Source organism: Lolium perenne, chromosome 1, assembly GCF_019359855.2.
Source record: "Lolium perenne isolate Kyuss_39 chromosome 1, Kyuss_2.0, whole genome shotgun sequence".
NCBI lineage: Eukaryota > Viridiplantae > Streptophyta > Magnoliopsida > Poales > Poaceae > Lolium > Lolium perenne.
Window position 1 is genome coordinate 268,799,674 of NC_067244.2, and position 72,089 is coordinate 268,871,762.

The window sequence follows — 72,089 nt, forward strand, 5'->3', positions numbered from 1 at the left end:
TGTCAATACATTAAACAATAAACATTGAACAATATAAATGGAATTCATAATTCAAACAACTTATGAATTCAAACAACTTTGAATCTCAAAGTGAATCACAAATACAATATTTATTCTAGAATATAAACTTTACATAAAGCAAAAGCTCATAAACAAAAACTTGAGCTTTATTGATACTCAACACAGAATACATTATCTTTACAAAATTATTGATACAAGAATTGATGAATAATAACAGAAATAAAAAAAAAGGAAAATTACAATATTGTCCTAAACTAAAACCTAGACTAAATGCTTGAAGATTATCTTCTGGTCATATTCACCTTCAAAAACCTGCAAAACAAAGCAAAGACACTAGCCAGGGGATTAGAAACTAGCAATGTGCAGTTTGGTCAGTTAACCAAGTGTCATTGACACTTGTGTCTGTCCAAAGGTTTGGACAGTATCAAGATAAGAGCACCAGCAGACCAAACCTGAGCACCTCAGGGGCTCAAGTTTCACCACAGCACCTGTTGGTGCAATGCACCAACAGCACAACACCATAGATGAGTCATTAGATATGCCAGGGTAAGGTGTCCAAGCCAGAGGAGAACCACAGCAGTAATAAATAGGCAGAAACCCTAGAAACCATGCCTTGTCGACCAGAGCAACACACAGCAAGCCATATCCAAGAACAACATCAAGTGTTCTTCACTGTTCTTGCTCAAGAACAGAACAAAAACACAAAACACTCAGCCACCAGAAATCATGGTGACCTAGAAGATCAACCAGGACTGGAGGTGAAGGGCTGTGCACAAACCACAAGACTGCAACAACAAAACATTTCATTCTAGGAGCTGGAACAAGGTATACCTAGTTCCTGGAAGAGATCCAATGGATCTAATCCATCATATGCATAAGCATGGGATGAGCAGATGCTCATATGGGTAGATCATCACTTGGTTTTCACCAAGGATTACTGCCAGTCAAAAGCTACTAAGATAGAAACCATCCAGATACAGATCCTGTGCACAGAAGCTAGAAATCTTGCACAGATGCACACACTAGCAAGATCACATGCACAGATAGCACCAGTAGATAGCATAGATTAGCAGCTAAGACTATACAGAAGATCCTAAGCAAGCAACCATCAGAAACCCTAGATTTCTTCACAGGCAAGCATATTGGCATTCATACTTAATATGATCCCCAAATATGCAAGCAAAGTGAGTAGCCAACAAGATCAAATCAATCATGTGAGCAACCAATCAGTAGCAAGCTACTGAGGTCACATCACACTTAGCACCAATTAAAGAAAGCCAAATAGATCACATCACTATCCAGAAATGGATTCAGATTTTAACTGCTTGTAAAAGAATCATGAACAGCAAACTCATATACAAGCAAGACATTTAAATCATCACTGCATAAGCAGTTCATCATAATTAAGTAATCTAAGCATGAATTTATTACAGATCCATGCTAAACATGACAGCAGCATACTGTTAAGCAAGACAACTTAATTCATAGCCACTAGAGCAACTCTAGATAGCTAGAAAAAAGCAACAGCACAAGTAAGCAACCACACAGTGATGCTTGAGCATCAGCATCACTAAATAATTGATTCATATAGCCACAGAATTAGCCAGTAAGCAATCACTGACAAGCTATTGATCAAATTGATCAATCATAGCAAGCCAAGCTACACAGAGGGATTAGCCAACAAGCAAGAAATGATCCAATGGATCATTGGCTTGCAGAATTAGTACTGAATTATATCACAGGCACCTCTGGCACACACACAAGTGTCACAGATGCATCACAAGTGCACCTAGACAAGCAAGTATGAATAAACCAGTAAGCATAGCAAGCCTATAAGCATGAACAGCAGGGTATATCAAGCCATAAGCAAGCACAGCAAGATTGCGCAGCAGTAGCATGACTCTAGATGATCACAAGATCACCAGAGAGTGACATAGCATGAGGAGGAAGAAGCACAGTAACAAGGGGAGGCGCACAGAGGAGTAGGAGGAGGAACAGAGAACCTTACCCGCGCCTGGAGGCAGAAGCTATGGCATGGCGAGGCAGTGCCCGCGCGGCCATAGCAGCTGCAAAGCCAGGGTAGTCGCCGGCGTTACGCCGACGAACACCACCACAGCAGCACAGCACGGAGACGACGGCACAGGCGCTGCGAGCAGCACCCGCGCCAGGTCGGTCTCGGAGGCGCTCACGTCGATGGCGAGGGCGAGAGCTCGTCGGAGCTTCACAATCGCCCGAGGCGATTCGCCAGGAGATCCAGATCGAGGCGATCCGTCATGAGAAGACGAAGAGGGGAAAACTGCTCGGACAGATCGATAGATCTGCTCGAGGCGGTTCAGAAGAGGTAGATGGCTACGGCGGAGGAGGCCGGTGATGGCCGGAGCAGGGCGGCGGCCATGGCGGCGACGCCATCGCCACGGGATCACCAGAGATTAGGGTTAGACGAGTGAGAAGAGGGCCGAGTGAGAGTGAGTGAGGTGGGCCGCTTCGGCGCCACCGAACCCAAAAGGGGGCCAGCCTATTTGGGCCGTCCCTGGGTTAGTTTAATTGGGCTGGGCCCAATAGGGGTCCAGGGGGTATTTTGGTCATTTTACATTTAATAAAAGACCAAAACTTTACCAAATTTTTATAAATCATAAACAACTCTAAAAATCCAATAAAAATTGGATTTATAAATGAAAAATAAATCTTAACCAGAATAAAATATGAAATGAAATTATGGAACAAATTCAAAATTATGAATTTTTAGAATTTAAATAATAACTTGGAATTTTAAATTATTATTTCCTTGTATTTAAAATTCAAGGAAAAATCTCAAATAAGTTCAAATACTTATTTTCCAACATTTCAAAATGAGATTCTATTATTCCAAGTCATTTCATTTGAACAAGGGAATTTTTCCCAGAAAACTACTATATTTCTTTTTATTCCAAAAACTATAGAGGTAACTCTATAATTTCAAATTATTTTGGAATGACTAAGGTAATTATCAAGTAAAATCATTTTACTTTGAAAATTGTTGTACTTTGTGTGAATTACCATGATTAACACTTTTAAATCAATTGTAAATTACCGTCAAAGACATAAATCTTAAATACAACCCTAACTTGTAATAACTCAATGGGGTAAAGGGATTCAACATAAAATAATACATCCATGATTGCATTATTTGGATTTTTATAACATTGTCCTTACCGGACAATGATGCTTCTTCCAGAACCCGAGGTCCAGGTTCCATCAACTGCATTGAACTGCACTATCTCGCAGTCCACAGGCAAGTTCACCCTTGCTCATGTCAACTTGATTATTTTCTATTACTTTAATGCAAAACTATATACTTATCATTCCTGCATCGCAAATGAAATGTTATTTTCCAACTATGAATATGACTATGTGGCTGGCAATGGAACCATGGTATGTGTTGATATGGTGGAGGTTCCATTGCAATGGGTTATATCACCCTAGGATTAAATTACCAATGCCGTCCAGTAATTCTAGCGCCGTACAAATCGCGTTGACCATGAGATCTATAATGGCTGCAGGGAAGCCGGTCGTATCTTTTCCCTTCTGCACGCCAACGGATTGGTAGAGCCGGCGGGGTGTTGGAGGCACTGCCGTAGGTTGGGATAGCCTTTTAAATCCCCATCCATTAGTGATGATGGCTCTACGATCTATGAAGGATTGTCCAAAGTACACCATGAGTAAAGCCGTATTATCGGGGGAAAGTCTACTGGAGGTGTGCGGGTGGACAAAAGGGTGGGTTTGCAGTCGCGGAGAAGGCGGTGTGGGCTTGGATCTTTATACCTGGCCTCACACCAAAGGAAGTGTGAACGGGGGCAAGTCCCTGCGGATGGCAAAAAGGGTGAGATCTCTTGTGGGAAAAGTAACGCACCTCTGCAGAGTGTATCAAATTGTGGCTGTCACTCCTTGTTCCGGGAAGGGAACTGCGAACGCGGCAGGAAAGGAACTCCACGAAGTTCTAGTCAACCTGTGAAGACTGACGGGCATAGTTTTCATAATAAAAGCAACCTTTTGAAGAAATGTTTTCAAAACATGCATTGACCTGCGATTTCCTGATCAATGGTCGTAGCTAGTGCATCAAACACCTTTTATTCTTTTAGAACTTGCTGAGTACCTCTGTACTCACTTTCTTTCGACACCCTTGCTAGACTGTGATCCTGAAGTGGAGGCTATCAACGATGGAGCACCAGAAGGAAGCTATGAGCTGGTCTACGATGAACCTGATCTTACCGGTGGAGTGGAAGGCGTGGACTATGGGATAGTCTACGGACCAGATGACACGGAGGTGGAGGAGTAGTGACATACCCTAGTACCATAGAGCCGAGCAACGTAGAACTTACCTAAATAAGTTGTTGAGCTCTTTCATCTTTAGTATGAGTTGTAATTGTACTTTAGTAGTATCTTAGGGTGTTCTCATAGGACCTGTGAGAATACCAACTTGTTAAGACAATGTTTGTAATAAAGTATGGAGTGTTATGACCTGCAATATTTCTGTTGTACCACTCTGAGGGATATGGCAATTTGTGAGGAAGCCCCTTCACAAAGATCATATCAACGACTTGTATACTACAACATGCAGTGGTATGTTGGGTCATCGCATGTGCTCTTCAGGCAGATCTTCGTACTTGACTGGTTCGTCCAACATCTCAGCTGCAGATGTTGACGTGGTTGCTGCAGATTGTCCCACCGGGCATGCCAGAATGTGTTGCCTGCCAAAACCCACCGGCGAGCAGCGACGAGCAACACCCGAAGAGCCGGGAGGCTCCCAAGACTGCTGGTGGGCCCTGGTCCCTCGGTCAACGGCCCGCAATGCTCTGGCACACGTTCTGACGGTCGCAAGGGCGTGCCACCTGACCTATACCTGGTCAGGAAGGTGTTTGATCGCTTCGATTAGTTTCCTGCATGGTAGACACGTAAACATTAAATGAGCCTCGATCGGCTCTCAGGTTACCCTGCTCATCGGCTCAAAGAGCCGATTGACCCATGGTTCGTATAGATCTTGCAATAACATGGGTATCCTGCTTCATTAGTATTAAGCTAACTCGATCTACGACAGTTTAGGGTTTTCACCGTATAACTGGAACATCCTACACGTAGTTGAGCCTAGTAGATACGAAAGATGATGGAAAACTAACCCTAAAAGAGGCCTAAAAACCAACACGGAGTCGATTCCCGGAACATCCCTTCTAGGATCGGCAAACCATACCTAACGCACTACCAGATCGTCCATTTGCAAGGCCTAACCATACGGATATTAAACTAATCCTTGAAGAACAAGGAACAACTATAACAGATCAAATCTACTAAATAAAGACGAAGCAAGATGCCACTCTTACACCTAAGATAGGTGTAAGGGTGGCTAGATATCGAGGGGTGGCATAGCTAAGCAAGCATATCAGAAGAACAACGATGCAAGCCCCAAAACATCTACGATAAGCAGTGTTACTCGCCATCAACAAGGCTTCAGTACGAGTAACACCAGATAACGAATAAACCTATACTGCCTAGATTGCAAGATGCAATCTAGGCAGCATGATGCTTACCCGGGAGAAACCCTCGAAACAAGGGGTGGCGATGCGCCTAGATTGTGTTTGTTATGAATGTGATTGTCCTCCTTTCTCAATAACCCTAGATACATATTTATAATCCGTGGACTTTCTAATTCGGGAATAAACCTAACCGTGTACGGGCTAAACTCTATCTCTTGATTCTAATCTACCATAATATACAGATACACGGGCAATCTAGCCCAAACTCTCGTGCAAGGCCGCTTCAAAGACACTCCACGTGTATATCCTCCAAGCCCATCTCAATTACGGCCCATGTCTTGCTCTTGGCTAAAATCTGGTGATAACAGTTTGACAAAGATTTAAACAAGTTTAAAACATGAATAGAAAAGTTAAGCATGGATCCTTCTTAGTCACTCCAAAATGAAGCTCTTAGGAGGTTTTTGAAATTTCCATGTTTGAAACCCAAAACCACTTCTCTTCATGCTTGACTTCATAAGACAAAGTTTAGGGTTATGGGATAGATACATGATTTTCTGGTTTGAATATGTCTAGACCTTGTTTATCAACTTGAATGCTTACTATATGACATACGAAGACTATGTGCTTTGGTTTTTCATTTTTTTTGATTTTTTTTGAGTTTTTATACCCATATGAATCTTGGTCAAATCATACGTTTGACCAAGATTTAAACAAGTTTAAAACATGAGTATGAAAAAGTAAGCCTCTATCCATCTTAGTCACTCCAATATGAAGCTCTTGGGAGGGTTTTTGAAATTTCCATGTTTGAAACCAAAAACCACTTCTCTTCATGCTTGACTTCATAAGACAGAGTTTAGGGTTAGAGGGTAGATACATGATTTTTCTGGTTTGAATATGTCTAGACCTTGTTTATCAACTTGAATGCTTACTATATGACATACGAAGACTATGTGCTTTGGTTTTTCATTTTTTAATTTTTTTAATTTTTATACCAATTTGAATCTTGGTTAAATCATAGGTTTGACCAAGATTTAAACAAGTTTAAAACATGAGTTTGAAAAAGTAAGCCTCTATCCATCTTAGTCACTCCAAAATGAAACTCTTGGGAGGGTTTTTGAAATTTTCATGTTTGAAACCAAAAACCACTTCTCTTCATGCTTGACTTCATAAGACAGAGTTTAGGGTTAGGGTGTAGATACATGATTTTTCTGGTTTGAATATGTCTAGACCTTGTTTATCAACTTGAATCCTGCTTACTATATGACATACGAAGAATATATATGTGCTTTGGTTTTTTGCTTTTTTAGATTTTTTAGATTTTTTGTGCCCATTTGAATCTTGGTCAAATCATAGAGGTTTGAACAATATTTAAACAAGTTTAAAACATGAATATGAAAAAGTAAGCATGTATCCTTCTTATTCACTCCAAAATGAAGCTCTTGAAAGGGTTTTTGAAATTTCCATGTTTGAAAACCACATCTCTTCATGCTTGACTTCATAAGACAGAGTTTAGGGTTATGGGTAGCTAGATACATGATTTTTCTGGTTTGAATATGTCTAGACCTTGTTTATCAACTTAACTGAATGCTTACTACACTACAAGAAAATTTCTGATAGACAACGTCTCAAAATCGTCCGCTAAGGGGTATTTTTCGTCGCCTATGGGCCTAACCCGACGATATGGGTTCTGTTGTGGAAACTGCGTCAGGCAAAGTCCTACGACGATTTTTTCGGTCCGTCGCGCTTGGGCGCCCTTCCGCCACGGAAAATCGGACCGTTGCCCAAGTGTTTCCGGGAGCCCGTTGACTGCTGACGTCATGCAAACTGACACGTGGCAGACGCCGTTAACTGGTAGTTAACGGCGTTAACCGGCTGAAAGCCCATGGTAGATGGTAGGTCCACACGAGGCCTGCCATGTCTTAAGCGGGCCGGCCCATTAAGTTTGCGGGCCGGGCCAGCTGACATAGTTTGACTGGTCAACTATATAGCTGGGCTGGTCCATTAGTTACGTGGGCCGGGCCTAACCTCTAAGGTTGACTGGTCAAAACATTAACGGGCCGGCCCACTAAGCATGTGGGCCGGGCCGAATGCACTCGTTTGACCGGTCAACAGGCAAAAGGGCCGGCCCACAAGACATGTGGGACCCACTTTCCTGTTATCGGGCCGGCCCATTTACCAAGTGGGGTCCACCTTAAAGCAAGTGGGCCGGCCCAAGAAGGTATTGGGCCGGCCCAATTAGCACGTGGGTCCCACTTTCCTGCTATCGGGCCGGCCCATTTAGTACGTGGGGCCCACATTAGATCACATGGGCCGGCCCAACAAGAAAGTGGGCCGGGCCAAAAGCACAGGTGGGTCCCACTTTCCTGTTAAAGGGCCGGCCCATTTAGTATGTGGGGTCCACCATATAGCAAGTGGGCCGGCCCAACAAGATAGTGGGCCGGGCCAAAAACACATGTGGGTCCCACATTCCAGTTAAAGTGCTGGCCCATTTAGTATGTGGGGTCCACCATATAGCAAGTGGGCCGGCCCAACAAGATAGTGGGCCGGGCCAAAAGCACAGGTGGGTCCCACTTTCCTGTTAAAAGGCCGGCCCATTTAGTATGTGGGGTCCACCATATAGCAAGTGGGCCGGCCCAACACGCTAGTGGGCCGGGCCAAAAACACAGGCGGGTCCCACCTTCCTCTTAGCGGGCCGGCCCATTTAGTATGTGGGGTCCATCATATAGCAAGTGGGCCGGCCCAACAAGATAGTGGGCCGGGCCAAAAGCACAGGTGGGTCCCACATTCCTGTTAAAGGGCCGGCCCATTTAGTATGTGGGGTCCACCATATAGCTAGTGGGCCGGCCCAGCAAGATAGTGGGCCGGCCCAGTAGTGGGTGGGGTCCACCTTAAAGCAAGTGGGCCAGCCCAATTAGAGTGTGGGGTCCACCGTAAATCAAGTGGGCTGGCCCAATAAGTAAGTGGGCCAGCGCGTTTAGTTGCTGTTTATATGCCGGCATAATAGGCGCTTTAGCATTTTGCGGGTCAGCACATATGTGATTTCGCTTAATTGGGCCGTTTAAGGGATGGGAATTCGTGATTTAGATACTGAGAATATTTACGCAGCATTGATTTCTATCGGATAGCCTCACTTACCACAAGCACCAAAGAAAAAATGCGCGAAAGAACTATAAAAACTAACTAAATATTACATCAGCTGCAAGGCTTTGAAAAAATATTACAGAACCCAGAGAAATTGAATGGTAATTAAACCTAGCAATACAATGAAGCGATCCGGCAATCTTTTAAGTTGTCCATGCAGCACCTATATCTGAAATAAAGACATTACAAGTTAAGACAGCAACAATGGAAAGCCAAAGACACTACAATATTGTTTGCCAAAGAATTTGGAACTCATCATTTCGTCGTTATAAGAAGATCATTGTAATGCGCACAATAAGCAAACAAAGAGTGCATGCCGCATACCAACAGCCAATATAACAGAGCATGTTAGAATGAAACAACAGACTTACTACTGTCGAGTCCCATGCAAACCAACATGTTCAGGGAGTACAAAATTGGCATGAACAACATAGTAGCAGGCTATAAATTTTGTACAACGACTGAGCAAGATGAAGTTATGATGGCTACATCTACAGAGCAGGGAATGTAAACCAAAAATAGAAGTTACGATGGCAAAAGCTAAAGAGGAGGGAATGTGAACCAACATGTGCCAAGTGCAATTACTTCAAATTGGCCGTGAACTAAATAATACTCCTAAACTTATAGTGAAGGGGATGCAAATCAAGATGTTTCGGGATATAAACTTGTAATGAGCAACACATAGAGGATAGTTAATGCTGGAGCTTAGGATGGACCAGATACAGAATATAGTGGGATCACCTGTGAACTTGTATAAGAGGGAATGCAAACCAATATGTTCAGCTTTCCATCATGCCAAGTCAGAGAAACAAGTCAATAATGCAGCTTTTGAAGAACAAGATGGCACGCAAAATTATTATCTAGTAGTATGACAAGTTTATTTGTACTACAGGCTAGATAGCAGAGTGATAGCATGCCAAACTAAGCCCTTACTTTGTTAGCTTACAATGAACTAGATACAAAACAATGGCATCACCTGTAGTACAGGGAATGCAAGCCAACATGTTCATGGAGTAAAAAATTGGCACAAACAACATAGTAGCAAGCCATAATTTTTGTAACAACGACTGAGCAAGATAAAGTTATGATGGCTAGATCTACAGAGCAGGGAATGTAAACCAAATATAGAAGTTACGATGCCAAAAGCTATAGAGCAGGGAATGCGAACCAACATGTGCAATTACTTAAAATTGGCCATGAACTAAATAATAGCAGGATGTTACTATAATACCTATAATTTTTGTAACAACGACTGAGCAAGATAGAAGTTATAATGGCTACATCTACAGAGCAGGGAATGCAAACCAAAATGTTCAATCGCTTAAAGTTAGCAATGAACTAGAAAATAGCAAGGTGTTACGGTCATAGCTAGGAATGAACTAAAAGAGCTTCAGACAAACAAGCATCTGAACCCAGAACATGGCGCTAAAACAAGGGACTTACATTAGGAGAAGCACTCTGTGGGAGTCACAGCAGATCTTCCTGGGGTTGATAGATCCGGTGATGAAGTACGCTACATGTGCTACTTGGGGTTGGAGAGACGGCCATTACACTTCATGGTTACTCATCTCATCTGCAAAAACGTAGCGGCGCGTCGTTAGCACAAACAGGTTCCCCCAAGATTAAACAAGAACTTGCAGGCAAGCAATAGAAAAGCGACAGTAGAAGAGTTTAGATCATGCATGGCGCCGGTGAAGCAGATCCGGTTCATGCACAGCGATGTCGGTGAGCAAGATCCGATGCGGTGGAAGACGGATCCGGCGAAGCGGCTCCGGTGGGGTGGACGATACCGCAGCTGAAGCGACTGCGGTAGACTGCTGGATGAGCATATGGTTTTCGAGGTTCGGCGGGGATGATCCGGTCCGGTTGATGACGGCGTCGATGAAGCGGCTCCGGCAGGCAGCCGGATGACGAGGATCGCGAGGGCTCGGGTAGGCCAGGGAAGTCCGGCGGTGATGTTCCGGTGCGGTGGTCGTGGAGGTGGGAGAGAGGGACTTGGGAAGTTCCGGTGGGTGGTCTGAGGGAAATGAATTTTTTTTGGGAGGGTTTCCGGGCTAGGGAGGTGGTGATCCAAAAAATGACGGGCATACCCCCCCACCAACCGACTTTGCTGCCATCTCCACAGGGGTAGAATGGGAATTTGTAAGCGTGTGAATTTTTTGTATTTTGTGGGCGGGAAGTTTTGCCGCTATGAGATTTTAATTTGGCTACCGTCCAAGTATAATGATAAAAAATTGTGACACCGTACTAATACCTCTGTTCAAGGCCGAGTGCAAAATCAAATCATCATCACATTAAATACCGGTCACTACCATGATCATGATCTGTCTCTGAAATTAGTGTATCCGCTAGATCTTGAAATTAGCGTATCTCTTCTAGGCCGAATGCAACAGCAAATCATCATCACGTTGAAAATTTGTTACCATGATCATGATCTATCTCTAAAATTGGCGCATCCGCTATATCTTGCAAAGTATAATGATAAAGAATTTGTGAGACGTTACTTCTGTTCAAGCCCGAGTGCAACATCAAATCATCATCACATTGAAAATTTGTTACCATGATCATGATCTATCTCTGAATTTGGCGCATCCGCTAAATCTTGCAAAGTATAATGATATAGAAATTGTAAGACAGTAGTAGTACTTCTGTTCAAGGTCGAGTGCAACATCAAATCATCATCACGTTGAAAATTTGTAACCATGATCCTCTGAAAATGGGCGCATCCGCTAAAACTTGCAAAGTATAATGATACAAAATTGTGAGACCGTACTAGTACTTATGTTCAAGGTCGAGTGCAACATCAAATCATCATTACATTGAATATTGTGTTACCATGATCATGATCTATCTCTGAATTTGGCGCATCCGCTAAATCTCGCAAAGTATAATGATAAAAAAATTGTGAGACTGTACTAGTACTTATGTTCAAGGCTGAGTGCAGGATCAAATCATCATCACGTTGAAATTTGTTACAACGATCATGCCATATCTCTAAAATTGGCGCATCTGCTAAATCTTCCACATGGCGCATCTCGGTGCGGAGCAACAGGTCGGTGATATCAAGGTTGAGGCGTCGGTAGCGTCATCGGGCTCTCTTCTCTTGATAGATCTTCTACATAGCGTGGCGCACCGCCTGCCGAGAAGAAGTCACATGTGAGACCGAGGTGGAGACGTCGCCGGCATCCTCGAGGCGCGGCCGCCCTTCTACGAGCCAGCGTCGACTCAAGGTATGAATCCATGCGTTGTCGCGCCCTTCTGCCGATGAAGTGGGGTGCCTTAGATTTATTGTTCTTCTCTGACAATTATTTCGAGCTGAACATGTGTGCTCTTTCTCTGAATATATTGCTTGAAAAGCTAACCAAGTTACTTAAATTCACTTTGTTCTTAATCTTGCGTGCTAATTTTGTTATTTTTGCTGACGGTGGTGCGCGCAATGAGATTTATTTGTGGGTGTGTTGAGCTATTAGGCCTAAGTCGAAATCCTCAGCTAAACGAGGCCTCAGCTTAACACATAAAAAAGGTGTTCAATCTCGCCCACAATGTCCTCTTCTTTCCTCTTCCTTTATTGGAACTTGTTTTGCAAACTCGCCAGTCTTATACCTTAATAAATGGGCAAACTGAGCACGTTGTAGCTAATCCTTTTATTAATTAAGCAGCTATATTAGTCAATAAGATTGCCTTAGAGCAAGTACAATAAGGTCTAGTCAGCTGGCTGCAAGGATTAAAATAATATATTTGTGTCTAGTTGGAGGAGAGAGAAGAGGAGAGAGAATGTGAGTGGGCTCTTATGCAAGAGCTAGCTCTAGCACGTGCTCCTAGGCAAGGTGTGTGAATGAAAGGTGGGCCATCCATTGAAAAAGTAGTACTGTACATTCTTATAGCCAACTATTGGAGTTGCTCTTATGTTTTTCCTCAGTTTTCCCCAAGCCCTTATTTGTAACCCGCAGAAGGAGCTCAGACGGGAGGTTTCCCGTTTAGTTGACCGTTCGGTGCTGACGTGTGGGGCTGCGTCGTGTGGGGTCGCGTCGCGTGGGGCTAGTAGAAAGGGACTGCGTGGGACAGGACGTGACCGCGTTTGGTTGTACGTGAGCAGGAGCTGGGTTCTGTCTCTCTCGGCGCAAATTGGCATTTTTAAGAGCACCTTTTCCCCTTCTCTCTTTGTCTTTTTTCACCAAATTAGTATCAAATCTAGAGAAGCTTGCATTTCTATCTTTCTTCAATAATTATTTGGGCCTTTTGGCCCTCGTTGTTTGCCCAATATGGCAGCAAATCTAGTACGAGTAGGAGTACTCCCTCTGCTCCATATGTATGTACATCTAGAAGCAAATCTCCAGGGTAATGTACGACAAATTCACGGTCATAGTAAATCGAGAAAACAAAGTAGGGCCAACAAAATATAGTAGAATAGGGATAGATAATAGGGATCCCTCCCTAGATAATAAGCTGCATACACAGCAGCCAACATAGTAACAGGTTCGACGTTCTTCACAACACCATCATACTAACAACATAACAACAAGGGATCCCTAGCTAACAACAAAATAGAAGCTGCTTTGCAGCAGCAGCAGCAGCACATGTACAGGACTCCGCCTACCCCATTTGCCTCTGCCTCCACTTGTTGCTCCCCTTGGGAGCCTTGGGCTTGAGAGGAGGCATGCGCCTGACGGAGATCTCCACCCGCTGGACGCTGCGGAGGTGCATGCCGAGCGCCTTGTGCTTGGCGCGGAAGGAGTAGGGGTTCACCATCATGCCGACCTTGGGGAAGGTGTTGCCGATGTTCTCGGCATGCGTGAGGAGGCAGTCGAAGTCAGTGCCGCCGAGTCTCCTTATGCAGAAGGGGCACCTGTAGACACCCTTGGCGAAGTAGGAGACGTACTGGCCGACCTGCAGCCTCCGCAGCACCTGGCGAGTCTTGACGTGCTGGTCCTCTTCATCACTGCCAACGTCGCTGCCAGACAGCTGATCCATATCAAACGGGAACTATGAGTGAATGAGTTGAAACGATGACTAACGTGCATGATAACAAAGTAAGGAAAAACAGAGCCAGCCTCTGTTAGAGTAGACACTATTATATGTCTACAGGGATGGAGTCAGTGAACCAAAGCTCATGCACAACAGATTTGTACACAGCAATGGTTCACTGAAACCTCCCTATGAAAATTTGTGCCCAACGATTCATCATAGGCAAAGAAACAGATTCCAGATCTGAATTTGAACAGATTCCAGATTATTTGCAAAATTAAACGGTTGATATCTTTTGATTCGTGCATAAAGTAACTGATTGAGATCCCATGATTACTTGCATAAATTAACTGATTGAGATCTTATTATTACTTGCATAAATTAACCGAACGGCCGAACTCCAAATCTTAAGTGAAATCAAGAAGGGATCGAAGCAAAATGGAATAAAATTGGCGCAAATATTAACCCAATACACATCCATCTACAGATCGGCACTAATAGTTACTATGGGAACCAGCAAAAATAGGGTTCAAAGAGGATTGGGGAACAAAAAAGGGAGCAAACCATAGTTACCTCGTTCCATGGGTCGTCCATGCAGGTGTCGTAGGGGTTCGGAGGCGAGATGTACGGCACCTCCTCATAGGGGTCCCATCCCGGCGGGATCCGATCGCCACCGGCGGCGGCGACGGCCGTTGAGGGGACGGCGTCGAAGAGGGAGGCGTCGTGCTTGGAGCCGATGCCGTCATGGACGATGGGATTCGCATTCTCCTTGGCCATCTCACCGGCAGAGAGGGAGAGGGTTTTTTGCTTTGGAGAAGATGATGGGACGTGAGAGGAGGCGCTGCATGAGCTAGTGAGAGTGACAGAGATAGTGCGAGGAGGCGTCTATAAAGGCGAGGGGTGGTTAATGCAACCCGCGTCCTACGCGTCCACCATTGAACGTCTGCATGTCTTGGGCAAGCAATGCGACACGCGTCCACGATTGCACGTCTTCGACTTCTGTACCGCGACCCGCGTCTACGCGTCAACAACTGCACGTCTTCCACTTCTGCACCGCAACACGCGTACTCGAGTCTAACCCTGGAAATTTAGCATTTTGTGTGTGCTCAGTTTTCCCCTTGAGTACTAATACTGGCTAGTGCAATATACTCAGTTTTACCTCAAGTGGATGGTCAACAGAGAGTCAGCAAATGGGATTAACTAGTTAAATGAGTCAACAAATGGGATTATCAGGCTTACTTATTCATTTTCACGTGTTAAACTTGTCTAAATCTTGGTCAAATCTAGGATTTGACCAAGATTCAAATGGGCAGAAAATTCAAAAAAAATAGAAAAAAATGAAAAACCAAAGCACATAGTATTGTTATGTCATATAGTAATCATTACAGTTGATAAACAAGGTCTAGACATATTCAAACCATACAAATCATATATCTACCCTCTAACCCCTAAACTATGTCTTATGAAGTCAAGCATGAAGAGAAGTGGTTTTGGGTTTCAAACATGGAAATTTCAAAAAACCTCCCAAAAACTTCATTTTAGAGTGATTAAGAAGGATACATGCTTCCCTTTTCATTTTCATGTTTTAAACTTCTTTAAATCTTGGTCAATCCTAGGATTTGACCAAGATTCAAATGGGCATCAAAATTTAAAAAAATCAGAAAAATGAAAAACCAAGGCACATAGTTTTCTTATGTCATATAGTAAGCATTCAAGTTGATAAACAAGGTCTATACATAATCAAACCAGACAAATCATGTACGGAGTATCTATACCCCTAACCCCTAAACTCTATCTTATGAAGTCAAGCATGAAGAGAAGTGGTTTTGGGTTTCAAACATGGAAATTCAAAAACCTCCCAAAAGCTTCATTTTAGAGTGACTAAGAAGGATCATGCTTACCTTTGCATTTTCATATTTTAAACTTGTTTAAATCATTGTCAAACCTAGGATTTGTCCCAGATACAAATGGGCACAAATTTAAAAAAATCAGAAAAATGAAAAACAAAAGCACATAGTCTTCTTGTGTCATATCGTAAGCTGTCACATCCCAAAATTTTCTAAATTTTGGAATGTAAAATAAAAATAAAATTTAAGCTTGGTTGCTTGTCTTGATTTAAATTTTACAATGAAATAAAACTTTTGGTGTTACTTAAACTATTTTCCAAAAAGGGAGTTTTCAAAAACATGTATTGCATTCATAAGCATCATGGCATCTTTGCATTCCCTAGGAAATTTGAGAGAAATTCAAATTTATAAAGAAACCTTAAACCGAAGAAATGCGAATAAAGCCATATAGGCATATGTGCCAAATTCGAATTTATCAAAATGTTTTCAAACTAAAAGTGGTTCCAAAATATTCTTGACTGAATAAGGAATCCACTGATATTTTATTTAAATTTTTCTGACTTGTTTTGACTAACTTTTGATCAAATTCGATTTGTCAAATTATTTTCCAAATACTAAAATAGGAAAGAGAAAAGAGTTTTGGTAAATAAAAAAAAAAACAATGTGCGGGCAAGTGGCCAAGCCAAGCTCAAAATGAGCGACCCAGCCATTCCACACACGCGCACTCACGCCGCACGCCCACGCCCAAGTGACCAGGTCCGCGACGCGTTTTCTCTTTCTCTTTTCTTCCTTGCGCACATCTCAGACTTTATTTCGTGATTTTTGGTGCACCACAGCGACGGCGCTGTTATCACCAGAATTTGACCGAGTCAGAGGTGGGCCACGATTGAGATAGACTTGAAGATATACATGGAAGGAAGAACAAGAATTGGCCTTATACACGAAGTTGGGCTGAATTGCCCATGTATCTGTAATTTAGTAGATCGCATCTTAGATTAAAAGTTAGAGTTTTACTCGTGCACGGTTAGGTGCACGTCCGAATTAGAAAGTCCGCTGGACTATAAATATGTATCTAGGGTTTATGGAATAAACAACAACTCACGTTCAACCCAAACAAACCAATCTCGGCGCATCGCCAACTCCTTCGTCTCGATCTTGCGATCTAGGCAGCACAAGCTCCACGTTGTTCATGCGTTGCTCGTACTGAAGCGTCTTTGATGGCGAGCAACGTAGTTATCATAGATGTGTTAGGGTTAGCATAGCTCTTCGTATAACATGCTTACGTAGTGCAACCCTTGCATATCTAGCCGCCCTCACATCTATCTTAGGTGTGGGGGCGGCACCCCGCTTGATCATTATTTAGTAGATCTGATCCGTTACGATTGCTCCTTGTTCTGCAAGGATTAGTTTAATATCTGCAATAGTTAGGCCTTACAAAGGGGGGGAGGATCCAGCGGCACGTAGGGTGGCGTTCGCAAGTCCTAAACAGGATGTTCCGAGGATCAACTTCATGTTGGTTTTTAGGCCTTGTTTAGGGTCGGCTTACGATCACCGTGCGTGGCCGCGAGGCCCAACCTGGAGTAGGATGATCCGATTATGCGGTGAAAACCCTAAATCGTCGTAGATCTCATTAGCTTTATCTTGATCAAGCAGGATCACCATATATTCGTGCACCCCGTACGAATCATGGGTGGATCGGCTCTTTGAGCCGATTCACAGGATAACCTGAGAGCCGATCGAGGCTCGTATTTAATGTTTACGTGTATGCCATGCAGGAAACTAAGCGAGGCATCCCCATCACCTTCCTGACCAGGTATAGGTCAGGTGGCACGCCCTTGCACTTCGCATCGGACGTGTGACCAGAAGAGCATTGCGGGCCGTCGCTCGGAGGGGTCTCAGCCAGCCGCAGCTCTAGGCTCTTCCCGGCTCTACCGTGTTGACAGTCGCTGCCCGCCGGTGGGTTTTGGCAATCAACACATTCTGGCACGCCCGGTGGGACAATCGTCTACATCAACCACATCGCCATCTACATCTGAGATGGCGGATGGCACGCCAGTCACCTACGAGGAGCTGCCTGACGAGCTCAAGAAGAGATATGACGAGATCAAGGTCACCCTCGAAGCCGACCTCTTCGGCTCTTTTCAGAGAACCCGTTCCCATGGCATCAGATGGAAGGGATTCTCACCGCAAGGTGCACTCGATGGGATAGACCTCTCTGCCCCGTCGGAGGAACGCACCAGGGGCCTGCGGCAGGAGATCAACTACTTGGTGGCTCACTCGCTACACCGCCACTCTGAGAACCTGGTCAACGTGTTGGAGCGTGTCGCTCTGCGCGTGATCCAGGAGATCATGAGCCACCAGTACTCGCCGTCAGGACCAGCTCACGGGACGCATCAAGGAGAGTTGCCACTCCAGTCCCGTCCACCGCTGCCATATGCGTTGGCAGCACCGGAGATGCCGGCTACACCGGCATTCGTCGTCTACAAGATCGGTGGTGACCCTAGTGACTACCAGTTCTTGGCTGAGGCACCTAAGGAGATCCCTCAAGGATACGCGTGCACGTATGTGCCAGATTGTGGCAACTGGGCACTCTCAAACCAGGCCACAACATCAGGGACTCCGGCGAAAACAGGAGGAACGTCGGCAACAGAGCTTGAGAAGCAGACGTGGCTAACTAAGTACGCCACCCCGACGAAACTCCAGAGCCCAGCTCCTGCAGTCGGCTCAGAGCTGGAAAAGCAAACATGGCTGGCTAAGTACGCCACCCCGGCGAATCTTCAGAGTGCAACTCCTGCAGCCAGCACAGCGGATCAGATCAGTACCATACTGAGAGACCAGTTCGGCATGGTGCCGAAAAGAAGGGCAATCGGCTATTCCAAGCCGTACCCCGACGAGTACGAGATGATCCCGCTGCCACCTAAATATCGGCTCCCTGACTTCTCCAAATTCAGTGGATCAGATGGCTCCAGCTCCATCGAGCACGTCGGCCGATATTTGGCGCAACTAGGACCGGCTTCAGTGTCGGATCAGCTACGCGTGAGGCTCTTTTCACAGTCCCTCACGGGATCGGCTTTTGGATGGTACACCTCTTTGCCAGCAAACTCCATCCGGTCTTGGAAGCAATTGGAAGAGCAGTTCCATATGCAATACCATTCAGAAGCTTCCGAGTCCAGCATTGCCGATCTAGCACAACTACGTCAGAAGCGCGGAGAAACGGTGACAGAGTACATCCAGCGCTTCAGGAATCTTAGGAACCGATGTTATTCGGTTCGTATAACTGAAAAGGAAACGATCGAGTTGGCGTAGCTGGCCTTGCAACCCAGCTCAAGGACATGGCCTCCCAAGCAGATTATCCTCGCCGGGCGCACATGGTTCAGAAACTATCAGCATATGAACAGCGCCACCCGGACCTGTACCAAGACAAGTTCAAGCGTGCGATAGTCCTGGTCGATGCGAGAGGAAGACGAAGTTCCTGCGGGAGACCAAGAAGTAGCGATGGCTGAGTGGACTCGGGGAGGAACCCCCGTGTCCTGCAAATGGGTAAAGCCACCAGGGCCGCCCAGGGGATTTGATTTTGACGTGACCAAGACTGAACAAATCTTCGACCTCCTGCTCAAGGAGAAACAGTTGACGATTCCTGAAGGTCTCAAGTTCCCCACGGCGCAAGAGCTGAACGGAAAGCCGTACTGCAAATACCACAACTCGCTCTCCCATGCCACCAACGACTGCAGGGTGTGATGTCAGCACATCCAAGCGGCGATAGAGAAGGGGCGTCTAATTTTCAACCAGTACACCATGAAGGTCGACGCCCAACCCTTCCCCGCCGTTAACATGGTGGAAGTCACCTACCCTGAGGGTTGCCAGCCAGGTCCCTCGTTCAGCATCAACATGGTAGGACCTGGGAACCACTCTGGCAAGGATGGAGATGAGGGCAGCTGCTCTCATAGCAAGGACACAGAGGAGGCCGCTCCACGCGATCGGCTCCATCATGATGGCAAGCGCTACGTCACAGAGGGAGAAGTGAAGAACATAAGATATCAACGACCTCTCTCTGATCACCTCCTCAACAAATATGTGAATCAGTATGACCAACACCGACGGTCCAACTATGATGATGAAGGAGATCGTCTGGCTAGAGAAGCCAGAAGGCATCGTCGGCATGATCGCGATGAGGAGGAGCACGAGCGCCGTGCCACGGACAAATCAAGGGGGCAAGATGACAATGCCAGACACTGGGACTGCCCTTTCTTCAGACACTGCTGGGATTCAGGAATGAGCCGATTGCCCACAATCGGAAACTGCCCAGAATGCAACCAGAAGAAGAAGGAGGCAGCCAACGTTTCTGTGTTCAAGCGCTTAGGGCCTCTCCCGCTACAGAGCGAACGTGCTGAGTCCCCTCGGTGGGCAGATCTTGAGGATTCCGAAGACGAGGGACTAGAAGAAGAAGAAGACAGGTACCACCGTCCAAGGTGGTGCCCTGACGGACTCAGCCGTTCACAAAAACGCAGGGTTCAGCGGTTGCACGGCCTGGAGGAAGCCGAAAGGTTATACCTGCATACGCTAAGGAAGGCACGGCCTGATCTGGCTGCAAAGGTTCAGTGGACCCTGGACGAAGAGGGTCGTCCACGGAAAATGGAGTGGCGCCCCAAACAAAGGAGAGCCGATGATGAAACATCGGCTGGCACGAACATGGTGTTCATCCTCCCTTCGGAGTTCAGTGCTCCAGGGTTAGATGAGATATCCGTGGCACAACTTGACTGCGGCCCACGGCCGGTTATCTTTGAGAAGCCACGGGAAAAGAGCTACCGGCATCTGAAGGCCCTGTATTTGCGAGGATATATCGATGGGAGGCCTGTAAATAAGATGCTGGTGGACACCGGAGCGGCAGTTAACATCATGCCGTACTCTATGCTACGTCGGCTGGGACGCTCTAGCTCGGATCTAATCAAGACCAACGTGACATTGAGCGATTTCAACGGCCAAGCGTCTGAGGCACAAGGAGTTCTGAACGTGGATCTGACCGTAGGAAAGAAAACTATCCCTACAACGTTCTTCATCGTCGATAGCACGAGCAGTTATGCTGTGCTGCTGGGAAGAGATTGGATCCACGCCAACTGCTGTATTCCCTCCACGATGCACCAATGCATAATACAGTGGGATGGTGATGAGGTAGAGGTCGTCCAGGCCGATGACTCAGCCGAAGTTTCAACGGCTGGCATGAACGCATGGGAAGCAGCAGGCCAAGAACCCCTCTCGGGCATCAACTTGGACGACTGCGAGCGCATCGATGTGACAAAGGGAAGGGTTAAGCTGGTTTTATCCACCGGCTTGACCATGTAGTTGAAGCAAAGCGATGTGCAACTTGGCGAGGCTGATCCTTGTGATCGGCCCCAAAGGTCTATGAAGGGACATTACAGAACCTTCAGTTAGCGCTCCAATCATTATGGGGGCCGGTCCCAGCAATCGGCCAAAATTATCCTCACCACATGTTCTGCTTGTGCTCGCCCTTGACCCTATCAGGAGCCGACGTGCGAATTACAGAGCCGATATCTGCCATTCTTTGACAGATTCGGCTCGGGGGGCACCTAAACATGGGAACAGATGCAGGGGTACATGTGTGCAATGAAATACTGGGGGCCGATAGGAGAAAGTCGGCCAGTAAAAATTTTTTTACAGCCGATACAAGGGCATCGACTTTAGAATCGAGAAGCAGCCGATGCGTAGCCATCGACTCTAGTGGAATTATGCGATATTTATCGAGTCTCAACCAAATCCAGGCCAGCGGTGGTGCCTTTTGTTGCTTCGAGGGAATAAAACAATGGGAATTTCTTCAGCTGCTTCGAGCCGATCCGGGTTCCTGAACTTTTTTTTTGTCGAGGATTTCCAATATTTGGGGCTAGTTCAGCTGAAACGGAAGATTATCGGCTGTCTGAGGAAGAAAGAGGATCGGCTTTGGCGCATTCTCTCTGACATTCTCGCCTCAAGTAAGGCTCGGGGGGCAGCAGGCTCGAGTAAGGCTCGGGGGGCAGCAGGCCTGGTGGATACTCTGTTTAAAGAGCCGATGGGGATACCATCGGCTGATCCTTCATTGCAACCTTCTTCACAATGATGAGTACCGAAGAGGATTATTGGGTTTGGTTGGAAAAATTCAAAGGTTTTCCTGAAGATCCTGCATTTTCCACCAGATTTAGAAAATCATCAGTTGAAGAAGGGAAGGGTGAATTTCAAAGGACCGATACGGTGCTATCGGCTCATTACGCATTGGCAAAAGGGACGAATCGGCAAGGTCAGTAGAAGAGGAAATCGGCTCAATTGAACTCAGAAGAAATCGGCAAAATCAAATTGGGGAAAAGTTCTTCATTGATAGGCGAGATTTCTTACATAAAGAGCTAATTGTTCTTAAAGGGAAATACTAGGGGATACATTGCCCCATCTACTACTACTGGCCCTATTCTAGAGGTCCTATCTATGGGCCATCACTGCCCTCGTCGTCGCCGCTGTCGGCGCTGCTCCCGGCGGGCTCGTCGTCGCTCGTTGTCTTCATCTTCTTCGTCAGCGTCGTCCTCGTCGCTGTCGAAATCGCTAAGATTGCCCGGCCAAGGGCAGAACCGCTTGGCCGGCGGCTCGTCGGAGGAGCTGTCGTCGTCGTCCTCCTCCTCCTTTGCCTCTTCCTCCACCCCCTCGGAGGAGGTGAAGTCATCCCAGGAGAAGCGATCATCATCGCTCTCCTCCTCCGATTCCCCGTTGGCGAGGAAGCGGAGGTCGCTCTCCCCGTCCGTCGAGGATTGGTCGTCCTCGGACCAGATGGAAAAGTCGTGGTCTGACTCCTCCCCGGCCGCAATGGCGCGGCGGATGTTCGCCGCATGGACTTCTGCCGGGTTGTACTCCGGCGTCGGCTCACGGGATGTGGAGGACTGGCTGGAAGGATCCGATGGAGCAGAGGAGGAAGAAGACATGGTGGCAGGAGGGCTTTTGGAGTGCTAATGCGAAGGAAATGCAGAGGAGAACTGTTCGTAGCGGTTAAATAAAAGGGGATATAGTGGAAATTCAATGCCACAGCAGTTTCCGAGGAAGTGGTGCCTAAAGAAAAAAAAAACTGCTAGGTCACGCGGAGAAGTTGAGAAGGCAGGGCATCATGATGAAGGATACTGCAACGGTTCTGCCACGACATGACCCGACAAAGGAAAATGGAGTGATTTTGGAATTACCAATTCCAAAACCAGGGGGGCATGTGTTATCACCAGAATTTGACCGAGTCAGAGGTGGGCCACGATTGAGATAGACTTGAAGATATACATGGAAGGAAGAACAAGAATTGGCCTTATACACGAAGTTGGGCTGAATTGCCCATGTATCTGTAATTTAGTAGATCGCATCTTAGATTAAAAGTTAGAGTTTTACTCGTGCACGGTTAGGTGCACGTCCGAATTAGAAAGTCCGCTGGACTATAAATATGTATCTAGGGTTTATGGAATAAACAACAACTCACGTTCAACCCAAACAAACCAATCTCGGCGCATCGCCAACTCCTTCGTCTCGAGGGTTTCTATCAGGTAAGCGACATGCTGCCTAGATCGCATCTTGCGATCTAGGCAGCACAAGCTCCACGTTGTTCATGCGTTGCTCGTACTGAAGCGTCTTTGATGGCGAGCAACGTAGTTATCATAGATGTGTTAGGGTTAGCATAGCTCTTCGTATAACATGCTTACGTAGTGCAACCCTTGCATATCTAGCCGCCCTCACATCTATCTTAGGTGTGGGGGCGGCACCCCGCTTGATCATTATTTAGTAGATCTGATCCGTTACGATTGCTCCTTGTTCTGCAAGGATTAGTTTAATATCTGCAATAGTTAGGCCTTACAAAGGGGGGGAGGATCCAGTGGCACGTAGGGTGGCGTTCGCAAGTCCTAAACAGGATGTTCCGAGGATCAACTTCATGTTGGTTTTTAGGCCTTGTTTAGGGTCGGCTTACGATCACCGTGCGTGGCCGCGAGGCCCAACCTGGAGTAGGATGATCCGATTATGCGGTGAAAACCCTAAATCGTCGTAGATCTCATTAGCTTTATCTTGATCAAGCAGGATCACCATATATTCGTGCACCCCGTACGAATCATGGGTGGATCGGCTCTTTGAGCCGATTCACAGGATAACCTGAGAGCCGATCGAGGCTCGTATTTAATGTTTACGTGTATGCCATGCAGGAAACTAAGCGAGGCATCCCCATCACCTTCCTGACCAGGTATAGGTCAGGTGGCACGCCCTTGCACTTCGCATCGGACGTGTGACCAGAAGAGCATTGCGGGCCGTCGCTCGGAGGGGTCTCAGCCAGCCGCAGCTCTAGGCTCTTCCCGGCTCTACCGTGTTGACAGTCACTGCCCGCCGGTGGGTTTTGGCAGTCAACAGGCGCCATCTTCGTTTGTGAGCACGTCCGCAGGACAGTTCTTTTTGCGAGATACCGGCGAGAAACTCCAGCGAACCAGTGCACCGTCGACATCCCCTGAACCGCCGCAGTGAGCCGCCCCTCGTCTGCGCCTCGGCCGAGCCGGGAAGCGCCTGGAACGCCGCCGGCGAGATCGACCAGGCCGCAGCCTCCGTCACCACCATCACGGGCGCCACGTCACCATCGTCTCCTCGTCGCTGGCCACATCACCTGCCTGCATCAGCGCCACGCGTGCACCACGCGTACGCCCAGTCAGCGCCACCTGGGTAATCCCCTTTTTCTCTCTTTCTTCTTTCCAATTCCAGCAAATAAATCTGAGCCGTAGACGTTATGTTGATCATCCAACGGATCAAAGAGCGTGATCCGCGTGAAGAGGTATCAGCCAGTAGAAATGCGCCACGTGTCAGTGACACACCCTAGATTTCGTTTTAACATCAATTCGATAGTCCGCGTTTGTTGACTGCCAAAACCCACCGGCGGGCAGCGACCGTCAACACCGTAGAGCCGGGAAGAGCCTAGAGCTGCGGCTGGCTGAGACCCCTCCGAGCGACGGCCCGCAATGCTCTTCTGGTCACACGTCCGATGCGAAGTGCAAGGGCGTGCCACCTGACCTATACCTGGTCAGGAAGGTGATGGGGATGCCTCGCTTAATTTCCTGCATGGCATACACGTAAACATTAAATACGAGCCTCGATCGGCTCTCAGGTTATCCTGTGAATCGGCTCAAAGAGCCGATCCACCCATGATTCGTACGGGGTGCACGAATATATGGTGGTCCTGCTTGATCAAGATAAAGCTAATGAGATCTAAGACGATTTAGGGTTTTCACCGCATAATCGGATCATCCTACTCCAGGTTGGGCCTCGCGGCCACGCACGGTGATCGTAAGCCGATCCTAAACAAGGCCTAAAAACCAACATGAAGTTGATCCTCGGAACATCCTGTTTAGGACTTGCGAACGACACCCTACGTGCCGCTGGATCCTCCCCCCCTTTGTAAGGCCTAACTATTGCAGATATTAAACTAATCCTTGTAGAACAAGGAGCAATCATAACGGATCAGATCTACTAAACCATGATCAAGCGAGGTGCCGCCCCCACACCTAAGATAGGTGTGAGGGCGGCTAGATACGCAAGGGTTGCACTACACTAGCATGCTTAAACGAAGAACAATGCTAACCCTAACATATCTATGATAACTACGTTGCTCGCCATCAAAAGCGCTTCAGTACGAGCAACGCTTGAACAACGTGGAGCTTGTGCTGCCTAGATCGCAAGATGCGATCTAGGCAGCATGTCGCTTACCTGATAGAAACCCTCGAGACGAAGGAGTTGGCGATGCGCCGAGATTGGTTTGTTTGGGTTGAACGTGAGTTGTTGTTTATTCCATAAACCCTAGATACATATTTATAGTCCAGGGGACTTTCTAACGTGGGAATATCCCCACCGTGTACGAGACAAACTCTAACTTTTAATCTATGATGCAATCTACTATAATTAAAGATACACGGGCAATCTAGCCCAAATTCTTCGTGCAAGGCCGCTTCAGAGATCTTCCACGTGTAATCTTCCAAGCCCATCTCTCTTACGGCCCACCTCTTGATTTGGCCAAAATCTTGTGATAACACATGCCCCCCTGGTTTTGGCAATGATAATTCCAAAACCACTCTGTTTTTCCTTCGAAGGGTCATGTCGGGGCAGAGCAGAGCCATTTGCAGCATCCGTCATCATTATGCCCTGTCTTCTCAGCTTCTCTGCAAACTCTGATAGCTTTGGCATCGACTCCTTGGAAACTGTAATGGCATTAAATTTCCACCAGATTCCTCATTATTTAGCTATGCCGACCAATTAGCTCTCTTTACCCCCTTCCTCTGTTCTAGCCATCGGCACACCAAAAACCCGCTTCTCCCTCAGCCATGTCGTCTTCTTCCTTGTCTTCCGCCCCTCTCCAATCCTCTTCCTCAAGCGAGTTGATCCCAGAGCACGACAAGCTGGAGACGTACAACCGCCGGGCTCCCAAACATTGGGACAAGCAGGAGTGGAATTTCGACTTCGTACCGGAGGGTGAGGACCTCGTCTGGTCAGACGGGGACATGCCTCTAACCGACGGGGAAGATGACCTCCGGTACCTGGTTGACGGAGCACTGGAGGCGGAGAGCGGCGACGACGACCCTCCCTTCCGGGGCAAATTCACATCCGTCACCAAAAGAGAAGAAGAGGACATCGAGGACGAAGACATCTCCTCCGATGAACCGCCGGCGAAACGCATCCGGGGCTGGGCTTGGTCAGATGAGGACGATGACGATGACGAGGAAGAAGCCTCCGCTGAAGGTCACAGTAGCAGCACCGAGGGATTCGTCGATAGCAGCGATGAGGGCAGCTACCCCAGCGACGGCGAAGACGGCAACAGCCCTTAGAATAGGGACCTACTATCATAGGATTAGCAGTAGCAATCTGCCCCTTTGCCGAACAATCGGCTCCTCTTTGTAAGAAATCTTATTATCAATGAAAATTTCTTTTGATTTTGCCGATGTTCTTTATGCCAACTCAGCCGATCTCCCTCATCTGACCTTGACGATTGCTAACCAATGCTTAACGACCAGCGAGTCAAGCTAATTCCGTCATCCTTCCAAGTTAACTTCCAAGTTTAGCTAGCCCTGCCGATGACGATAGCACTGGGTGAAGCCGATCGCAGCAGACCGGCTTCCTTTGATTTTGAGCGGACGTTCCCAAGAGAGTCCCAGAACCATTGCTGAATCAGCTTGGATGCTGAAACTGATGACTCTGTAGCCAGGCATCATTCTTCAGAACAGCTGCAACATAGAGCCAGCTGACCCCAACAGAATCGGTTCCCAAAGCCAAGAACCTCTAGGGCGAGTCGCTCTCCGAGCCCTACCGGAAGCGAGCCAACTGCGTCGCCATTGGCTTCACATCACAATGCAGAGCCAGCCGATTCCCAACAAAATCGGCTCTCCAGAGCAGAGAACCTTCACGGTGAGCTGCCCCCCGAGCCTTGATCAGGGCAAGAATACAGGCGAGGATGCACAAGTCGTTGACCAGCTTTCTTGCTTTCTTCTACTGAACGCCAATGTTGATTTAAACCTTGAGCACATAGCCAGTAGGTCTTGTTCTTGTGTAACTGTACTAGAGTCGATGGCTGCGCATCGGCTTCGCTTCTTGCGCAAAAAATTTTATATTTTGGCCGATTTTCTTAATCGGCCCCCAATGTTTCACTGCACGGCCGATTTTCTTAATCGGCCCCCAATGTTTCACTGCACGTATGTTTACACATGTTTATCTGCATATGTTCTTCATCTGACTGTATGCCCCCCGAGCCGAATCTGCCAAATGACTGCAGATATCGGCTTTTATGGTCAGTCAGGGCACTGCACTTGCACGTCGGCTCCGTAAGGATTCATGCTGACTTTCATCTGCCGACGTGGCCGCTGCCCAGTGGATCGTTGCTGAACACAAGCAGAGTATGTGCTGAATATGTGCAGAGGATGATTTTGGCCGATTGTCGGAATCGGCCTCCATATCTATTGGAGCGCTGACTGAAGGTTCCGTAATGTTCCTTCATAATTTATGGGGCCGATCACAAGGATCAGCCTCGCCTTGTTTGGTCATTGGTTTAATCTTGCTACTCGGTCAGGCTGGATAAAACCAACCCAACCTCTGACTTGATGCGCCTGCTGTCGTCCTCCTTGAGTGCATCGTAGACTCGTGGAGCACTAAGCTCTGTTGGAAGGACGAGCACCATGTTTGTGCCAGCCGATGTTTCATCATCGGCTTTCCTTTGTTTGGGGCGCCACTCCATTTTCCGCGGACGACCCTCTTCATCCAGGGTTCGCTGAACTTTTGCGGCCAGATCAGGTCGTGCCTTCCTTAGCGTATGCAGGTATAACCTTTCGGCTTCCTCCAGGCCGCGCAATCGCTGAACCCTGCGCTTTTGCGAACGGCTGAGTCCGTCAGGGCACCACCTTGGACGGTGGTACCTGTCCTCTTCTTCTTCTCGTCCCTCGTCTTCTGAATCCTCAAGATCTGCCCAACGAGGTGACTTAGCACGTTTGCTCTGTGGCGGGAGAGGCCCTAAGCGCTCGAACACAGACACATTGGCTGCCTCCTTCTTCTTCTTGTTGCATTCTGGGCAATTGCCAATTGTGGGCAATCGGCTCATTCCTGAATCCCAGCAGTGTCTGAAGAAAGGGCAGTCCCAGTGTCTAGCGTTGTCATCTTGCTCCCTTGACTCTTCTTTGGCACGGCGCTCGTGCTCCTCCTCATTGCGATCATGCCGACGATGTCTTCTGGCTTCTCTAGCCAGACGATCTCTCTCATCATCATAGCTGCACCGTCGGCGCTGGTCATACTGACTCACATATTTGTGGAGGAGGTGATCAGAGAGGGGTCGCTGATATCTTATGTTCTTTACCTCTCCCTCTGTGACGTAGCGCTTGCCATCATGATGGAGCCGATCGCGTGGAGCGGCCTCTTCTGTGTCCTTGCTATGAGAGCAGCTGCCCTCATCTCCATCTTTGCCAGAGTGGTTCCCAGGTCCTACCATGCTGAACGAGGATCCTGGCTGGCAACCTTCAGGGTAGGTAAGTTCTACCATGTTAACGGCGGGAAAGGGCTGGGTGTCGACCTTCATGGCGTACTGGTTGAAAATTAGACGCCCGTTCTCTATCGCCGCTTGGATGTGCTGACGCCACACCCTGCAGTCGTTGGTGGCATGAGAGAGCGAGTTGTGCCATTTGCAGTATGGCTTTCCGTTCAGCTCTTGCGCCGTGGGGAATTTGAGACCTTCAGGTATCTTCAACTGCTTTTCCTTGAGCAGGAGGTCGAAGATTTGCTCAGTCTTGGTCACGTCAAAATCAAATCCCCTAGGCGGGCCTGGTGGCTTTACCCATTTGCAGGACACGGGGGTTCCTCCCCGAGTCCATTCAGCCACTGCTACTTCTTGGTCTCCCGCAGGAACTTCGTCTTCCTCCGCATCGACCAGGACCACTGCACGCTTGAACTTGTCTTGGTACAGGTCCGGGTGGCGCTGTTCATATGCTGACAGTTTCTGAACCATATGCGCCAGTGAGGGATAATCTGCTTGGGAGGCCATGTCCTTGAGCTGTGTTGCAAGGCCTACTACTGCCAACTCGACTGCTTCCTTTTCAGTTATACGAACCGAATAACATCGGTTCCTAAGATTCCTGAAACGCTGGATGTATTCTGTCACAGTTTCTCCGCGCTTCTGACGTAGTTGTGCTAGATCGGCAATGCTAGACTCGGAAGCTTCTGAATGGTATTGCATATGGAACTGTTCTTCCAATTGCTTCCAAGTCCGGATGGAGTCTGCTGGCAAAGAGGTGTACCATCCGAAAGCCGATCCTGTGAGGGACTGTGCGAAGAGCCTCACGCGTAGCGGATCCGACACTGAAGCCGGTCCTAGTTGTGCCAAATATCAGCCGACGTGCTCGATGGAGCTGGAGCCATCTGTTCCACTGAATTTGGAGAAATCAGGGAGCCGATATTTAGGTGGCAGCGGGATCATCTCGTACTCGTCGGGGTACGGCTTGGAATAGCCGATTGCCCTTCTTTTCGGCACCATGCCGAACTGGTCTCTCAGTGTGGTACTGATCTGATCCGCTGTGCTGGCCGCAGGAGTTGAACTCTGAAGATTCGCCGGAGTGGCGTACTTAGCCAGCCATGCTTGCTTCTCCAGCTCTGAGCCAACTGCAGGAGCTGGGCTCTGGAGGTTCGTCGGGGTGGTGTACTTAGTTAGCCACGTCTGCTTTTCAAGCTCTGTCGCTGACATTCCTCCTGTTTTCGCCGGAGTCCCTGATGTTGTGGCCTGGTTCGTGAGTGCCCAGTTACCACAATCTGGCACATACGTGCACGCGTATCCGTGAGGGATCTCCTTAGGCACCTCGGTCAAGAACTGGTAGTCACTAGGGTCACCACCGATCTTGTAGACGACGAATGCTGGTGTAGCCGGCACTTCACCTGGTGCCGCCAACACATATGGCAGCGGTGGACGGGACTGGAGTGGCAACTCTCCTTGATGCGTCCCGAGAGCTGGTCCTGACGGCGAGTACTGGTGGCTCATGATCTCCTGGATCACGCGAAGAGCGACACGCTCCAACACGCTGACCAGGTTCTCAGAGTGGCGGTGTAGCGAGTGAGCCACCAAGTAGTTGATCTCCTGCCGCAGGCCCCTGGTGCGTTCCTCCGACGGGGCAGAGAGGTCTATCCCATCGAGTGCACCTTCTGGTGAGAATCCCTTCCATCTGATGCCATGGGAACGGGTTCTCTGAAAAGAGCCGATGAGGTCGGCTTCGAGGGTGGCCTTGATCTCGTCATATCTTTTCTTGAGCTCGTCAGGCAGCTCCTCGTAGGTAACTGGCGTGCCGTCCGCCATCTCAGATGTAGATGGCGATGTGGTTGATGTAGACGATCGTCCCACCGGGCGTGCCAGAATGTGTTGACTGCCAAAACCCACCGGCGGGCAGCGACCGTCAACACAAGTAGAGCCGGGAAGAGCCTAGAGCTGCGGCTGGCTGAGACCCCTCCGAGCGACGGCCCGCAATGCTCTTCTGGTCACACGTCCGATGCGAAGTGCAAGGGCGTGCCACCTGACCTATACCTGGTCAGGAAGGTGATGGGGATGCCTCGCTTAATTTCCTGCATGGCATACACGTAAACATTAAATACGAGCCTCGATCGGCTCTCAGGTTATCCTGTGAATCGGCTCAAAGAGCCGATCCACCCATGATTCGTACGGGGTGCACGAATATATGGTGGTCCTGCTTGATCAAGATAAAGCTAATGAGATCTACGACGATTTAGGGTTTTCACCGCATAATCGGATCATCCTACTCCAGGTTGGGCCTCGCGGCCACGCACGGTGATCGTAAGCCGATCCTAAACAAGGCCTAAAAACCAACATGAAGTTGATCCTCGGAACATCCTGTTTAGGACTTGCGAACGACACCCTACGTGCCACTGGATCCTCCCCCCCATTGTAAGGCCTAACTATTGCAGATATTAAACTAATCCTTGTAGAACAAGGAGCAATCGTAACGGATCAGATCTACTAAACCATGATCAAGCGAGGTGCCGCTCCCACACCTAAGATAGGTGTGAGGGCGACTAGATACGCAAGGGTTGCACTACGCTAGCATGCTTAAACGAAGAACAATGCTAACCCTAACATATCTATGATAACTACGTTGCTCGCCATCAAAAGCGCTTCAGTACGAGCAACGCTTGAACAACGTGGAGCTTGTGCTGCCTAGATCGCAAGATGCGATCTAGGCAGCATGTCGCTTACCTGATAGAAACCCTCGAGACGAAGGAGTTGGCGATGCGCCGAGATTGGTTTGTTTGGGTTGAACGTGAGTTGTTGTTTATTCCATAAACCCTAGATACATATTTATAGTCCAGGGGACTTTCTAACGTGGGAATATCCCCACCGTGTACGAGACAAACTCTAACTTTTAATCTATGATGCAATCTACTATAATTAAAGATACACGGGCAATCTAGCCCAAATTCTTCGTGCAAGGCCGCTTCAGAGATCTTCCACGTGTAATCTTCCAAGCCCATCTCTCTTACGGCCCACCTCTTGATTTGGCCAAAATCTGGTGATAACAGCGCTTTGCAAAATTCATAACCTGAAGTCCGTTTGTCCAAAAATTACAAACTTCATACCGCTGGAATCCTAAAAATATAAGGAACACTATGAACCAATAAAATGTGGATTTACAGAAGTTTGACATTCATCCATATTTAAATGCCTTATTAGAGTATCGTGTCCATAAAATGATATCTACACACCCTTTTCGGGTGATTTCTTTTGCATATGCTTGCAAATGTTATCCTCTATCCAGTAGTACCAAAACCACCATTTTCTACTGTACCAATACACCTTTTTCAATTAATGGTAGTTGCACTTCGCTAGTGCGACATAGATAGTTCGCAATAATTCAACCAACCATAAAACTTTGCCATGGCATCATGCATATAGTTGAAACCAGGGAACATATTAAGTGTGTTGTTCATGTTTAATCTACATATTGCATCCATATATTTTTATCTGTGATTGTATATGTGTTGCTATGTGTTTATGGAGTGAAAATATTTGTTTGTAGATTGTGGTTGTGTTGATTGCAACGAGTGTTTCTGCGAAAAGTGTACCAACTCGTCCTCTCACCAAGGCAAGTGACACACACCAAAAGTCTCAGTTTTAAATTCTTGCACAGTAGTGTTTTTATAGTAGACATGTCTAGGGTTTATGCTTTTTGCTTGCTATTAAATCCTAGTAGTTTAGCTACACCACTCCTAGACTCCCTTAGCCGCCATTAAATTTAGTTGTTACCTGCTATGCCATGGAAAATGTTTTGATAGAGGTTAAGGAAAAACAACTAAGTTTAATGAATTACCTGGGTGAATGGTGGAGTTATGGAGAGGGTGGCTGTATCAGGGGGCAAGACCCTGGTGCTAGTGCACACTTGCGGAAAGTCACCCAGGCTTAAAGAGATTGTAGACAAACCTTGCTCATTAGCTTCACGTACAACCACATGCTACTATGGCTCTGGCTTGACAAAGTATGTTGTATGAACCCGGATCCTAGGGGCCAGGTGGTGGTAGAGGGATACTGTAGGTGGAACGGGGCCCTTAGGGAATGGTTCGGGTGATTGCACACAGAAGGTCTCGGCCACGATCTGCACCTGTCCTTCGAGCAAAATGTGCATCGAGGTAGAAGGATTGACCTGGCCATGTGGGTAAAGGTGTACAACCTCTCGAGAGTGTAAATCTAAGTACTTAGCCGTGTCCCCGGTTATGGACAACTTGAGCGAACTGACAAGTCCTTGTTCAAAGATCTCCTCATCCCAATTTCTTAAATAAAATTTAAATGGGTGAACAAGGGTAGGAAGGTACATTGGGGCTTTACCAATGCTACTGTTAATTTGGTACATTGGGGTTTTACCAATGTTACTGCTAATTAGATTGAAAGAAAATGTTTTGATAAATGATAGGGAAAAATTGGCTTTATGCAAATTATGCCTGAGCTCTATCAGCCAAATGTACACTTAAGTGTTAGGTTGCCATTTGAGTCCACTATAGTGTCATCTTGCCAATACATTCAAAGTATTGACCATTCGTGGCTGTAACTTTTCATGTTGCAGATATTTTGAAAGACGAGTGAGTTACGATGATTAGGGTTACGAGTCTATCCTCAACATGCTCGCCTGTGGCACATGAAGACGAAGGACTCCATGCTGTCTATGTTTGTTCGTTGTGAAACTCTGATGATATGCTAGCCTTGGGCTATGCAATTTGTAATCCTTTATATAATTTATGGATCATACGATGTAATAAAGACCTTTGTTTCTTGGTATTACATCTTGTACTGTGTGTGCTAGAAATTGATCCAGGGACTAGCACAGATACACACAGAGATCGGCACCCTAAAAAGGTGAGGTCGCTACATAAGCATTCAAGTTGATAAACAAGGTCTAGATATATCCAAACCAGACAAATCATGTATATCTACCCCCTATCTATCTTATGAAGTCTAGCATGAAGAGAAGTCGCTTTGGGTTTCAAACATGGAAATTTCAAGAACATCGCAAAAGCTTCATTTTAGAGTGACTAAGAAGGATCAAGGCTTACGTTTTCATTTTGATGTTTTAAACTTGTTTAAATCCTGGTCAAATCTAGGATTTGACCAAGATTCAAATGGGCATAAAATGAAAAATGAAAAAACCAAAGCACATAGTCTTCTTATGTCATATAGTAAACATTAACGACGATAAACAAGGTCTAGACATATTCAAACTAGACAAATCATGTATCTACCCCCTAACCCCTAAACTCTGTCTTATGAAGTCAAGCATGAAGAGAAGTGCATGGTTTTGGGTTTCAAACATGGAAATTTCAAAAAACTCACAAAAACTTCATTTTAGAGTGACTAAGAAGGATACATTCTTCCCTTTTCATTTTCATGTTTTTTACTTGTTTAAATCTTGCTCAAACCTAGGATTTTACAAGATTCAAATGTGCATCAAAATTCCAAAAAAAACTGAAAAATGAAAAACCAAAGCACATAGTTTTCTTATGTCATATAGTAAGCATTAAAGTTGATAAACAAGGCCTAGACATATTCAAACAAGAAAAATCATGTATCTACCCCTACCTGACAAGGTATCAACTTGTTAATGCCTATGGATTGTAGGCTAGGGTTTAGTTAGAAGTAGAGGGCAAGTAGATCTCGAAGGTTTCAGCCGGAAAGTACTCGACGATTGTGAAAACTAGGGTTTGTAACAATGATTCGATTATCTCTTCGTCCCTCGACTCCCCCTTTATATAGGAGGTGGAGCCGAGGGATTCGTGCTATACAAGCTACAGAGTCCGGGATGGTTTCTAACTCATCCCGCCAGATTACAAATAACACTTCCTATTACAACTCAACTTTCCTTAATATATCTTGGGCTCCTGAATCTTCTTATTCTTCGGGTAGTGGGCCTTCAATAAACCCCGGGTACTATCTTCGGCAGGCCCATTTGGGATGCCTATGTCAGTAGCCCCCGAGATTTTGCTTGAATCGTAGAGTCAGGGAAAATCTCCACTGTTTATTTTTATTCGAGAGCTTTTAACTTTTTTTATATTTCTTCACATAAAGTTCTATATTGTACAGGGATAATGGTAATTGGGGCTAGTTCATCTGACGGATCAGGTACTAGTTAACTGCTCTAGTGGCAATCCACAAAAAACCTACTTCAAAATCACGTCCCTGGACATGATCTCGGGATACTGGTGTAAACTTCGACAGGTGCCGCTTAAGGTCTTACCATTCTGTCGAGTCCCAGTCAAATTTATCGAGTACCTAACGCGTCCGTTAGGATTTTTCTTTGTATCTGTTGATACGGATAAAAGTAGCAGAGCGCAGTCTTCGGCGATGCCACGCCCAGCAGAACGGATCTGGGGTCTTACCTTCGCAAATTTGCGGCATTCAGAAATTGATCGCAACTTTGGCGTTCTGAGAATATATTGTCGAGTGCTTTTCCGGCTGTTGGAATGGCACATTTTATCGAGTCAAATATGACTTATATTGCTCTCCCGATGGGAGTATATGTAGAGTTAATTATAACTCGAAATATACTCTCTTGCTTTTCTATCTTTCCTTTGTTAATTTCATCGGGCACGCGAACAGCGTTCCCGATGGGAGTAGCCCCCGAGGCTACAACCAAGAACTTGTGCTTGATTGTAGGCTCAACATTTTAGTCCACCTTGTCGCTATATTGTCATTCTTTCCCAATATGATCTCTCTCTTCTTTTTTTATCTCTCGGGTGCGCGAACAGCGCTCCCGATGGGAGTAGCCCCCGAGGCTACAGCCAAGGACTTGTGCTTGGTTGTAGGCTCCCGCAATTTCTATATTGCCATACTCGAAATTTTACTTTTTATCGAAGTAGCCCCCGAGCATTTGGGCAAAAACTTGTATTTGATCAAAGGCTCCCGAAGTATTTAATAATTCCTCCTGTCGCCAATCTTCTTTTATTTTTCTTGTCGACATGCTTCCCTTAATCAAATTTACTCCATCTTTGTTAATAGTCCTGATTTTTCTGCCTTGTGGGTCCATTGTTTCCACCATGTTGACACGTCGGGCAAGTGGGGGACACACGTCCTCCGCTTTTTCTGGCGCACGTACAGTAACGCCTATCTCAGTAAAAATACCTTTTTACCCTTTTATCTAGAAGATTTTTTGCCACCACACGATTTCTTCATCCAACGGTGCATTGCCTCGCCCGATTCTTATATAAACCTTTCTTCAACCTCCGTTCACTCCTTCGCTTGCGCCGCACATCTGTTCCCCTTCGCAAAAACTTCCTCTGCGCCCAACTCTCTCTGATCTTCCGCACTCACGAACATTGCTTTGCCCATTGCCGTTGATGCCACCGCGCACGCGACTCACTCGCCACAGCACTCCAGAATCCAAGATGGCCACCGAAGATCTTGAGTGGGAGAGATCTAAAATCTCCAACCAGGACGTCAACACGCTGAAGAGGCTTGGCCTCATGAAGAAGGAAGACGCCATCCGCTTTCCCAGCGAAGAAAGCTACCCCAACCCTCCAATGGAGTACCGGGTTAGTTTCGTTGACCACCTCATCCGCGGCCTTTCGGCCCCAATTCACGATTTCCTTCGCGGCCTCCTTTTTGTTTACGGGATTCAACTGCACCAGTTGACCCCAAATTCCATCCTCCACATTTCCATTTTTATCACACTGTGTGAATGCTTCCTTGGAATCCCTCCTAATTGGGCCCTGTGGAAACGCATTTTCTGCCTCCGCCGCAATGGCTCCCACAACGCCACCTATAACATAGGCGGCGTTGTTATCTGTGTCCGAACCGACGTTGATTATTTCGACGTCAAGTTTCCTGATTCTGTCCAAGGATGGCGCAAAAGATGGCTCTACATTCACGAAGAAAGTGCCAACTCTGTAGAACACAACATAACCCCTTTCGACGGGAGTGCCAAAATTCAGCGCCGTCGTTCCTGGGACGCTGAAGCTTCCGAAGAAGAGAAAAAGGCGACAGAAGCACTTATGTCTCGTATTCATCAGCTTCAAAATACTCGAGGCAAAGAATTATCTGGTGTTCAAATCACTGCCTACTTCCTTAGGATTAGAGTGCAGCCTCTTCAGGCTCGCAAAAATCCCCTTTGGACGTATTCTGGTGAAAACGACGCCAATAGAATCTCTAGTGATCTTTCTGCAAAGGACTTGGAGAAATTGATTCGAAGAGTTTCCCGCCTGGCCAAGAAGGATCCTATTCCCTCCTCTTGTCGCGTGGAACCATACAGCTCCGCCAATCCTCTCCCCGAGGTATTTTGTCTTCTCGAATTTCTATCTTGTTCCGAATTTTTCCTGCATCTCATTGTATTGGTATCGCTCTAATTTTTCGTAGGTCACTATTTTCTTGCAGAACCATCCTACTATGACTTCCCTTCCTCCTCTTCCTGAGGATGGAGAAGTCGAAGAACAGGCTATCGTTGCCGAAGATACCCAAGGTTCTTCTATTCCTGAAAGTGAAGTCGCAGGTTCTCACAAATCTGCGGCTTCCCATGAAAAAGAAGTTGAATCTGAAGCCAGTGAGTCGACGCAATCCCTTCCTCCAGCTGTTTCCCCAAGGAACAAAAGGAAAAGGAATGATGCCGAGGATTCTGGCACTTCTAAGGCTGAAAAAGTTGTTCCTTCTCATCCGAAGGCAGCTTATGATCCTTATATTGAATCCCTCGTCAGCTCGTAAGTTGTCTTTATTTCTCCCTATTTTTGTACTCGAAATATTTATCTTGTCTTGCTTTTTATGCTGCCGATTTTTTGATCAACAGTGATGACGAGGAAGAAGTACCAACTGCTGACGTAGCTCCTCGGACAAGCACGTCATATACTGTACTTGCCTCAGACACGCTAGTTGAAGGAGAAGAATCCTCGCCTCCTCAACAAAACGTCGCCACCACAACTCCACCAGCAAGCCCCCTTGCTCCTTCACCAAAAAGGACAAGGATTGAAACGATTGTTGAACCTGCCCCTCAATTGGGCAGCTCGTCGACTCTGCTCTTAGATGATGTAAGTTTGTCGATATCTATATTTTCCCTATTTTGCTTTTTCACGCCTTCACTCTCTTTTTCATGCCGATGTTTCTCTTGCTGTGTTCTTCTTTAACAGCCCATGATCAAAGAGCTTCTCCGCATCGGATCCCAATTTATTGGGTACCGTGAATATGCTAGCAGAGCCGAAGGTAACAACTTTTATACTTGCCGTTTTTCCTTGTCTTTTTGCTCCTGTTGCTTGTCGTGATTTTCGATCTTTCTTCTCTCTCTCTTTTTATATCTCGACAGAGAAACTTGCAGAGGCCAACAAATGTGCCGACGCACTTGCTCAAAAACTTGAGCAAAGTGAGGCGGCTCGTAAGAAAGCCGAACTTGTTGCTAGCGAAGCCAAGGCCGAGGCTGATGAAGCCAAGGCAAAAGCTGCTAGTGTCGAGGAACTGCAGAAAAAACTTGAGGATACTGCATCTGCCTTAAACGAGCACAAAGCTGCACAAGCTTCTCGTGAACAGGGGATTCTCAAGCGCCTGAAAACACAAAGTCGCCGCACTTTCAGTAATATTATTGATCCCTTCTATTTTTATGAGAGCCGTTGTTTCTTGTTATTTGACCAACGCTTTGTTTCCTTGACAGACCAAACAAACCAAGATTTTGATCTGGCGAATCCTGTCGATGACCCTCTCCTTGACGCACTTTCCTATCTGGAGCTGCATGGGTCCGAAATTCGTGAAGGCGTGGCAAATGCTAATGCAGGATTGTCGGCGTTGTTCCCCTACTTCTTCCCGAAGAAAGAGGAGCCCTCGACTTTCCTTAACCTTGCCAAGATGTTCAATTCACCAGAAGACCTTGGACTGAAGATGCGCCAAGAAAATATGAAGATTGCCGTCGAAAGCACTGTCGCTTTGGTTACTGACAGTCAACAGGCTGTTGATTGGACGAAAGTTGGCGACACAAAGTGAGATAGAGCAATCAAGATGGAGGTCGCTGATTAAGGCAGCCAAGCCCAACACGAAGAAGATCTTGGCCTATCTCGGGATCAAACCAGCGTCGACTCCTAGCTCATCAAGGCCGGAGGTCTAGTTGCATGCCTCTTTATTTTTCTTTCTATGTTTCTTTTGCTCTTGTCGCCAAAGTAGTCATTTGGCGACAAGTACTTCCTTAGCTCCACTGTAATGCCTTTGTAATTATTCCGAGAGATTAATGAAAACTCTATCTTTGCTTGTTGTTTGATGTTGTCTTATTTCAATTTCAGTTGATATTTGATAACTATACTCCATCTTCCGCTCCTTCCAATGTTTCGCCTTCTTCTTCTCACTCAAGGAGAACTCTTGCTGATGCTACACCTGTCGAAGATTCTTTGTCGCGAGAATTGGATGAACTTCGACAGCAACTTCAGTATGCGAAGAAGCAAACACTTGTGATGATGGAGAAATCTCGTAAGTCATCTGAAGCCGAAAAAGTTGCACTTCAGCAAGTTCGCGAGGCCGTGGCTGCTAAGGAGATCGCTACTTCCGAGGCTGAAAAGGCGACTACTCGAGAAAATTTCATGCTCGAGTTAATGAATGAAGCCAGTGCGGATATGTCGGGTATGCTTGTTCCATCCTCCGATATTTTTCGTCTTCATGCTTCATCTCTTAAAGTTTTCGACTCCGTTGCTTTTAATAGGTTCTTTTACTGATGCTGTTGCCGAAGAAGAGAGGGTAAATACTAGGACGAACCTCCTTGTTAACCTTTCCCTTGATCATGGTTCTCTGTTTTGGGCTACCCCAGAAAGGACCCGCCAGATTGTCAGATTTCAAGATCGCACCTCTCAAACTCGCGATTTCCTTGACTTCTGTACCAAGACCTTGTCCATGGTTTATAACTCCATGTTTCCTCGGAACGTCCAACCAAAAACTCTTCCTGAGTTAATGGAGAAATTTAAGGATGCTCGCAGTATCCATGATTTTGTCAGGGCTCAATTGATAGCTGGCGCCAGATTTGCTCTTATCATGCTTCAGATCTGCCACTCAAATCTTGACCTGACCCAAGTTGTTACGAAAGTTCATGAGAAGGTAAAGCGCCGAAGAGTTGGTGTCGACCGAATCAACACGAAGGTTTCGCCTATAGCCGAAGAAATGATTGAAGACCTTCTTCGGATGGATGCCGACTTTTTTGCAGATGGTCATTATGCTGATTTTCTTGGCGCTGCTCCTGAAGAAAACAGAATTACCCTTGATGACATTCTGAATCATGACTAATTTTTTCCTTTGGTAGATAACTCTTTTTTTTGACCCATGATTGTGATTATATTGTGAAACAAATCATCATATTTCTATATTTTCCTAGCCCCCGAGTGTTTCGGTGGCTATTTACTGTATTTGTATATTGCGAGGTTTTGAACCAAAGCATTTATTTAATATGTATTTATGGCGAACATCAGCCCCCGAGCTTCTTTATTGAGTACTATTTTGTATGTTTATTGACTCACGAGGTATTTTAATACCAAGGCAAGGCTTTTCTTTCTTGAGGAACTATATTGAATTTCATCGAGTCAGAAACTTTGAGTATGTTGATAAAAAAAAATTATATTGACACTATCTTTATTATATTGCAGCACCGCGAGCCCGCCTCATTAAAAACCTTTTCCGGCCCCACTCGGTGCCCCGAAAAAGGAAAAGAGTGCGTCTGAAAACTCGCGGGCGTTTCAGTACATTGAAGTTTTACAAGGACTATATTTCGACTCTAGGCGTAGAACCGCCTGAGTTGCGCCACGTTCCAGGGGTTTTGCTCCTCCACCCCTGTCTTCTTGTCCTTTATCCTGTATGCTCCTCCTCCGATTACCTCCGTGACAATGTAGGGTCCAAGCCACGGTGACTCGAGTTTTTCATGACTTTTTTGCGTGAGCCGAAGAACTAGGTCTCCCACCTGAAAAGATCTTGGCCGCAAGCGTCGACTGTGGTAATTCTTCAAGTCCTGTTGGTATTTGGTTACCCTTGATAGTACCTCGTCTCGAGCTTCGTCGAGTGCGTCGACGTCGTCTTCCAATGCTGTCTTGGAAGTTTCTTCATTATACTCTGTGACTCTGGGGGAGTCGTGCTCTATTTCTATTGGCAGTACTGCCTCTGCTCCATGGACCAGGAAAAACGGTGTCTCCTGTGTCGCTGTATTTGGTGTTGTTCGGATGCTCCATAACACACTTGGTAATTCTTCTGGCCAGGTATGTCGAGCTTTTTCCAGCGGTCCTAACAGGCGTTTTTTGATGCCATTGCAGATGATGCCATTGGCTTTCTCGACTTGCCCATTGGTTTGAGGATGTGCAACTGACGCGAAGTGCAACTTGATACCCACTTCTTCGCAATAATCTTTGAATTCGTGGGATGTGAAGTTACTGCCATTGTCTGTGACGATGCTATGGGGCACTCCAAATCTGAAGACGAGGCCTTTTACGAATTTTACTGCAGATGCTCCGTCTGGTGAATTTATCGGCTTCGCTTCTATCCACTTTGTAAATTTGTCGACAGCTACTAGCATGTACTCCTTTCCTCCTGGCCAGGATTTGTGTAACTTGCCCACCATATCGAGTCCCCATTGGGCAAAAGGCCACGACAATGGTATTGGTGTTAATTCTGCTGCTGGAGAGTGGGGTTTTGCGGCAAACCTTTGACACGCGTCACAAGTTCTTACTATTTCCTTGGCGTCCTCGATTGCTGTCAACCAGTAGAATCCTGCCCAAAATACCTTGGCTGCAATAGCTCGACTACTTGCGTGGTGGCCACATATTCCTTCGTGTACATCCTTCAGAATTATTCTTCCTTCTTCGGGTGTAACACACCTTTGCAGGACGCCTGAAATACTCCGCTTGTACAATTCTCCTTTGACCACCGTGAAAGCTTTGGAGCGTCGAATTACTCGCCTTGCCTCAACTGGATCATCGGGTATTTCTTTCCTGAGGATGTATGATATGTACGTCTGCATCCATGGTATCTGTATCACCATAACCAGGTCCTGATCTTCTTCTTCTTCCTCTTGCTTTTCCTTGGTAGCCCCCGAGGGTTTCTTCTCCTTCTTTTTTGATTTTGTCGATTTGGTGGATCTCTCTGTTATCTCTTCCCAGAATACACCTGGCGGGACTGCAAGGCATTGTGACCCGATATTTGCAAGAACGTCGGCTTCGTCGTTGCTCAATCTACTAATATGATTTACTTCGCATCCATCGAACAGCTTCTCGAGCTCGTTGTACACCTCCTTGTATGCCATCATGCTATCATTGACTGCGTCACATTGGTTCATAACTTGCTGAGCCACTAATTGTGAGTCGCCGAAGATTTTTAGTCGAGTTGCACCGCAAGCTTTCGCCATCTTCATCCCGTGTATGAGGGCCTCATATTCTGCTTCATTGTTAGATGCGTTAGGGAACGTCATCCGAAGGATGTACTTCAACTTGTCGCCTTCAGGTGATATAAGTACTACTCCTGCGCCAGCCCCTTCTAGTCTTTTGGACCCATCAAAGTTCATGGTCCAGGTCCTCGACAAGTCCGGAGGTCCTGTGTTTTGCAACTCCATCCACTCTGCGATGAAGTCCGGCAGAACTTGCGACTTGATTGCTTTTCTTTTTTCATACGTGATGTCCCGAGGGGAAAGTTCTATTCCCCAAAGGGAGACACGACCCGTAGCTTCTGGATTGTTTAGTATATTTGACAAGGGAGCTTCATTGACCACTATGATCGGGTGTGCCGAAAAATAGTGGCGCAATTTCCGTGCTGTTGTGAATACTCCATATGCCAGCTTTTGGTACTGAGGGTACCTTTGTTTTGAGGGCGATAAAACTTCGCTGACGAAGTATACTGGCCTCTGCACGCCGTGAAGTTTTCCTTCTTCTTCTCTTTCAACAACTAGCGCCGTGCTCACCACTTGGGGTGTGGCTGCAATATACAACAGGAGAGGTTCTTTTTCCTTCGGCGCCACCAGAATTGGTGGTGTCGAGATTGTGCGCTTCAAATCCTCGAAAGCTCTATCGGCCTCTTCGTTCCACTGGAATTTATCTCCTTGCTTTATTAGAGCGTAAAATGGTAACGCTTTTTCTCCCAACCTGGCGACGAATCTGCTCAAAGCTGCGACTCGCCCAGTTAGCTGCTGTATTTCTTTCAACTTTGTTGGCTTCCTCATTGTTATGATAGCTTGTATTTTGTCGGGATTTGCTTCAATCCCTCTTGCTGAGACTAGAAATCCCAGAAGTTCTCCTGCTGGGACGCCAAAGGAACACTTCGTCGGGTTCAACTTCAGGCAGAATTTGTCGAGGTTGTCAAAAGTTTCCTTGAGATCCTCGATCAGTGTTGTCCCCTTTTTTGACGTTATGACGACATCGTCGATGTATACTTGCACGTTTTTCCCGATCTGTGTCGCCAAACACTTCTGCATCATTCTCTGATATGTTGCTCCCGCATTTTTTAGACCGAAGGGCATTGTTCTGTAGCAAAACACGCCGTAAGGTGTAATAAACGCGGTCTTTACTTCATCTTCTTCTTTCAATCTGATCTGGTTATAACCAGAATATGCATCCAGGAAGGAAAGACGTTCACATCCGGCCGTGGAGTCGATAATTTGATCGATCCTCGGGAGGGGAAAGTGATCCTTTGGACAATGTTTATTGAGACACGTAAAGTCGACGCACATGCGAAGGACCTTAGTGTTTTTCTTCGGCACCAGCACAGGGTTTGCTACCCATGTGGCTTCTGTGAATATCTCTTTGATAAAACCAGCTTCTCGTAGTCGATTAATTTCTGACAGCATGGCTTTGCGGTTTGGTTCCGAAAAACGCCGCAAAGGTTGTTTGATTGGTCTCGCTACTGGATCCAAGTTTAGGTGGTGCTCGGCAAGTTCCCTGGGTACTCCTGGCATGTCAGCTGGACACCATGCGAAGATTTTCCAGTTCTCACGGAGGAACTCGACGAGCGCGCTTTCCTATGCGATATCCATGTCGTTTGCGATAGATGTCGTCTTTTTCGGGTCTGTCGGGTGAATCTGCACCTCTTTTGAATTTTTCTCGGTATTGAAAGTTGATTCTTTGTTTGGCCTTCCAACGTCTGGCAGTACGTCGTAATCAGTCATGCTTTTTGACGCCAAGTACTCAGCTTGCATCCCGAAAGTTTCTGACAGCCGGTGAAAATCCTTGTCGCACTTATCGGCTAAGGCAAAGCTTCCTTTGACTGTGATTGGTCCCTTTGGTCCAGGCAACCTCCACAACAGGTATGTATAGTGTGGCACCGCCATAAATCTAGCATATGCTGGTCGTCCCAACAGAGCGTGGTATTGCGACGGAAAATCCACGACTTCAAATTCGAGCCTCTCGATTCTATAATTTTCTCGGGTCCCAAACTGAACGTCGAGGTTGATCTTCCCCAATGGATAACTTGGTTTCTCCGGTGTGATGCCGTGGAACCTTGTGTCTGTTGGTTTCAAGTTTGCTAAGGATATGTTCATTTTCCTTAATGTATCAGCATACATAAGGTTTAGGCTGCTGCCGCCGTCTATGAACACTCGAGAGACATCAAATCCTGCGATAACTGCTGGCAGAATAAGTGCTGACTGCCCTGGTCGAGGAACTTGCTGCGGATGATCTGCTATGGTGAAGCCAATATCTTGTCCTGACCAATTAAGGTACTCAACTGTTGGTGGAGGCATTTTCTCTGCCATAAACACCTGTCGTGAGATTACTTTCTGAGCTCTATTGGATGGCCTTCCCTTCTGAATCATCGACACTGCTCCGTTGGAGTTAGGATCAACATAAGGTGGAGGTGGAGGTGCTGCCGCTATTCTGAGCTGATGCCGATTGTCGTCTGTAATCGCGGGAGGAGGCGGCAAGTGAATCTCGCTTCTGGGTTCTCGAGGATTTCTCTGTGCTGCGCGCGCGTTAGCGTTCTCTGCATATCGCAACATTGCCTGAAAATTTCGACAGTCTTTCTGCAAGTGCCCTGACTGTCTTTTACCGTTCTTTGTCGAGGAAAAAGTGCATCTGACACGGTCCATTCATCATCTCTTCAGGGGACACGAAAGGCCTTGGGAACCTAGGCCCGCTATTTTGCCTGTTGCGTGAATCATCCCTGTTATCACCTCGCTGTTCATTGCTTCTCTGATAATCATCTCTGTTGCTTCCTCCTGTGTTTGCCCGAAAGCCTGCCGAAATTTGCCCTGGAGCGTCATAGTTCGGATACTGCCGAGGAAATCGTCGCCTCGGTTGATAGTTTCGACCACGGTCCTCCTCTGGTGACCTGTGCCGTTTGTTGTGGACAGCGTCTTCTCCATCTGCCCATCTGTTTGCTATCTCCATTAACGCGGATACTGTCTTTGGATTGGTCCTTCCCAAGTCCTCGACAAAATCTCCACGCCTAATTCCTGCGACAAACGCATCTATTGCTCTCTCGTCAGATATATTTTCTGCCGAGTTTTTGATGATATTCCACCTTTGGATGTACTTTCTCATTGGCTCGTCTGGCTTTTGTCGACATGCTCTCAACTCCTCTAACGACGCAGGTTTTTTGCACGTGGATCTGAAGTTCTTGACGAACACATCCTCGAAACTTTCCCAGCTGTCGATGGATCCTGGAGTGAGTTTCTTTATCCAAGATCGTGCGGCTCCACTCAAATGCACCTGGATGCTTTGCATAGCTGTTGCCCTGGTTCCTCCTGTGAGCTTCACCGTCTCCAGATAGTCGACTAGCCAATCCTCTGGATCTTGAAGGCCGTCGAACTTCTTGAAATTATCGGGTAACTTGAATCCTGAGGGGACTCGAGTTTTTCGGACTCTCCTCGTGAAGCATGGTAAGCCGCACATATCTTCGTCGTTAAGCTCCGGAGATTGCCGATGATCCCTTCTGCTTTATCGCGCTCTGTCGACCCTTGCTTGTGCTGCTGTGTCTCTTGCTCCACTTGGTCCTTCAGGTGCTGCCGCTGTTGCTGCTGCGGGTCGTGGACTATTTTGCCTTGCCGCTCCTTCGGGAGGCGTTGATACAAACGCTGTCCCCATAGCTCCAACTCCTGCTACCGCCATATTGTACAGTGTTTCCCTTGGGTCACCTGGAGGTGGTTTAGATGCAAGGATAAAAGCATGTGTCGCCATATACCCAGCTTCTGGTGTCTTAGGGATGATGTTTCCTCTTGTATCTATCGACATGAAGGACATGTCGAGGTTTTGGACCAAGTGTTCTCTTTCTGCTTCGGGTATGTGTTGCAGCCTTGATCTTGCTCTGTTCCGCGCCTCCCTGTGGCTATCACCCGAAGTTCTAGATTGTCGACTTAGATCTTCCCTCCTCCTGCTAGATGCAGAAGCTGCCTCCTTTCTTCTGTTTAACTCAGCTGTCTGTTTTTCCAATTCTCTCGCAGCTCGTGCGAGCCTATATTGATATGCTTGCAATTCCTCTGGTGTGGCTGTGGTGGCCATTGGTTCCGAACCGTTCATAGCTCTCGTGGCTCTGTCCCACGCTGCTTGCGAAAGCTGAACTCTGTCTCGCGGCTGCGGCCCGACGTATTTATTGCCCAGGCCTTGTCGCAGATTGGAGGGATCGACGTATGGATTTCCCAGATCGTCGAAAGCCTCAGATGTTTCCTCTTGATCTTCAATGGCATAAATCTGATGATACTTTGTACTCAGATCTATGTTGGGTTTGGTGACATCATCATTGAGATTGATGAAGACCTTGCCCACTGTGATAGATTTGTCGATGAAGTCGTAACTGTCGACATCGCTTGAGCCATCGCTTATATATGAGTCCGCAGATGACTCAAACGACATGTCGCCGAAGATCTTGGCGAGTTTCTCTCTTGCTCTGGTGCTGACGTAGCGTGTCACCGAAGTTTCTTCTTCTCCTGACTCGGTTGACGATGCATAGCTTGAAAAATCGGAATCGACCGCCGACGATCCCGACGAAATCGGAATTTCGACACGATACGATCCCTCCTTCTCGACGCGAAAGTGAAACCTTCCGAACGTCATCTCCATGGGCTCCGCCAGATACGCATATGCATCCAAACGGGAGGGTGGGTGAGGAACAAAATCGACAAGACCAGCAGCGATCTGTTTACCTCGATCCATTGTGTTGCTTGCGGTTGACGATGTCGAAGATCTTGAACGTGCCATCGAGATCAGATCCTTACGCCTCTAGTTCCCACAGACGGCGCCAATTGACAAGGTATCAACTTGTCAATGCCTATGGATTGTAGGCTAGGGTTTAGTTAGAAGTAGAGGGCAAGTAGATCTCGAAGGTTTCAGCCGGAAAGTACTCGACGATTGTGAAAACTAGGGTTTGTAACAATGATTCGATTATCTCTTCATCCCTCGACTCCCCCTTTATATAGGAGGTGGAGCCGAGGGATTCGTGCTATACAAGCTACAGAGTCCGGGACGGTTTCTAACTCATCCCGCCAGATTACAAATAACACTTCCTATTACAACTCAACTTTCCTTAATATATCTTGGGCTCCTGAATCTTCTTATTCTTCGGGTAGTGGGCCTTCAATAAACCCCGGGTACTATCTTCGGCAGGCCCATTTGGGATGCCTATGTCACTACCCCTAAACTTTGTCTTATGTAGTTAAGCATGAAGAGAAGTGGTTTTGGGTTTCAAACATGGAAATTTCAAAAACCTCCCAAAAGCTTTATTTTAGAGTGACTAAGAAGGATCCATGCTTACCTTGTCATTTTCATATTTTAAACTTATTTAAATCATTGTCAAACCTAGGATTTGACCAAGATTCAAATGGGCATAAAATTAAAAAACATCAGAAAAATGAAAAACAAAAGCATATACTCTTCTATGTCATATATATAGTAAGCATTTAAAAGTTGATAAACAATGTCTAGACATATTCAAATAATACAAATCATGTATCTACCCCTAACCATAAACTTTGTCTTATGAAGTCAAGCATGAAGACAAGTGGTTTTTGGTTTCAAACACGGAAATTTCAAAAACCTCCCAAAAGCTTCATTTTATAGTGACTAAGAAGGATCCAGGCTTACCTTTTCATTTTCATGTTTTAAACTTGTTTAAATCTTGGTCAAACCTAGGATTTGACCAATATTCAAATGGGCATAAAATAAAAAATAAAAAACCAAAGCACATAGTCTTCTTATGTCATATAGTAATTAACCATTCAAGTTCATAAACAAGGTCTAGACATATTCAAACCACACAAATCATGTACCCACTAACCCTAAACTCTATCTCATATATGAAGTCAAGCATGAAGAGAAGTGTGGTTTTGGGTTTCAAACATGTAAATTTCAAAAACCTCCCAAAAGCTTCATTTTAATTAGACTTATTGATTAATTAAGAAGGATCCAGGATTAATTACCTTTTCATTGTCATGTTTTAAACTTGTTTAAATCTTGGTCAAACCTGGGATTTGACCAAGATTCAAATGGGCATAAAAATTCAGAAAAAAATCGAAAGAATGAAAAACCAAAGCACATAGCCTTCATATGTCATATAGTAAGCATTCAAATTGATAAACAAGGTCTAGACATATTCAAACTAGAAAAATCATGTATCTACCCGGCCCTAAGCCCTAACCCTAAACTCTGTCTTATGAAGTCAAGCATGAAGAGAAGTGGTTTTGGGTTTTAAACATGGAAATTTCAAAAACCTCCCAAAAGCTTCATTTCATTGCGACTAAGAAGGACCGATGCTTACCTTTTCATTGTCATGTTTTTAACTTATTTGAATCTTGGTCAAATCCTAGGTTTGACCAAGATTTAAAGAAGTTTAAAACATGAAAATGAAATGGGAAGTCTGTATCCTTCTTAGTCACTCTAAAATGAAGCTTTTGGGATGTTCTTAAAATTACCATGGTTGACTTCATAAGACAGAGTTTAGGGTTAGGGTAGACATATACATGATTTGTCTGGTTTGATTATGTCTAGACCTTGTTTATCAACTTTAATTCTTACTATATGACATAAGAAAACTATTTGCTTTTGTTTTTCATTTTTCTGTTTTTTTTTATTTTGATGCCCATTTGAATCTTGTCAAATCCTAGGTTTGACCAAGATAATTTAAACAAGTTTAAAACATGAAATGAAAAGGGAAGCATGTATCCTTCTTAATCACTATAAAATGAAGTTTTGGGAGGTTATTGAAATTTTCATGTTTGAAACCCAAAACCACTTGTAAAGTTCTTAATCTATCTCTGAATTTGGCTCATCCGCTAAATCTTGCAAAGTATAATGATAAAGAAATTGTAAGACAGTAGTAGTACTTCTGTTCAAGGTTGAGTGCAACATCAAATCATCATCACGTTGAAAATTTGTTACCATGATCCTCTAAAAATGGGTGCATCCGCTAAAACTTGCAAAGTATATTGATACAAAATTGTGAGACCGTACTAGTACTTATGTTCAAGGTCGAGTACAACATCAAATCATCATTACATTGAAAATTATGTTACCATGATCATGATCTATCTCTGAATTTGGCGCATCCGCTAAATCTCGCAAAGTATAATGATAAAAAAATGTGAGACTGTACTAGTACTTATGTTCAAGGCCGAGTGCAGGATCAAATCATCATCACGTTGAAATTTGTTACAACGATTATGACATATCTCTAAAATTGGTGCACCCGCTAAATCTTGCATGTGGCGCATCTCGGTGCGGAGCAACATGCCGGTGCTATCAAGGTTGAGGCGTCGGTAGAGTCATCAGGCTTTCCTCTTTTGATAGATCTTCTACATGGTGTGGCGCACCGCCCACCGAGAAGCAGTCACATGTGAGATCGAGGTGGAGACGTCACCGGCATCCTCGAGGCGCGGCCGCCCTTCTACGAGCCAGAGTTGACTCAAGGTATAAATCCATGCATTGTCGCGCCCCTTCTGCATATGAAGTGGGGTGCCTTAGATTTATTGTTCTTCTCTTACGATTATTTATAGCCGAACATGTGTGCTCTTTCTCTGAATATATTGCTTGAAAAGCTAACCAACAAGTTACTTAAATTCACTTCGTTCTTAATCTTGCGTGCTAATTTTGTTATTGTTGCTGACAGTGGTGCGCGCAAGGAAATTTATTTGTGGGTGTGCTGAGCTGTTAGGCCTAAGTCGAAATCCTCAGCTAAACAAGGCATCAGCTTAACACATAAAAAAGGTGTTCAATCTCGCCCACAATGTCCTCTTCTTTCCTCTTCCTTTATTGGAACTTGTTTTGCAGACAAGAAAAGTGGCACGTCTAATGTGATTAAAACCCTCTTAGCCAAAATCAGCTACGAGCAAGATTTTATGTATTGTAGATGCCCCAATTGACTCTCATCCCCAATGTAGTCTTTTTATGTCAGTATAGACTTCTTTACTGGATGTATACTATTGTACATGGCATGCATTTGCCTAATGAGGAGCATTGTATTGCCATTCTAGCCAACCTGATCGATCTGTCAAGCTTCATGCACGAGATGCCATGTTTAATTTACTCCCTCGCTCCGATCCATATTTCTTGGTGTAAAATGAATGTGAATCGGAGGGAGTACTCTTCTTAGATAGTACTATACCATTTCAAAAAAAAGTACTACTACATCACAAATGCATCAAAAGAGTACTACATCACAAGACCACCACGGTTTTACTAGTAGAGTTTAATGCTTAACTTCCAAAGGGAATAAGATTACACATATGAACTTTAAACAGGCGATGTCTGACGTCTGCTTGTTTTGTGAGCACAACATAAATAATACTACCCCCGTCCATATATAAGTGACTAAACTTTGTCTAGAGATGGTTTCATCTATATCTGTTTTTAGTGTGTAGATACATCCGTATCTTGAAGGAAAAAGGTGAGCCGCTAACTTTTTGAATAGAGTGAGTAATACAATTCGGATAAACAATGGTGTAGTAAAACAAATACTCCTGCCCATCATAAAACAAAACACAGACTGACTCAAATATATGTACAGATCACAAAAAAGGTTTCATCAGAACCCGAACATATACATGCAGAGATGACCGTTTGATCACATAAAACAAAGGTTTCGTGGCATATTTATGCCCCCAAAACAAGCAGACGTCGGACAGCGCCAACGTACGAGCAGCTACCACTATGGAGCTGCAGTACAAACAAATGGTGCAGCGACATTTCCACCAGAACGAAAACTAAAAGACATCAGACCAAACAAAAGCTGGGCTATCACTTCTTGCCCAAACAAGCCTTGCTCCTTGATGACCCACAAGTATAGGGGATCGCAACAGTCTTCGAGGGAAGTAAAACCCAATTTATTGATTCGACACAAGGGGAGACAAAGAACACTTGGAAGCCTTAACAGCGGAGTTGTCAATTCAGCTGCACCTGGAAACAGACTTGCTCGCAAGAGTTTATCGCAGGTAACAGTTTTATAGCAGTAGCAGTAGTGAAATAACAGCAGCAGAGTAACAAAGACAGCAGTAGTGATTTTAGTAAACAGCAGGATTAAAATACTGTAGGCACGGGGACGGATAACGGGCGTTGCATGGATGAGAGAAACTCATGTAACAATCATAGCAGGGCATTTGCAGATAATAATAAAACGGTGTCCACGTACAAAGCAATCAATAGGCATGTGTTCCATATATAGTCGTGCGTGCTCGCAATGAGAAACTTGCACAACATCTTTTGTCCTACCAGCCGGTGGCAGCCGGGCCTCAAGGGAAACTACTGGATATTAAGGTACTCCTTTTAATAGAGTACCGGAGCAAAGCATTAACACTCCGTGAACACATGTGATCCTCACATCACTACCATTCCCTCCGGTTGTCCCGATTTCTGTCACTTCGGGGCCATCGGTTCCGGACAGCGACATGTGTATACAACTTATAGGTAAGACCATAAACAATGATTATCTTGATGAAACAATAACATGTTCAGATCTGAGATCATGGCACTCGGGCCCTAGTGACAAGCATTAAGCATAACAAGTTGCAACAATATCATCAAAGTACCAATTACGGACACTAGGCACTATGCCCTAACAATCTTATGCTATTACATGACCAATCTCATCCAATCCCTACCATCCCCTTCGGCCTACAGCGGGGGAATTACTCACACATGGATGGGGGAAACATGGCTGGTTGATGTAGAGGCGTTGGCGGTGATGGCGGCGATGATCTCCTCCAATTCCCTGTCCCGGCGGAGTGCCGTAACGGAGACTTCGGCTCCCGCGACGGAGTTTCGCGATGTGGCGGCGTTCTGGAGGGTTTCTGGCGACTTCGACTTCTCCCCGTGCGTTTTTAGGTCGAGGCCGATAAATAGTCCGAAGGAGGGCGTCGGAGGCCGGCCGAGGGGGCCACACCACAGGGCCGCGCGCCCCCCCTGGGCCGCGCCGCCCTATGGTGTGGGGCCCTCGGGCCTCCACCTTAATTGTCCTTCTGGCTCCGTCATTATTCTGGGAAAATAGGGCCCTCTGCATAAATTCCGAGGATTTTCCCGAAAGTTGGATTTCTGCACAAAAACGAGACACCAGAACAGTTCTGCTGAAAACAGCGTTAGTCCGTGTTAGTTGCATCCAAAATACACAAATTAGAGGCAAAATAATAGCAAAAGTGTTCGGGAAAGTAGATACGTTTTGGACGTATCAACTCCCCCCAAGCTTAGCTTATTGCTTGTCCTCAAGCAATTCAGTTAACAACTGAGCGATAAAAGAACTTTCACGAACACATTTGCTCATATGATGTATATATTCTCATGCTATGGCTAATACTTAAGCAATTCATAATGAGATACATGCAAATAAGATCATCTAATAGCTATGTCAATCATGAAGAGGTACCAACAATTAATAATAAGCATCATGAATCATGTATATAAGCAAGATTGCAATGTTCATAAGAGAGTATGATAAAGTGGTATCTCGCTTGCCTGTATTTGATTGGCAAAACATAAATGCCCGGGCACCTCTGGAGTTCATAGAAAGACTAGAAGTAGTGATTGTCAAAAGATAAATGCATCAAAGTTATACCACAATCAATCATATTTTGAGACAAGCATATTATACTAAGAATGACAGTTGTGCTCTCAAGATAGTGCTCAAAGAAATAATGGAGACACAACATAAAAGTAAAAGATTGACCCTTCGCAGAGGGAAGCAGGGATTAACATGCGCTAGAGCTTTTCATTTTTGAAATCAGGAGTAAAATCATTTTGAGAGGTGTTTGTTGTTGTCAACGAATGGTAATGGGTACACCAACTACCTCGCCAACCGGACTCTCAAGAGCGGCTCCCATGAATTATTGCATATTTATTTGGCACTCCTTCCAACCTTTCTTTCACAAACCATGGCTAACCGAATCCTCGGGTGCCTGCCAACAATCTCATACCATGAAGGAGTGCCTTTTTATTTTATTTTTATTATGATGATGACACTCCCCCCAACCTTTGCTTACACAAGCCATGGCTAACCGAATCCTTCGGGTGCCGTCCAACAATCACAAACCATGGAGGAGTGTCTATTTAAGTTAATTAATTCGGGACTGGGAATCCCATTGCCAGCTCTTTTTGCAAAATTATTGGATAAGCGGATGTGCCACTAGTCCATATGAGAGTCCGTCAAAAGTAAATGACAAGGTTGAAAGCTAAACACCACATACTTCCTCATGAGCTATGAAACATAAACACAAATTGAGAAGCATTTTGAAGATTTTAAAGGTAGCGCATGAGAATTTACTTGGAATGGTTTGAAATGCCATGCATAGGTATTTATGGTGGACACTCTGGAATAACTTGGTTTTCATGTGTTTGGAAGCACTAGCAGCGTTCCCGCTCAGTACAAGTGAAGGCTAGCAATAGACTAGGGAGCGACAAATCAAGAGAGCAGTAACTGTCATAATCATGCTTGCGGCAAAATAAATTAACGGAAGCATAAAAGTGATACAAGAGCTCTGAAGCAATATAAATCATCGAGGCTTAATTGACTTTGGTTCAGTCATATGCATGCGTGAGCATGTGCCAAGTCGATATAAATGAATTACTCAGAGGAGGATACCACAATGCCATACTTACTTATGAATAAAACAATGCAAGCAAACATCCATGACATGCTACTCATATTAATAGATTGGAGCTAAACATGAGAGATCATAAACTATTAGACTTTCTCAAATAACATATACCTTACATGAACCAACTAATCATGCTCACATGGATGAGTATATGTACAAAAATGAAAACAAATAGAGTTCATACCAGCCTCTCACCACAATCAGATTGTCGTAGAACGTCATTATTGCCTTTTCACTTGTGCAGCTTGGATAATATAAAATGAAAACCACGCTCCAGCCACCGAAGACCATTGAACTCATAAAGAACTTTACAAACCAAAGAAGAACAGCAAATATTTTTGGTGTTTTCGAATTAGAAACAAGAACAAAAGGAAACAAACAAACAAAGCAAAATCTTTTTGGGTTTTCTTATAGCAAACTAGCAACAGCAAATAAAGCGAAACAAATGCAAGAAACCAAAGCAAACAAATGGTAAAGAGAAACAACAGAAATATTTTTGGTCTTTTTGTGTTTTGGGAAAGAGACAAAGCAAAAACAAGAAATAGCAAACTAAAAGAAACACAGGAAAGCGAGATGGCAGAAATCTGCCAAAACCTGACAGCAGTACAGAAATTGATTTTTACAAAAATCTTACGTTGCTCAGCTCGAAAAGTGTTCAACTAATGAAAGTTAGATAACAACCCGGGGAACCTGCACAAAAATTGGCAGCTCAAAATAACGCTCTGGCTGTGCGCACGAATTTTTCTAGTAACAGTCCAGAATCTGTTTTCAGGCAGCACTTCCCCAAATATCATCTTCCTCTCATTAGAAAACCACTCAAACGAACAAAACAAATATGTACAAGTATCCAGCAACCATAATATGCAAAGAATGAGTGATGCCGGTATACCTCCCCCCAAGCTTAGGCTTTTGGCCTAAGTGGAGCTCAACCCCAACGAGGATCGTTGTTTCTTGCCGGTGGGTAGTCCATGGAGTAGTCATAGTAAAGTTCCTGTGCAGAAGAAAAGCGTGGAGGCTCCGCATATCCACCATGTTGATGCGAGGAACTTGCTGCATCGGATGATGAGTCGAGGTGCTCCTCGACCTCCGTGTCGTCTCTTGCATGTTGACCTCCTCTCTCTATGTGTGCATCCAGTGCACCTTCTGTGACCGACCAATCTCCCCTGGAATCAAGGTTAGACAAAACAGGCGCAGGCAATCTTACTAGTTTCTCAGTTTTCTTAGTTATTCTCCAGACTTTCTTATAAAATGTCATCTTGTAAAACAGGTTACCCAAGTTGGAGGAATCTGAAACAAATTCATGTTTAATCATAGAGGCTATGTCAAGTTTTTCTATGGGGAATGGAATATCAAAATGATGAGGTTCTACATTATGAAAAGCTAGTAAACGAGAGGCGATGAGACCTCCACAAATTCCACCTTTCTCACGGTTAGTAGCAAGTCTATAAGCTATCAATGCCCCCAAATTATAAGTCTTACTATTTTGCAGTGCCGCAGCTAGAAAAGCCAAATCCGGGATAGAAAGTTTACCACCAATCTTTTTAGCAAGAACGCATTTGGTAATAAAATAGGCAAAGTAGCGGATAGCCGGGAGCTGAATACTAGTGATTTTACCATTATCCCCTAAGAAACTCCTTCCATCGCAAATCATCTTGAAGAGGTCCAAGAGTTCTTGCGGCGATCCCCTTATCTTCTCGCATGACCCCCATTGCGGTACTCTAATTGCTGCACAAAAAGCACTAAATGGCAAGTTGACAGCTTTATTGTAAATTTTATACTGGACCGTGGGGTTAGATCGCGACCAATTGAACTTGAAGTCCTGCACAAAAGACATAGTTAATTTTACATATTGTCTTGGCTCTCCTTCAACAAAGTCACTCAGCCCTGCACGAGAAATTAGACTTTGAACATCTTCAAGTATTCCCGCGCTTCTCATAAAATCCGCGCATGGGTAGTAATAGGGGTATACTCCCTCTTCACGATTGACTCTCATAACTTGTTGGACTTCCAATTCTTGCTGGTTCAAGTGATATCTATTCCACTCCATTTTCTGAAATTTCAACAAACAATATAAAAATTTGATTTGGTGACATATAATTGAGGGAAACTACCATAGGAACTTGCTAGAGTACTAATCATGCATCAAAACTAGTTTCTACCACTTAGAACAAGCATGCAAGCTCACTAAACATGTTACCTACAGCAGCAAAATATTCAAGATATACTCAACCAAACAAAATTCTACTTGGATGGGTGGAGGAGTCACATACCAAGGAGCAAATGTGCCAAATTTCAGCAAGAAATCTGGGCTGAGCAAAAAGATCGAGAAATCTGGAGCTCTGGAGCAAAAACGTGAGAGAGAGGAACTTGGTACGAGTTTTTTCGGGAGAGAGAAGGTACTGGGAGAAAGAGATGACAAAGTGGGGCAAGGAGGGGCCCACACCACATGGTGGCGCGGCCACCTCCTTGGCCGCGCCGGCCTGTGGTTTGGCGCCCTCTGGTGCCCCACAGGTCATCCTCTGGTGCTCCCAGGTGCCTCGTCGAAAAATAGGACCAACGGTATAATTTTTGTGAATTTTTGAAAACTTTGAAAAACGCACATTTCTGGGTATTTAGTTTATTATTACTGGCCAGGAAAATTTTTGAAATCTTCGATTAACTAAGGAACTTTGCAAATTAAAAATGCTACAGCAACTAGAGCAAGTGGAGGAAGAAAGAGATGTTGTTTACCCTCTCTATGCATGTAAAAGGTATTCGTTAACAAGGTTGATCAAGTCTTGTCACCAAATAAATTTTACATAGCATAAGAAGAAATAAACCTCAAATCAATCATGTTACCTTGAATTGTATTGATATGGATCCAATCACAAGAGTTTGATATTCTTCCTTAGGCTCATATATAGGACAATCAATAGTTCCCACTTTGATAGTTCTCACATTAAAAATAGTATTGACTCCACACGCTTTCTCAATCTTCTTGGGAAAATAAACAGTATGCTCCCTATCATCAACATTGAAAGTAACCTTTCCTTTATTCCAATCAATAACAGCCCCTGCGGTGTTAAGAAAAGGTCTCCCAAGAATAATAGACATATTATCATCTTCAGGCATTTCCAACACAACAAAATCAGTTAATATCAAGCAGTTAGTAGTAACTTGAACAGGAACATTCTCACATATACCAACAGGAATAGCAGTAGATTTATCAGCCATTTGCAAAGATATATCAGTAGGTATCAACTTATCTAGATAAAGTCTCTTATAAAGAGAAAAAGGCATAACACTAACACCGGCTCCCAAGTCACATAGAGCAGTTTTAACATAATTATTTTTGATAGAACAAGGAATAGTAGGTATACCTGGGTCGCCCAACTTCTTTGGAATTTTGCCATTGAAAGAGTAATTAGCAAGCATAGTGGAAATTTCCTCATTGGGGATTTTCCTTTTGTTAGTAACAATATCTTTCATATACTTTGAATAAGGAGGCAATTTAATAGCATCAGTCAAAGGGATTTGCAAGAATAAAGGTTTCATCCAATCACAAAATTTATTATAGTGTTCTTCTTCCTTTGATTTTAGTTTCTTAGCAGGAAAAGGCATTTGCTTTTGCACCCAAGGTTCTCTTTCATTACCATGTTTCTCAGCAATAAAATCTTCTTTAGTGTACTTTTTATTTTTAGCATGCTTTTCAGGTTCTTCTTCAACCTCTTCTTTATCAGGAGTATCATTCTTATCATTATCATTATCATGTTCATTACCACTTTCAGTTTCAGCATCAGAAATAGAAATACTATTAGGATCATTAACAGGTTCAGAGGATTCTACAACATTTTTATGTTTCTTCTTCTTTTTCTTCTTAGAAGGAGCACTAGGTTCAATGTGTTGAGAATCTTGTTCAATTCTTTTGGGATGCCCTTCAGGATATAGAGGATCCTGGGTAGAGACACCACCTCTAGTTGTTACTTCATAAGCATGTTTCTCTTTAGAATTATTTCCTAACAAGTCATTTTGCACTTTAGTGAGTTGATCGATTTGAGTTTGAATCATATGGAAATGTTTAACAAGCATCTTAACATCATTGGAGGTTCTCTCCACAATATCATGCAATTCACTAATAGCTCGAGAATTTTCCATTAAATGATTCTCTACTCTCATATTAAAATTTTCTTGCTTAACAATATAATTATCAAATTCATCTAAGCATTGTGCAGGAGGTTTCGAATACGGAATATCTTCCCTAGTAAAGCGTTGAAGGGAGTTTACCTCAATCATGGATGAAGGGGGAATTATCTCACATATATCTTCTATGGGAGGAAGATTCTTCACATCTTCAGATTTAATACCTTTCTCCTTGAGAGACTTCTTGGCTTCCCTCATATCTTCATCATTCAATTTAATTAAACCCCTCTTCTTCAATATTGGCGTTGGAGTTGGTTCAGGCATAGTCCAATCATCATGATTCCAGCTTATTTTAGCCAATAATTCTTCAGCGTCGTCTGGAGTTCTTTTCCTGAAAACACAACCAGCACAACTATCCAGGTATGCCCTAGACTCAATGGTTAGTCCGCTATAAAATATATCAAGTAAATCGTGCTTTTCCAGATCATGATCAGGCCGAGCTCTAATAAGAGAGCAAAATCTCGCCCAAGCCTCAGGCAACTTCTCTTCATCTCCCTGGTCAAAATTATAAATTCTCTGCAAAGCAATATGTTGAGCACTAGCAGGAAAGTATTTGCGGAAGAAAACATCAAGCAATTCTTTTGGACTTCTAATAGAATTAGGTGGCAAATTATTATACCAAGTTTTAGCGTCATCCTTTAATGAGAATGGAAAGATTTTAGCAACAAAGTAAGTACGCATCTTGACATCATCAGAAAACAAGCTACTTAGAGTAGATAACTCAGTCATGTGTTCAACAGCACTTTCTTTTTCAGTACCACAAAAGGGTGTTTTCTCAACAATAGCTATATGAGATAGATCAAGAGAAAAATCATAATCTTTATCCTTAATGTTTATAGGAGATGTGGCAAATTTAGGATCAGGAGACAGTTTATATCTAACAGCATGTTCTGCAAGCAGCTTTTTAATTTTTCTTGCATCAGTAGTAGCATTGCATTTTTCAATAAAATCATCATTAAGCTCCACATAATCTTCATCAGGATCATCACTAAAATAATCAAGTTCAGGTGAACTAACAGGTGTAGTAGCATTAGGAGTTTCAGTATTTTCAATTTGTCTAGACCTAGCAATTGTAGCATCTAGAAAAGATCCCAATGAACCACTATCATCAAGCACAGTAGAAATATTATCAATATTATGAGAGTGTTCAGATTCAGCAGAAGTACCCGCATGTGAAGCATGTGGCGGTGAAACAAGTTTATCAATCACAGATGGTGAATCAAGTGTAGTGGAGGTACTCAGAATTGTACCTTTTCTTGTAGTGGATGGTAATATGGCGATCTTAGTATCGCGAGGTTTACCCATGATGGAGAATTTGCAGCAAACAATATTAATCCAAGTGAACTTCCAAATAAAGCTATGCTCCCCGGCAATGGCGCCAGAAAATAGTCTTGATGACCCACAAGTATAGGGGATCGCAACAGTCTTCGAGGGAAGTAAAACCCAATTTATTGATTCGACACAAGGGGAGACAAAGAACACTTGGAAGCCTTAACAGCGGAGTTGTCAATTCAGCTACACCTGGAAACAGACTTGCTCGCAAGAGTTTATCAGTAGTAACAGTTTTATAGCGATAGATAGTGAAATAACAGCAGCAGAGTAACAAAGACAGCAGTAGTGATTTTAGTAAACAGCAGGATTAAAATACTGTAGGCACGGGGACGGATAACGGGCGTTGCATGGATGAGAGAAACTCATGTAACAATCATAGCAGGGCATTTGCAGATAATAATAAAACGGTGTCCAAGTACAAAGCAATCAATAGGCATGTGTTCCATATATAGTCGTGCGTGCTCGCAATGAGAAACTTGCACAACATCTTTTGTCCTACCAGCCGGTGGCAGCCGGGCCTCAAGGGAAACTACTGGATATTAAGGTACTCCTTTTAATAGAGTACCGGAGCAAAGCATTAACACTCCGTGAACACATGTGATCCTCACATCACTACCATTTCCTCCGGTTGTCCCGATTTCTGTCACTTCGGGGCCATCGGTTCCGGACAGCGACATGTGTATACAACTTATAGGTAAGACCATAAACAATGATTATCTTGATGAAACAATAACATGTTCAGATCTGAGATCATGGCACTCGGGCCCTAGTGACAAGCATTAAGCATAACAAGTTGCAACAATATCATCAAAGTACCAATTACGGACACTAGGCACTATGCCCTAACAATCTTATGCTATTACATGACCAATCTCATCCAATCCCTACCATCCCCTTCGGCCTACAGCGGGGGAATTACTCACACATGGATGGGGGAAACATGGCTGGTTGATGTAGAGGCGTTGGCGGTGATGGCAGCGATGATCTCCTCCAATTCCCTGTCCCGGCGGAGTGCCAGAACGGAGACTTCTGGCTCCCGCGACGGAGTTTCGCGATGTGTCGGCGTTCTGGAGGGTTTCTGGCGACTTCGACTTCTCCCCGTGTGTTTTTAGGTCGAGGCCGATAAATAGTCCGAAGGAGGGCATCGGAGGCCGGCCGAGGGGGCCACACCACAGGGCCGCGCGGGCCCCCCCTGGGCCGCGCCGCCCTATGGTGTGGGGCCCTCGGGCCTCCACCTTAATTGTCCTTCTGGCTCCGTCATTATTCTAGGAAAATAGGGCCTTCTGCATAAATTCCGAGGATTTTCCCGAAAGTTGGATTTCTGCACAAAAACGAGACACCAGAACAGTTCTGCTGAAAACAGCGTTAGTCCGTGTTAGTTGCATCCAAAATACACAAATTAGAGGCAAAATAATAGCAAAAGTGTTCGGGAAAGTAGATACGTTTTGGACGTATCACTCCTTCATATGCGACTTCCTTTTCTCTTATGGATGTTGAACTTTGAATTAGATGGGTTCCTGATGCGTGCAATTAACACACGTCCGTTGGGAACCCCAAGAGGAAGGTGTGATGCAGACAGTAGCAAGTTTTCCCTCAGAAAGAAACCAAGGTTTATCGAACCAGGAGGAGCCAAGAAGCACGTTGAAGGTTGATGGCGGCGAAGTGTAGTGCGGCGCAACACCAGGGATTCCGGCGCCAACGTGGAACCTGCACAACACAACCAAAGTACTTTGCCCCAACGTAACAGTGAGGTTGTCAATCTCACCGGCTTGCTGTGAACAAAGGATTAACCGTATTGTGTGGAAGATGATTGTTTGCGAAGAACAGTAAAGAACAAGTATTGTAGTAGATTGTATTTCAGATGTAAAGAATAGACCGGGGTCCACAGTTCACTAGCGGTGTCTCTCCCATAAGATAAATAGCATGTTGGGTGAACAAATTACAGTTGGGCAATTGACAAATAAAGAAGGCATAACAATGCACATACAAATATCATGATGAGTACTATGAGATTTAATCAGGGCATTACGACAAAGTACATAGACCGCCATCCAGCATGCATCTATGCCTAAAAAGTCCACTTTCAGGTTATCATCCGAACCCCTTCCGGTATTAAGTTGCAAGCAACAGACAATTGCATTAAGTATGGTGCGTAATGTAATCAACACAAATATCCTTAGACAAAGCATCGATGTTTTATCCCTAGTGGCAACAACACATCCACAACCTTAGAACTTTCTGTCACTGTCCCAGATTTAATGGAGGCATGAACCCACTATCGAGCATAAATACTCCCTCTTGGAGTCACAAGTATCAACTTGGCCAGAGCCTCTACTAGCAACGGAGAGCATGCAAGAACATAAACAACATATATGATAGATTGATAATCAACTTGACATAGTATTCAATATCCATCGGATCCCAACAAACACAACATGTAGGATTACAAAGAAACGATCTTGATCATGATAGGCAGCTCACAAGATCGAGCATGATAGCACAATTAGGAGAAGACGACCATCTAGCTACTGCTATGGACCCATGGTCCAAGGGTGAACTACTCACACATCGATCCGGAGGCGATCATGGCGATGAAGAGACCTCAGGGAGATGATTCCCCCCTCCGGCAGGGTGCCGGAGGCGATCTCCTGAATCCCCCGAGATGGGATTGGCGGCGGCGGCGTCTCTGTAAGGTTTTCCGTATCGTGGCTCTCGGTACTAGGGGTTTCGCGATGGAGGCTTTAAGTAGGCGGAAGGGTAGGTCAGGGAGCCACACGAGGGCCCCACACGCTAGGGCCGCGCGGCCAGCACCTGGGCCGCGCCGCCCTGTTGTGGCGGTGCCTCGTGGCCCCACTTCGTAAGTCCTCCGGTCTTCTGGAAGCTTCGTGTAAAAATAAGCCCCTGGGCGTTGATTTCATCCAATTCCGAGAATATTTCCTTACAAGGATTTCTGTAACCAAAAACAGCAGAAAACAGCAACTGGCTCTTCGGCATCTCGTCAATAGGTTAGTGCCGGAAAATGCATAATAATGACATATAATGTATATAAAACATGTGAGTATCATCATAAAAGTAGTATGGAACATAAGAAATTATAGATACGTTTGGGACGTATCAAGCATCCCCAAGCTTAGTTCCTACTCGCCCTCGAGTAGGTAAACGATAACAAAGATAATTTCTGAAGTGACATGCTATCATAATCTTGATCATACTATTGTAAAGCACATGAGATGAATGCAGCGATTCGAAGCAATGATGAAGATAATGAGTAAACAACTGAATCATATAGCAAAGACTTTTCATGAATAGTACTTTCAAGACAAGCATCAATAAGTCTTGCATAATAGTTAACTCATAAAGCAATAAATTCTTAGTAAAGGAGTTGAAGCAACACAAAGGAAGATATAAGTTTCAGCGGTTGCTTTCAACTTCAACATGTATATCTCATGGATAATCGTCAACATAAAGTAATATAACAAGTGCAATAGGTAAATATGTAAGAATCAATGCACACAGTTTACACAAGTGTTTGCTTCTAAGATAGAAAGAATAGGTAAACTGACTCAACAATAAAGTAGAAGAAAGGCCCTTCGCAGAGGGAAGCATGGATTACTATTTTTGTGCTAGAGCTTTTCATTTTGAAAACAAGAAACAATTTTGTCAACGGTAGTAATAAAGCATATGAGTTATGTATAAGACATCTTATAAGTTGCAAGCCTCATGCATAGTATACTAATAGTGCTCGCACCTTGTCCTAATTAGCTTGGGTTAACACAGATTATCATTGCATAACATATGTTTCAACCAAGTGTCACAAAAGGGTACCTCTATGCCGCCTGTACAAGGGTCTAAGGAGAAGGTTCGCATTGGATTTCTCACTTTTGATCATTCTCAACTTAGACACCCATACCGGGACAACATAGAAAACAGATAATGGACTCCTCTTTTAATGCTTAAGCATTCAACAACAGTTAATATTCTCATAAGAGATTGAGGTTTTATGTCCAAACTGAAACTTCCACCATGATTCATGGCTTTAGTTAGCGGCCCAATGTTCTTCTCTAACAGTATGCATACTCAAACCATTTCATTGTGAAAACCGCCCTTACTTCAGACAAGACGAACATGCATAGCAACTCACATGATATTCAACAAAGGTAAAAGAGTTGATGGCGTCCCCAGAAACATGGTTACCGCTCAACAAGCAACTTACTAAGAAATAAGACACATAAGTACATATTCTTCACCACAATAGTTTTTAAGCTATTTTGTCCCATGAGCTATATATTGTAAAGGTAAAGAATAGAAATTTTAAAGGTAGCACTCAAGTAATGTACTTTGGAATGGCGGAGAAATACCATGTGGTAGGTAGGTATGGTGGACACAAATGGCATGGTTATTGGCTCAAGGATTTGGATGCACGAGAAGATTCCCTCTCAATACAAGGCTAGGCTAGCAAGGTTGTTTGAAGCAAACTCAAGTATGAAATGGTGCAGCAAGACTCACATATAAACATATTGTAAGCATTATAAGACTTTACATCGTCTCCTTGTTGTTCAAACACCTCAACCAGAAAATATCTAGACTTAGAGAGAACAATCATGCAAACCAAATTTTAACATGCTCTATGTAGTTATTCGTTAATGGGTACAAGGTACATGATGCAAGAGCTTAAACAAGATCTATATGAGCACAACAATTGCCAAGTATCACATTATTCAAGACATTATACCATTTACCACATGCGGCATTTTCCGTTTCCAACCATATATCAATGAATGAGGTAGTTCAACTTTCGCAATGAACATTAAAGATAAAGCTAAGAACATATGTGTTCATACGAAACAGCGGAGCGTAATATCTCCAATATAAAGGATTGTGGGATCCGACTTTATTCAAACAAAACAAAAACTAAAGCAAACAGACGCTCCAAGCAAAGCACATAAGATGTGATTGAATAAAAATATAGTTTCATTAGAGGAACCTGATAATGTTGTCGATGAAGAAGGGGATGCCTTGGGCATCCCCAAGATTAGACGCTTGGGTCTTCTTAAAATATGCAGGGATGAACCACGGGGGCATCCCCAAGCTTTGACTTTTCACTCTTCTTGATCATATTGTATCATCCTCCTCTCTTGACCCTTGAAAACTTCCTCCACACCAAACTCGAAACAAACTCATTAGAGGGTCAGTGCATAATTCATATATTCAGAGGTGACATAATCATTCTTAATACTTCTGGACATTTCACAAAGCTACTGAAAGTTAATGGAACAAAGAAATCCATCAAACATAGCAAAACAGGCAATGCGAAATAAAAGGCAGAATCTGTCAAAACAGAACAGTCTGTAAAGACGAATTTTAAAATGGCAGCAGACTTGCTCAGATGAAAATGCCCAAATTGAATGAAAGTTGCGTACATATCTGAGGATCACGCACGTAAATTGGCAGATTTTTCTGGGTTACCTACAGAGAATTCTGCCCAGATTCGTGACAGCAAGAAATCTGTTTCTCCGCGCAGTAATCAGAATCTAGTATTGACTTTACTATCAAAGACTTTACTTGGCACAACAATGCAATAAAATAAAGATAAGGAGAGGTTGCTACAGTAGTAAACAACTTCCAAGACTCAAATATAAAACAAAGGTACTGTAGTAAAAACATGGGTTGTCTCCCATAAGCGCTTTTCTTTAACGCCTTTCAGCTAGGCGCAGAAAGTGTGTATCAAGTAACATCAAGAGACGAAGCATCAACAGCATAACTTGTTCTAATAATAGAATCATAAGGTAACTTCATTCTCTTTATAGGGAAGTGTTCCATACCTTTCTTGAGAGGAAATTGGTATTTAATATTACCTTCCTTCATATCAATGGTGGCACCAACAGTTCGAAGAAAAGGTCTTCCCAATATAATGGGACAAGATGCATTGCATTCAATATCCAAGAAAACAAAATCAACGGGGACAAGGTTATTGTTAACCATAATATGAACATTATCAATCCTCCCCAAAGGTTTCTTCATAGCATTATCAGCAAGATTAACATCCAAATAACAATTTTTCAATGGTGGCAAGTCAAGCATATCATAAATTTTCTGAGGCATAACAGAAATACTTGCACCAAGATCACATAAAGCATTACAATCAAAATCACTGACCCTCATCTTAATGATGGGCTCCCAACCATCTTCTAACTTCCTAGGAATAGAGGTTTCAAGTTTTAGTTTCTCTTCTCTAGCTTTTATGAGAGCATTTGTAATGTGTTTTGTAAAGGCCAAATTTATAGCACTAGTATTGGGACTTTTAGCAAGTTTTTGTAAGAACTTTATAACTTCAGAGATGTGACAATCATGAAAATCTAAACCATTATGATCTACAGCAATGGGATCATTGTCCCCAATGTTGGAAAAAATTTCAGCAGTTTTATCACAAGCAGTTTCAGCAGTTTTAGCAATTTCAGGCAGTTTTGCACGCTTTGCACTAGGAGTAGAAACATTGCCAACACCAATTATTTTACCATTGATAGTAGAAGGTGTAGCAACATGTGAATCATTAACATTACTAGTGGTGGTAATAGTCCAAACTTTAGCTACATTATTCTCTTTAGCTAGTTTTTCATTTTCTTCTCTATCCCACCTAGCACGCAATTCTGCCATTAATCTTATATTCTCATTAATTCTAACTTGGATGGCATTTGCTGTAGTAACAATCTTATTTTCATTATCCTTATTAGGCATAACTTTCAATTTTAAAAGATCAACATCAGTGGCAAGTCTATCAACCTTAGAAGCAAGAATATCAATTTTATCAAGCTTTTCCTCAACAGATTTGTTAAAAGCAGTTTGTGTACTAATAAATTCTTTAAGCATGACTTCAAGACCAGGGGGTACACTCCTATTATTGTTGTAAGAATTACCATAAGAATTACCATAACCATTACCATTAGCAGAAGGATATGGCCTATAATTGTTACCAGAATTATTCCTATAAGCATTGTTGTTGAAATTATTATTTTTAATGAAGTTCACATCAACATTTTCTTCTTGAGCAACCAATGAAGCTAAAGGAACATTATTTGGATCAACATTAGATCTACCATTCACAAGCATAGACATAATCACATCAATCTTATCACTCAAGGAGGAGATTTCTTCAACAGAATTTACCTTCTTACCTTGTGGAGCTCTTTCCGTGTGCCATTCAGAGTAATTTATCATCATATCATCAAGAAGCTTTGTCGCCGCCCCCAAAGTGATGGACATAAAGGTACCTCCAGCAGCTGAATCCAATAGGTTCCGCGAAGAAAAATTTAGTCCTGCATAGAAAGTTTGGATGATCGTCCAAGTAGTCAGTCCATGGGTTGGGCAATTCTTTACCAAAGATTTCATTCTCTCCCATGCTTGAGCAACATGTTCATTATCTAATTGCTTAAAATTCATTATGCTACTTCTCAAAGATATAATTTTAGCGGGAGGATAATATCTACCAATAAAAGCATCCTTACATTTAGTCCATGAATCAATACTATTCTTAGGCAAAGATAGCAACCAATCTTTAGCTCTTCCTCTTAATGAGAAAGGAAACAATTTCAATTTTATAATATCACCATCTACATCCTTATACTTTTGCATTTCACATAGTTCAACAAAATTATTAAGATGGGCAGCAGCATCATCAGAACTAACACCAGAAAATTGCTCTCTCATGACAAGATTCAGTAAAGCAGGTTTAATTTCAAAGAATTCTGCTGTAGTAGCAGGTGGAGCAATAGGTGTGCATAGGAAATCATTATTATTTGTGTTTGTGAAGTCACACAACTTAGTGTTTTCAGGAGTATTCATTTTAGCAATAGTAAATAAAGCAAACTAGATAAAGTAAATGCAAGTAACTAATTTTTTTTTGTGTTTTTGATATGGAGAACAAGACAGTAAATAAAGTAAAGCTAGCAACTAATTTTTTTGTGTTTTGTTTAAGTGCAGCAAACAAAGTAGTAAATAAAGTAAAGCAAGACAAAAACAAAGTAAAGAGATTGGAAGTGGAGACTCCCCTTGCAGCGTGTCTTGATCTCCCCGGCAAAGGCGCTAGAAAAAGAGCTTGATGCGTGCAATTAACACACGTCCGTTGGGAACCCCAAGAGGAAGGTGTGATGCAGACAGTAGCAAGTTTTCCCTCAGAAAGATACCAAGGTTTATCGAACCAGGAGGAGCCAAGAAGCACGTTGAAGGTTGATGGCGGCGAAGTGTAGTGCGGCGCAACACCAGGGATTCCGGCGCCAACGTGGAACCTGCACAACACAACCAAAGTATTTTGCCCCAACATAACAGTGAGGTTGTCAATCTCACCGGCTTGCTGTGAACAAAGGATTAACCGTATTGTGTGGAAGATGATTGTTTGCGAAGAACAGTAAAGAACAAGTATTGTAGTAGATTGTATTTCAGATGTAAAGAATAGACCGGGGTCCACAGTTCACTAGCGGTGTCTCTCCCATAAGATAAATAGCATGTTGGGTGAACAAATTACAGTTGGGCAATTGACAAATAAAGAAGGCATAACAATGCACATACAAATATCATGATGAGTACTATGAAATTTAATCAGGGCATTACGACAAAGTACATAGACCGCCATCCAGCATGCATCTATGCCTAAAAAGTCCACTTTCAGGTTATCATCCGAACCCCTTCCGGTATTAAGTTGCAAGCAACAGACAATTGCATTAAGTATGGTGCGTAATGTAATCAACACAAATATCCTTAGACAAAGCATCGATGTTTTATCCCTAGTGGCAACAGCACATCCACAACCTTAGAACTTTCTCACATCGTCCTGCATTTAATGGAGGTATGAACCCACTATCGAGCATAAATACTCCCTCTTGGAGTCACAAGTATCAACTTGGCCAGAGCCTCTACTAGCAACGGAGAGCATGCAAGAACATAAACAACATATATGATAGATTGATAATCAACTTGACATAGTATTCAATATCCATCGGATCCCAACAAACACAACATGTAGGATTACAAAGAAACGATCTTGATCATGATAGGCAGCTCACAAGATCGAGCATGATAGCACAATTAGGAGAAGACGACCATCTAGCTACTGCTATGGACCCATGGTACAGGGGTGAACTACTCACACATCGATCCGGAGGCGATCATGGCGATGAAGAGACCTCCGGGAGATGATTCCCCTCTCCGGCAGGGTGCCGGAGGCGATCTCCTGAATCCCCCGAGATGGGATTGGCGGCGGCGGCGTCTCTGTAAGGTTTTCCGTATCGTGGCTCTCGGTACTGGGGGTTTCGCGATAGAGGCTTTAAGTAGGCGGAAGGGTAGGTTAGGGAGCCACACGAGGGCCCCACACGCTAGGGCCGCGCGGCCAGCACCTAGGCCGCGCCGCCCATTTGTGGCGGCGCCTCGTGGCCCCACTTCGTAAGTCCTCCGGTCTTCTGGAAGCTTCGTGTAAAAATAGGCCCCTGGGCGTTGATTTCGTCTAATTCCGAGAATATTTCCTTACTAGGATTTCTGAAACCAAAAACAGCAGTAAAACAAAGAATCGGCTCTTCGGCATCTCGTCAATAGGTTAGTGCCGGAAAATGCATAATAATGACATATAATGTATATAAAACATGTGAGTATCATCATAAAAGTAGCATGGAACATAAGAAATTATAGATACGTTTGGGACGTATCAGTTCCTGACAGCGCGTTCTTTTTCGTGTCCTTGATGTCGCACTCTGGATCAGGTCGGTTACTATCAGGAAATGAACAAATTGACCAGCAAAAGTCATATGTAAATGAATGCAAAGGTTACATATGAATGACTAACCCGGTCTAACTGAGTAGGGATGTAAAGTGCACCAACGTCTAGCAGAATTGTACTTTCTCCACTGCCAGTTGCTCATATCTAATTGGAATACTCCCTCCTTTGCCCTTACAACCAGTTCATTTTTGTCCTCAAATACGCAGAGTAACCTTACTGCATGTTTCCAATTGTATTGAAATGATGTGTCAAGGCCAAGAAAAGTATCCAATTCAAAATTTATATGACATGTCCATGACTCGTGATCGCCTGTTGATGATCTTGTACTGGCCCATGTTTGCAGGGTGAAGTCTCTTATAACAGCAAGGGCAACATCTCCATTATGTCCCTTGAAGATGTGAATGTTAAGCATGAATATATCATGCGTCTCATGAGGGCACTGAATATATTTCAGAGCCTTCTTTGCATGGTCAAGCTCAATGATATATCTAGACTTCGTTGGCCAGTACAAAATACCCCCTATGAGAGTTGCCGGTCTACGGTCAATCTCTGACAGCATCGGAGTTGATCGAGCTAGAAACTCCCATTCTTTTGAATCTGGTGAGTAGATATGAGCCTGTGCATCGTAACTTTTAGTTGTTATCCAAACAACCGAGAACTTGCAACAATGTGTAAATGGTTCAGAGTTGTTTCTCGAACAGAGAATTGAGCCGCTGCTTTCAATTGTGTGATTGCGCCACAATGGTGGTTCTGGTATCGCTGTGAGAACTTGCCTAATTGGATCCCAGACTGATATATACCCACCGGATACATTAGAATGGAGAAGCACCATACCATCTCGGCATCCCAGGACATAGATTTTGGGACCGTTCACTTCAGACGGGATTGCCAGCATCTGCTTGATGGCCGGGTGAAGATCATGCTCTGTGATGAATCGATTGTCCTCGGAGTTGTTGGTGAAAAATCCTAGCAACGGGTTTCCTCCATTGTGTGACACAGTTAGCTTTCTGAAATAATTGCTTCCCATACATTGCCTCCATGCTTTCTTGGTGCCTGATGCAGCTAGTAAGCAGGTTGGATGGGGAGGAAGCCTTACAAGAATCTGAGAGACTACATCTTCAGGCAGATTGTTGATTGTTGTGGGTGTCCTTCGACTGAAGCTGGTAGGATTACGCAAATCGCACGATGCATCGTCAAAATTATGTAAACAGCACATTGCATCATCTAATTTTTTAAACAAAATGCAACATCTAATTTGACTAAACAGCAAAATGCATCATCTAATTCATCATCAAAGTTTCCTAAACTGCACGGTGCATCAGCAAAATCAAAATAGTGTAAACAGCACAATGCATCAGCAAAATCAAAATAATGTAAACAGGACAATGCATCAGCAAAATCAAAATAATGTGAACAGCACAATGCATCAGCAAAATCAAAATAATGTAAACAGGACAATGCAAAAACACCACAAAAATAGGACGCACCAACGGAAGGCAATCTCGCATCTACAGTAATAATTTGCTAACGTGTCAACACGATTGGAGGAAAAGGAGACATCTATAGGACCCAAAACGCTGTGGTAACATCAGATGGGGTTAGCTTTGATATAGGTAATAAAATGTAAACATCACAATGCATCATCTAAGTTGACAGCAAAATTCTTCATCGAAATTTCCCACACTGCTCAAGGAATCAGAAAAATTACCTAAAAGGCTAAAAGAGCGAAATGCATCATCAGAGTAAAATATATGTAAACAGTACAATGCATCATCCAACTTTTGGGTAAACAGCAGAGAGCATTAGCTAGGTTGACAAAAAAAATCACCATGAAAAATTCCTGAAGAGGACAATGCATCAGAAAAAATACTACCTAAAAGCATAATGAATCACCCAAATTACAAAAGAAGCAGAATGCATCATCAAAAATACAAAAACATCGCAATGCACATCACGTCTGGTTTGGGCAAAAAAAAACCAATCCACCAGATCTAACCGCATTGCAGTTGGGGAAGGTAGAACTTACAAAGGGGTTGACGAGTCATGATCATATGCAAAAAGCGCCGCCTTAGATGAAGTCTCCATCCAAGCTCTCGACGCGTTCAAAGCAGCCAGCTTCGAAGCCTCCGACGGTTCTCCCGGCTGCGCCGCCAAAACTCTCGAAGCACGCACCAAGACTTTCCAACAAAATGCCGCTTCGATACGAGCATTTGCCAGCGCCACAGCGCCCGGGCCCGTCCTAGCCACCGCCTTCGCCTTTGCCTCCGCCTCCGCTTTACATGTCTCCACAGATGCATGCAGAGCATCCGTCTCCGCTTTCCATGTATCCGCCGACGCAGTGTAGGCATCGAGTGACGCCGTTTTCATTTCCTAGAAAACCCAGTAAGTTACTCACATTGCAATCCCCAAATTAAGGTTATATCGAACAAAATGACCGATGAACCTCTCTACTCGCCGGAGGTTGGAGATGTACATACCTACGAAGATCGGTCCGGTGGTGCTTGACGGTGGTGCGTCGGGGACGGGGGAGAACTCGGCGGGGAGAATGGTGGCGCGTCCCAAGACGGCGGCACGAAGAGGGGCGACGGTGCGGTCATCGAACTTCGGCATACAGTATTTTGTATATATATATGAGAAGAAGAATAAAGTCTGGTCGAATGAGGCAGCGCGACCGGCAGAGTACAACCGAAGGCTACTAGTGCTACCTTGGAGTACTGTAGTAATATAACATAATAAAAATAATGGCCTTGTTTAAACCACTCTTGTCAGTGTGTCATCGCGTCCAAATTTAATGCATTCTGTGGAAATCGGAATAATGCTGTAAAAGCTCTCATATATAGCATGCACCGACACTTTTCAACAAAATGTCGTCTCCATTTCATAGCATACTGCTTGCACACTGGGATATGATGCTGACATGACGAAGGGCGCAGAAGTATTTTGGAGTATTTCATTCGAGAAGATCGGGGCGACGGTGCGTCTTTGGAGGGAATACCGTGTGGTGTGTCTTTGGAGGGAATAACGTACGTACTTAGGAGTATTTCATCCGAGCAGACTGCTTGCACACTGGGATACGATGTTGACATGACGAAGGGTGCAGAAGTTTGCGTGAATGGTTGTACTACCATCCGACCATTAGTATAATCATTGTGCGATAGCTTACACGAGAAGGAAAAGAGCCGAACAGCTGTGGATAATAAAAGCATTTGGTTCTTCGAGGATCCTTCTTCTACTGCCTTCTCAAAGGAGTACTACTATTGTAAATAATTTATTTTTTTGTTTTTCTGGGACCTTCGGGTCCCTT